Source organism: Crassostrea angulata, chromosome 5 (assembly GCF_025612915.1).
Source record: "Crassostrea angulata isolate pt1a10 chromosome 5, ASM2561291v2, whole genome shotgun sequence".
NCBI lineage: Eukaryota > Metazoa > Mollusca > Bivalvia > Ostreida > Ostreidae > Magallana > Magallana angulata.
In genome coordinates this window covers 27,789,039-27,847,703 of record NC_069115.1, presented here as the reverse complement: position 1 = coordinate 27,847,703, position 58,665 = coordinate 27,789,039, and the positions used below count along the sequence as shown (strand labels likewise).

The following is a 58,665-nucleotide window of genomic DNA, read 5'->3' as shown; positions in this document are numbered from 1 at the left end:
TGAAAGAATGATATTGAACACATTTAATCCCAACTTCTGTAAATCATAGTTATGATTTATTTACCCAAAACTTACCAAAATCCAATTTATTTACCAAGATAAATATAATAAAATGATTTAATATACCATCAATATTTATATTTTACCAAACACCAGAACTTGCACCTTGGTAAATATTTCGGTGAAGTTCGGTGTAAAATTACCGAGATTCTAGTTCACCGGCTACACCTTTTGAAATAATTTAGGTGCAATCGGAGAAATCCTAACTAAAATATTAAAGGGGGGGGGGGGGTGCTGCTATATAAATATATTAGCAAACACCCTATAATTTCACCGACACCGACTGGTGTTAAATAAGTTTACCAGAGATCTCGGTGAAATAGTTGGTGTCACTTGGTAAATCCCTAAGAAAACCCAATTAGTTAATTCATTACCAAATGTCCACGCGCTCGCCTTAATTGTTCCTCCGACATCTTCAAAACCAACAAGACTACAGTTATTTAAAGAAAAATACCCCCTTTTATACCAGGCCAACCCGCAATGACAGATACAAATGGACAATTAATAGAGATGCTCCTCGCAAACTCCCCCCTCCCAGACTAACCCCTGCTGTGATTCAAGAAGTTGGGCAGCACTGAAAACAATTAACACAAACATTGAGCACTATTTACATAGCAATTCACTACTGCAGAAATCATTTAATTAACTTTAAACTACAATATTTCATAATATACAAAAAGTTACAATGTAATTAAATCATATTGATTATGTTCTTAAAATTTATAACAATATTTCTAATATGTACATGTATACGGATCCTTTTTAATTACAACAGAAGGGAAAATAAAGGTTAAGGCATTAATTATAATCGACATTTATATTTACTCCCTCTCTACAAAAAAGAATTATACACCGTATTTAAATTTTAAATTTTAAAGCTATTAGCTATAGAAAATTTATGTTTACTAAATGATAGTGTACGGCTTATGTTTAAATACAAAATTACACTTATAAAAGTTTAAGATAAATCAGATGTATGAATGTATGGCTATTTTGTTGAACACCTAGCCTCCTTAATGTACATTATGTAAACAATAAAATGCTTTCTTTGGTGATTCATTCGAGAATGATGGTAGCGACATTGCAGAAAAAATACATAACCCGCGTTAGCGGGTTATGTAAATTTTTTCTGCATTGATCGCTACCTTCATAACCTGAATGAATCATCAAAAAAAGCATTTTATTGTTTATATTAACATCTTTCTTTTAGCTAATTGATAAATTGGTTATGAAAAGTAGGTAAAAAATTACTGTCAATGTACGTAACTAAGTACGTTAGCTAAAAGAAACAGCCAAATCGCAGACTTTGAGTCTGACATCGTCATGATTATTTCGTGCAGTCCGTGATTTTTTTCTAGGTCGCTGTAAGTTTGGACCAATCGATAAACAGGGCGTGTCTATATCTGTCCTGTCAGTTTCTTATCAGTTTCAGCAGCTGTAGATTTCGACCAATCGATAAACGGGGCGTGTAGATTTCAGTCTGGCTGTTTCTATCTATAGAGCTATGAATTAAATAACTATAAGTTTCCGTAAAAATAGAGGGAATAATACTTTGTAGATGTAAATATTCAATTATGATTGAACATCAAACACGATTTATAGGTAGAAAACTTCATTCATTGACATCACAAAGAATGTCGATGTGAATATATCACACATGTACACGTTTGAGAGTAGAACTTTTTTTCGAAGATTTAATCGGCTGAGAGCCATGTTTTCCCCAACCTATGGCTTTCCCCCCCTTACCACAGGGACAACGAATTGTACAGTGTAAATTGAGAGCTCTATGAAGTTATAACTGAGGCGTTGTTAATTTTCATCATTCGACTAAGAGTAAAATGAAAATGTCTAACGTTCAATGAAACTATAAGGCCATATGAACAACGGGCCAAGAATAAATTTTTCAATTGTTTTGTTGGTAAAAGCTTCCTAGACAGTATAACCATACAGAGTTTTATGCATTTGGTTTTTCTCCTTCGAGTGAAAGTAAACATTTTTAAAAACAAAAATTGGCATTTTTCATTTAGTTCCACACAGGAGACCTATTGTGAGTTAATGCAATAAAATTTACTCTGTACTTCATCCTATCCTAAAGAATCTTGACACAGAAACGGCAACAATTAGACTGTTTGTTGTTGTTCAGAACTTTCAGGTTAAAATTGAAAACTGTTTATGGATGACGAAGGACAATGACAAAGAGCAATGTGTAACCCGAGCTACTCAGTTGACTTAAAATACAGAATTAAAGGACATGAATAAACGTTTTCGAAATATATATCGTTAAGCGAATGCATATCCAGAAAATAATGGCACCCAACTTATACGATTATAGAGCAAGTTGCGACAGTTCACGATTTTTAAATTGTGCAGCGTAAATAATGCTGAAAATATTTCTATATTCAACCAATGTACAACTCTTTCAGCGGAAATTAAGACAATCGTCATCCATCCCTCTCTCATCATCACACCAATATCTGTCAATATTGTGAATAGAATTCGTTCACATAAGATATAATTTATATTACATACATCTATTTATTTCCACTCGTATTTTACCTAATTATTTACTTTATATCAATAACATTTTATTCCTTATACAGAATATACTGTACAGTAGATTTACTGTAACAATTGATTCATAAATAACCAAACTCTTATTGGAATTGTAGATATAACGCTTTATTTATAAAATAAATGATATCAGATCACAATAAGTTGACAGACATCCACTCAAAAAGCATATATTCAGGAAACATATGGAAGTTAAATCATACCAGTTTTTCACATTTGAAAAAGAGAGACAACTCCCACAACTGAAGGAAATCAGGACAGTCACACAAATATTGCATACAGAAATAGGCCTTTAAAAAGCACGAATGTAATGATGCACAACAAACAATTAATTTATCAAAAATATCATTAACAAACATTTAAAAAAAAAAATGTAAAGTAGGATTATAAGTACTTTACAAACATGTATATATATGCTCCCAAGAAGAAAATCTTAAATTCCAAAAATATTTGACAATTCAATTGGAATTTGATGCCATTTTTGGCAATCAGTATTCATGCCTCAAAGAAAATATAAAATCCTAGCTATGTATTATGTTCCCATACTTTTTTTGTACAGCTTTTAATCTTTCCACACAAAATGCATAATAAACAGTATATGGTGTAAACAACTGCATTATCTTCTAAAACCACGTCAATGACTTTTTGTTATGCATTGAGTTTCTAGTCATAGATGAAGATATAAACATGTAAAGAAGTGTTTGATTTGCACAAAAACTGATTGTCAACTGAAGAATAAATATAAAAAAAATAATGAGTTAAATGAAAACTAAATAAACTGACCTAAAAAAGGGGGAAAAGTATCAGGTAAATGATTCTCATACTGTACATGGGAAAATGTATGAAAAGATATTGAAGCACTAAAAACAGATAAAGGCTCTAATCATGAACATATTATGTTTTCAAAAGAATGTGCACCCTCCCCTCAATAATGTTTTTCAATATATCTGGAATATTTGATAATGACACAGGACACCACCCATCTATCAATCTATCATCTTTTATTAGTTATTTTTAATCAAAACAAAATTATGTCATACCAATACTTAATATGAAAATAATTCTGAGTAGCACATAATTTTGTTTCTTCTGAAAAATAACTATACAATACTGAGAGAGAGAGAGAGAGAGAGAGAGAGAGAGAGAGAGAGAGAGAGAGAGAGAGAGATATGAACTACTTTCTAAATATACACATATCATTGCTTAATTTCAGCATCCAGTACCATACAATGGATATATCAACTGGTTGCCAAAATAATCATCTTATTAACAAGTGCAAACATTAACAGGTAGGAATTACAGGATGTCGAATTAACACCATCTGGAAAATAAAGTACAGAAAATCTTGAACAAATATTGATTCTTTCTTGTCTTCACAATAATCAGCCACATAAGTGAAAATATTTTGAGGTTTTTTTTTTTTTAAATGAAACAAATGATTTATGGTCACAAACAATTTCAACAGTAATTGAACTCTGATTAATAAGGACAAATTTTGCATTTAGTTTCCAAATTCACTCTTTTGGACACATTTAATCCGTGTCTGAGTTTGTTTTTTTTTTCTAGCTTTATCATTGATACTGTGTGTCATTTGTGACTATGGAATTGATACAAAAATTATCCGTCATTATAAATGGGTTAGTGACCAAGGGTTACACTTATCAATATATTCTCTGTTAAATATTGTAAAACCGGGCATTAGGTAAAGAAAAAAGACTTTTAAGATGGAATTGAGTCATGCAGACATTACAGAATAAAAAATCATATGTAAATGATACTTTTTAGAACAGCCTAGGTGTTAAAAAAAAATGTCCCACACAGCTAGACTCATAAATAGAAATAATTAACACATATCTAAACTCTAGATATAGCTGACTATGTGAACAAAGTTTTATAAATAGACAAAAGGACATAAAAAGAGAAAACACCAATAATAAATTAACACTAAATAATGAAGCAAGATTATCATCAGTAACACAAAGAAAACAAAACTGGAAAAAAATCAACAGTGACTAGTTTGTTTGCTCTTCTCTACATTGTTTGAATATATTAGCAACAATAATTCATTTGAAAAACAATAAAGACGTTATATACTAGTAAAAATGTGTTTATGTAATTTCTACAGCCTTTTGATGCATAGATATACCTGTATTTTGTAAATCTGCTAAAGGATTACAACATTGTCAGCTCAATGACAGATATAGTAATGGTGCCCACAACTTTCAAAAATGTATTTTGTTAAATTGATATTTCTCCATTTAAAACCAGCTTCCTGATGCATGTAATCTACATTATTTGTTCCTCAAAACTACATTTTCATTTTTAGTAGGCTCTTGCATGAAAAAATGAACACAAAAAATGTTTGTGAAACACTTATGCCCTCCCTCCCTTGGAAACATCCATGAAGAAAATGAATGGAAACTGCAAATAATTGGAATTTTTCTAAGTCAAAGGGGCATAACTCTGTTGAAAATTGCTCGATTGTAATCAAACTGAAACTTGATATATAAGATAAATATGTATACTAAATTTCATTTCAATATGTGCAACCTCTGCGAAGAAAATGAACAGAAACTGCAAATAAGTGGAATTTTTTTTTTCAGTCCAAGGGGCATAACTCTGTCGAAAATTGCTCGATCAAATATCAAAGTTGACCTAGATTGATAAATCTGTATTCTAAATGTAATTCCCAGACAGACGGACAGTAGCAAAGCAATATTCCCTCCCTTCTTCGGGGGGGGGGGGGGGGGGGGGGGGGGGGGGGGGGGGGGCATTATAATAAAAAGATTTGTAAGTGTTATAGGAAAATGATGTATGAAGATTGACTGATGGTCAACCAGTTTAAACCTTTTTTACCCATTTTTATCACAAACATATGGATTCTTTTTATATTTTAAAAGTCATCCCCAAATGAAAATCTTTGGTAAATTAACATTATGCAAATTTATGTGGCCATCTACTGCAAAAGTTTTTACTACAATCTAGATAATGATAATTACTCTCCCACAAAAAGGAGATTATCTGTAAAAGACAAGAAATAAAACATACAAAATACAATTCAAAAAAATATATCAAATAATGAAATAAAGGACTTCAGAAGTTATATGGGGGGAAATAAGCAAAAAATATATATCTTCACTAAAACCACTCTAGCACTTTATTAAATTCTGCTTGTTTCATTCAATGAATTCTAAGAGATCGGTTACATTCAACATGTTTTAAGCTCACAGAGAATAAGTGTGACATCTTTTTTTCACATTAAGTCTGATAATAATCCAAATTTTTTGTAAAAACATGCAAAAAATAATTCAAAGTACAAAAAAACAAAAACCAAGAGAATATTAAGCAAGTAAATTAGATTGTGTATTGCCATTCTATATTCAGGGAATAACTTAATTTTCATGCATTTTCTTTTTTTACCTAATACATGTATATTACATGCAGTATCATTTAAGTGCAAAAAAACCAAAATCTTCAATGTTCATCATAATAGCTTCAGTTTCATGCTACTGAATATAAATAATTATTAAAAAGTATCAGAGAGTTCTGCACATATTTCCTTCATTCGACAACTTGCCAACCAAACCTCAAATTTCACCAGATTTAAAAAAAAAATAAAAGTTATTCAATAATGCATGATTGAAGGTCAGGTTTTTTTTTTGCTAAGTGTAAAAAACATTTACTGTTCTGATAGCATGTTTGAAATCCTAATCTAAATACAACTAAGTATAAATAAATAGAGCTCAAACAACATAGGTAAGCAGTATAAAAGGGCAGCAGATTGTAGAATTAAAGATTTCATTGTGGAATTTCTACACTTAAAATACTACTTTAAGTCAACCAAATAATTTTTTTTTCTTCTAAATTCTAACAACAAAACATCTACCTCTAAAAAAATAAAATTCACAAGAAGTTAATTGTATACACAAAAAAAAAATTGAATTATGGAATGCATGATGATACAAAGAGCATACAATATAATTTTTGTTGTGGGATTTGAAATAAGAATCGAAGCAAAAATAAAAATATTTTTTTATACATGTCTGTATAAAAAAAAAACCCTACAACAATCATATTTGATTGACATACAATATACAGTGATAGTCTCATTTTATGATTCAGAATATCAACTTCTCAAAAATTTGACATGAATATCAATTTTGCTGTTAAGTGTCAAAAATAAGCTCATACCATTGGTGTTGCACATATATAATTTTTAAAAAAAGTAAAAACAACAATTCTGACAAAAGAATTGGTATAACAAATCAACTATTTTAAATCTTGAACTGAGAAGGAAATCAGTTTGATTCCAATAAAGTAAACCAACTTTCACTTGTGTGCAGGAAAATTTCACAATTTACAGAAACACAGCATTGCAAATATTTCTTGCAGTAAACAAGTTTTGGGATTTTTTTTTGGATTTTTTTATTCCTTATATACCAGGTATTTGTTTAAGATTATCAACATTTTAAGGCTCCATTGCAAAAATTAATTAATTGCCAAAAATTAGTTTGTAAATTGTGAAGTAAAGATTGCACACGCTAATAAAATTTGGTTTACAGTATTGTGTACATATTAATTTTCATAAACAGATTAACATAAACAGAAATCATTTAGTGAACTATATTTATCAAATTTTCATTGACAGCAACAGTATATTGCTGGTAAGTATGCAACTGGGTTGGGTAACATTTTTAATTTATTGTGTACATTTTGACTGATTATCAAATAAAAACTTATGCCATAAGAAACCTTTATATATAATGCAGTATTCATTTCACATTGAGGTACTACTTTCAGAGGTAGGCCTTTTTTACATCAGATACACTGTAAAAAGCATTTAATTCTCAGATATAATTTTTTATCATCTCAATATACCGGTAAATATCTATTTTGTTCTTTCAAATATCATCTATGGAGATGGAGAGTTTTTAAAAAAATGAAAACATTTTCATCTCATATAATACAGACATGAATTATAATGACATTTACAGCAAAACAATAACAGCATTATGTTGCACTAATTGTCAGAGTTAAGTAAACTCTTGCTTGAAGCTAAACCAACAACATTGAGGAGAATGCAGCTTTCAAACACACAGATGACCAGGAACTGGATTGTCATCACCAAACTGAGGCTGACAGCACATGTGTACTACACATCAAAGCTTTGCTTCTTTTGTGTATAGAGTCAGATAATATATCCAGATAAATAATATAGGAAATAAAACATTTTCGATCATAAAATTGTGCATTTTTTACTTCGTTTAGGCGCTTTGACTGGTGGACTTTCATTAGCTTGAAACCGCCTGCAAAAAAAATTACACTTGACTTGATCGAAATATCATTGAGCAAATATACAATTGTTATTTATAATTATGATGCCATATATATTTGGGTAGAAGATATACGGTAATGAACATTTATACACAGAAACTTCAAACATGTGTCCTTAATTAATAATTTGATTGAAATTTACAGTTTCCTCCTTAATACAGAATTTAAAATTCAAAGTTCCTATGCAATGCCTTTATTTTTTGCATTGTTCAGCAGAGCCAAGTGTAATTAAAATGTCATCTGAAGTCATTGTATCTGTGACAAACATTCATATGAATTTGCATTATGAATTAAATCAAAATATAGAATTAACGCCATCAAAATACAGAGATCATGCCCTCGGACAATAAAACTGAGACCAAGTCACTTTTGAACTCACACTTTTCAATTGTGTACATATGTTCCTACTTTATAAGTCACAGATTGGGATCAAAAAGCGACTTCATCAAAGTTTTACAGTTCCAGAGCCAGAACTCTTTATCGTAGAAGAGAGTCAGCCTTAACCTTCAAAAAAGCCTTCATTGAAACAGTGGGCTTATACACCCATTTTAAAAAGACCTTGGACTTTCGGTACAACGTAGCTATCATTTCTTGCATCAAAACAAGATAAAAATGACACTAGTTTCAAGCAAAATATGCACCGTTGCATAGTCTTAGCTCGAAAGCCAGACAGATCTTGTTGAATTCAAAGAGCCATAGCTGATTGTCCAGCAATGAAATAGACAGGCCTACGTCACACTGCTGTTTGACATAACTACCCAAAGTCCAAGCTCTCGTTAAAATGGTTCTACATCCTGCCGAACACTGAGCCACTTACCTAATAATTCTAACCAGATCATAGAAAGCTTTGTCTACATTCATCCTGACTTTGGCACTTGCTTCAATATAACTTATCTTCAACTGAGCTGAGAGTTCTTGTCCCTCCTCTCTTGTAACCTGTTAAAAAAATCTTATTAAATATATATGTATTTTCTCAAAATTGCAATTTTTGAAACATCAAAGTATCAATTTTAACTTGTATGCATACATGTATCATTGTTTTCGTAAGGCATACTACATATATGTACTAGGGAAATTAACATTACCAAAAAGCTCAATTCTGATAATTCTTGAACATAATACATACAGTAAAACACGGTTATAACAAAGTCACAGGGAGGGGCATTATTACTTTGTTATAAGCGTAATTCGTTATATCCGTCAAGTTTACCACGGGGAATGAAATTCACTTCGCTGTAAGTGTCAATTCATTATAAGCGTGTTCGCTCTAACCTTGTTTTACTGTATAAAGCTAAATGGACTATGATTACTGATAGCTCAAAGAACACGGTACCGGTATTTTTAAGTCTATTTGGTCTTAACTCTCTCAAACTTTGGTTAATATATAATTGTGTTTACATTTGTGCAGTATGCACATGCAAATACATGTAAACATGCATATTTACAATGGTTCAGTTCAACGTTGGCTTTTTAAAAATAAAAACCATAATGGACATATTATTGTCAGATAGATTATATTATATGAGTGTTTTCCTTATTTTTAATAAAAAATTTAGTGTTTTGTGAGTGTTTATTTAAAACATATCTAGTTACTTATGTGTGAAAACTATCTTCAAGTATTTCAACTTGAATATTGAAAACTTCTTGCATAATCACCAGTTCTGTTTTTATTTGGACCCTGTATAACTGTGAATGCATAACTGGTCTACTCAATCAGTTACCTACGTATTCATCTGGACTTTGTATAAATGTAACCTACTGAATCAATAAAAACGAAATTCGGTATTTATCAGGAATCTGTATACTAAATGTAAGCTACTGAATCATTAAGACAAAATTCAGTATTTATCTGGAATCTGTATAAATATAACCTCCTAATTCAATAAGACAAAATTCAGCATCCATTTGGAATCTGTATAAATGTAACCTACCGAATAAATAAGACAAAATTTGGTATTCATCTGGACATGTTAAACTGTTATGTAACTGCATAACTTTAATTATGACTAGTCTGGATTTCTGGTAACTTATCTTAATTAACCAATATAATTTATTATCATATTTGCGTAATCAATTCATTTATGAATGTAAAGTTATTAAGATACAATCAGCACACGTACCATCCTCGAGTGTTCCAGGTCCGCTTTATTCGCCACCAGTATCATGGGGAACTCCTCCCGGTCTTTTACACGGAGAATCTGTTTGTGGAATTTGTAGGCTTCGTTGAAACTGCAACAAGAAGCAAATGTTTGGGGAATGCTTATTTTGATAGTTTTTTTTTTTTTACTGTGGTTTCATCAATATTCGTTGAATACCAATGTTTGTGGATTTCGTTGTAAAGTTTATCCATGAAATAAAATGTTCATTGATCATTGGCCACGAATTTACATATCCTTGAAACTGTTATTTTTGCTTTATCCACAAAAATTGATACCCTTGAATAATAATGAAACCACAGTATTTGAATAGCACATATCTAAATATACCCAACAAACGGCCAACATACCCAGTTCTCATCAGAAATCAACAAAATTTTGCTCCCATGAAAAATTTTATGCTTCAAAAGTATATATATACATGTATGTACATGTATTACTTGACTTTCTTTGACATAATTCTTTAAAAAGTATGTTAAGTCATAATTGGTTCGCATCAAACTACGTACAGTTCAGTCACTGTTTTGACAATAAATACCCATAAAAATATGACGGTATATTCAAGAACAAGAACATTACAAACATGCTTTTGTTGTTGCTAAATAAATCAAAATTACGAAAGTAGTTTTGCAAAATAAAATGGTCAGATCTTCCTCATGCATGCACCAGGGACAGTCACGGCATTCCACCTGGCAATTATATTTGCAATTGTTTCTGCAACATGTGGAAAGAAATCCTTCAGAATTTATTAATATAAACTAAATCTGTACAACCGCAGAGTGACACTATTTCAGACATAAAAGTACAATTGTATTCATGAGAAACATCTTGAAACATCCAAAGTACCACATGGATTTTGAATCGCTCATACTTTTAAACTTCCTCTAAAATAGATACTGTGTCATGGTTTTCATAAGGGCGTTGTTGGTTTTTTATTTTTCAGTTGTTGGAAATGTTGGAAATACATGTATTAAAAATTCCTGTTAAATATCAAAGATGTTCAAATACTGCTAATATTCATGAAATACAATCCACCATCCCCCCCCCCCCCCCCAAAAAAAATTAATTTTTTTAATGGATTAAAATTGAGAGTCTTACAATGGAACAAATAAAATACATATTAAATAATTTGAACGTTGGATCATTGCACTGATATATTTATGAACACCATATTACATCCTTTCATATATATCCTTACATATTATTGTAACCTATTCGACCGATACAACAACTTTCTACAATGCAATTTGATCACATTTGACCTTGACAACAGGACACAATAAGATCATACTTCTTGGTACTACGATATAAATTTAATGCCCCGCCACTGATACATTTTATGTTTTTCCTTCTCTGCGATTATTTTTAAAACATATTAAACAGGTCATAGTGACCTCACTTTTTCCTCATGTAAAAGGACCTGTGTTAAAGTTGCATATATATAGCCAAGACTATTGAGTGTACCGGTAGCACCCTTTAACTGCTACAAATCTTACATTTACCGAAAACAACAAGGAAGAATTGATGTGAGATGGCCTTAACCTGTAGCTATAAAAAACGAAAAATAAAAACCCACTGATTTTTTTTTTTATAACTTACAATTGACTTCATTGTTGCTTTGATATTTCAAGGACCAGGCTGAGAGAGAGAGAGAGAGAGAGAGAGAGAGAGAGAGAGAGAGAGAGAGAGAGAGAGAGAAAGAGAGAGAGAGAGAGAGAGAGAGAGAGAGAGAACTTATAATTATGTAGCAGCTTTTCTCAGCCTTGAAACAGAGTACTAAGTACTTAATCTGAAACCATTATTTCACTACTGGGCTCCCTATTTCACTCTGTCCTTGTAGTGCTACATGTGCAAGCATAAGTCCTACAGGCACTTAGTACAAGTAGTGGCAAACACTTACACTGGCCTCCACCAAATACACCTACGGTACTAACTAATATCACTGTGGACTGACTGATAAACACACAGACACCCACCTCATTTACTAAAATCTAAAATACAGTGTAAACAGCAATTTATTCAATTAAACCTAACAATAAATCTGTCCCCTTATCATGTTTGCTGATCCATGATGTATATTCAGCATTTGATGAAATACTGGAACATAGACTTTACTTAATCTATTAAAAGTTTTTTTCATGATCCTATGACCAGTTTCCCTTTTTATGCAACCTATGAATTTCAAATACATATATTGTACAGGTACATGCATAGATACATATATATTTACATCTACCGAGTATGATTGCCTCTATTTCGTACGGAAAGTTGTAGTTAATTCATAGCTCTATAGAAACAGCCAGACTGAAATCTACACGCCCAATTCATCGATTGGTCGAAACCTACAGAGACCTAAGAAAAATCAGGGATTGCAGGAAATGATGATGATGTCAGACTCAAATTCCCATAGGAGACAATTTGGCCGTTTCGCTTAGCTAACGTACTGATGTACATTAACAGTAATTTAGTTCATTTAAGTTACTTTTTAGTACAATCAATTTATTAAAAGAAAGATGTAAACATAAACAATAAAAGGATTTATTTGGTGATTCATGCACGTCTTGTGAAGGTAGCGATCATTGCAGAAAAAATTTATATTACCCGTTAACTTTGTATTTTGGTTGTTTTTTTTTTTGCAAGGTGGCCACCTTCATATCCCACTGGATCACCAAAGAAAGCATTTTATTTATTGTTTATAAATACATGCAATAGGTTAGCAGTTCTTTGAAGACGGTTGCATGGGCTAGCTCTGCAATGGCAGAAATACCAAAGTCCTGGTTCCCCCTTTTTTCAATTCCAAGTTCATGAACACTGTACCTCAAGATTAAATAGTCAAGGGTTCTAAACGGTATGAACAGATGAACTAGTCTAAGAAAACTTGGTCAAGAATTAGATATGTCTGATATGAACTAAATTTGCCTTACCAAGCCAGCATAAGGAAATTGGGATAATTTGGTTAATATATGCATTTGTGCTTAAAAGAACCTCTTTAATTTGAAAATTTGAATCATTAATTAAAATGTTTCAAAAAAAATTAATATAATCAATAGTGATTTTTGAGGAAAAAACGAAAAGGAAAAAAATTGGACGAGACTTCACCCAAGGAATACCGGTACTTAACGCTTAACATACTCAATTTTAGAAGTTATTAAGCAACTCTTCAAACTCATAAGTCATAAGTCACAAAAAACTCAACAATATTTTGTTCCTCAGAAACAAAACTGCAAACCATCCCCCCTTCCCCCCCCCCCCCCCCCCCCCGACACAAAAACATGTTCTCTCATGGACCTCTCTCCTTTTATTGTTTTATCATACCTTGCGTACACAAGTACGAACTCCTCCCCTAACCTCATATACTTCTTTGTTTTGTTTACATACCTTGCCCTGTCTGTAACAGAGTACACCAGTAGGAACCCCTCCCCTGATCTCATATATTGCTCCCTCATGGCGCAGAACTCTTCTTGTCCGGCTGTGTCTAAAACTGCAATACAAAAAATGGTAAATTTATGTCATAATACCAAGTTCATTAAGAATTAAAAAATTTCCACAGAGCACAAAAATTTGTTGCTTTTTTTTTTTTTTTTTTAAATATGTCTGTGTGCATTTTTGCAGGGATAGGGTATGGGTTGGATTGGAATGAGATGATAAGTGGTACTATTATACCTTTTTAAAATGTTTTCACTGCGCAATTTTCATAATACATTTCCAGTATTTTCTGTCTGAATTACACTGAATCATTATTTTTTACTCAACAACTAAAAGTCAAAGATCTATAAAGTAGTACAGTAAAACTCGTTTAGTACGAACACGGATGTAGCGAATTTTGGTATATAGCAAAGTTTTTTTTAGTCCCCAGTAAAATTCTTAACAAATCTTTGCAAAATTTTACGGTTATAACGAATTCGGATATAATGAATTTACGGATATAACGAACTGATTTTGAGTCCCATAGAGGTAAATGTTAATGAAATTTAACACCTTTATAACAAATTTCTTTACAGTTAAAAAAAAGTTTGCACTACGAGTTAACAAAATAGTTTGAAATCACAATCGGATTATTAAAGGTATCAAAGTAATGAATTTTTATTTTAAGCCTCCAGTAGCAAAAATTATAGTCTGGTGAAAGAAAACATATATAGTTAATTCGCTATAGATATTATTATGAATTCGTTATATGGATCATATAAAGAATAACTGATATAACGAAGTAATTCCATTGGTCCCTAGGACTTCACTATAACCAAGTTTTACTGTATATGGCAAATATGCATAATATATTTCAGAAGGTTTTTGAGAATGTATCAACAATTTTTTGAGATGGCGGTTGGTGAGTGGAGGGAGGGTTGTTGGAGCCCCGGGAGGGAGTGGAGGGGGAATGTGGTTCACCAAACCAACACCTCCCTAAAGTGTTGGAGTTGGACGGGGGGGGGGTTACAAAGGTCATTGGAGTGCTAAGCACTGTTTATGATAGTACAATGCACATTTTTGACAAAGCATATTAAATGCTTCATGTATGCATTCGAATCGCATTGATATACATGTTTACTTAGCTTTCAATTATTTTCTTTTTAAATTCGAAATCCTTTTTTCATAATTTTTAATTACTGCCTGTTTGGCATGTTTTCAATCCTATTCAACTAGCAAACTCCATATTAATATCCAGCTTGGTAAGCTCATAAATATCTCAAATTCCTTCTCCCTGTGTGTGTGCGTTCATTTTTGAAAATGCAGTTTACATTGCTAGAAAAAAATTGAAAGTGTTTAAGGAAAAGGAAATGTAATATTTGTTCAGCATAAGATAACATTTGTCAAGTGGATACAATGTGGCAGCTAGCGAAAGTATTTTTTCAAATGCTTAGAAGAAGAAAAAAAAAACGATTCTGTTTGAGAACAATTGAGGGCATAAAAATAAATTGAAAGCTTTACATGTATTTAAATGTAAGGTGAAACATAGGTAATCATAGATTACTAAGCTCACCGAGACAGAGCATCACCCTTATGAGACATCACCTACATAAGACCACCTTTATCATTTTATATGAAAATCATACTTTATGATCTTGGATATTCATGGATTCTGTTTTGACAAAATATCGTATATCATCTGATAAAACTTTTTATGATAATCATATGTTCATATGTTAATCAATACAATGATATAAAATTAAATATTGCATCATGTCATATTTATAATATATATCATATAATACAATAAAATACCGTAATAAACAATAATGATATATGATATTGTAACGTATAATATGACATTGTATTGTGTTATACCTTATTGTATTTGATCACATAATACAATATCATAAAATATTATACAATATAGTATTATATTACAATATCATATTACATAATACATCATAACATTGAAACATGATATTATATTGTATAATATAGTATGATATTGTATTGAATGACACTGAAACATATTTGATACATTATATGATATTATATCATATAATACAATATAATTTGATTCCAACATTGTATCTTATCAAATGATACAATATCATGTGATAATATATAAATAGTGCCTGTTTGGGAGGGTAACAGTTGAAATTGACACCCCTCGAAAACCATTGTCAACCGACGCGAAGCGTTGCCAAGTGCGTTGCTAACGCTGAGGGTAATAGTAAATATTATTAACTGCGTTTTAACCAATCAGATTTCAGTATTTAACATGAAAGTATAACAAAGTAAAATATTATAAAATACATTATTATATTATACATATTGTATCATATGACACAATAATATATATTTCAATATCATATAATACAATTTCATGTGATATGATAATATATCATAAAAACCAATATCATATCATACAAAATCGTATGATACAATATCATATAATATTACAATATCATATAATACAATTTCATGTGATATAATTCTATATTACTGAAACCAATATCATATTATACAATATTGTATGATACAATATTATAGAATATACAATATTGTATCATAGGATACAATATAATATTTTGCAATATCTTATGTAATTGTATCATGTGATAAAATAATAAATTAAAAATACAATATAATATTATACAATATTGTATCATAATATACAATACTATACATAACAATATCATGATACAATATCATAAAAAAAAAAAAAGATACAATATTATATAAATAGTGCCTGTTTGGGAGGGTAACAGTTGAAATTGACACCCCGAGAAAACCATTGTCAACCGACGCGAAGCGGAGGATGACAATGGTTTTCGAGGGGTGTCAATTTCAACTGTTATCCTCCCAAACAGGCACTATTTATTTTGTTATACTGAATGTATTTTTAAAAATTTTTAAGAAAATTTTACTGCTTTTATATAGGAATAACGTGAATTCTACAGCGAACCGTACGCGCATAATTTTCGCGCATGTAACATTTTTTAATGTTACCCGTTGCCAAGTGCGTTGCTAACGCTGAGGGTAATAGTAAATATTATTAACTGCGTCTTAACCAATCAGATTTCAGTATTTAACATGAAAGTATAACAACATATCGTATCGTATAACTTTTATAATATAACATATGATATCATATTGTATCATATCAAACTATATTGTTTCATATCATACAAAACTATATCATAGAAATCATGTTATATCATTTATCAACAAACACATCTATCTATCGAGCTGGTTTGAGTGAGGTAGGAGATTTCTTTAGCATCCTTGATAATGGAGATCAGGCTCTGCATCTGAAGCAACCTCTGCATTTAATTTATAATAAAGTTAAATCAACTATGCAACCTATCATCTATAAAACATGTGACCTGTTCCAAACAAGAGGCCCATGGGCCACATCGCTCACCTGAGGAACAATAGGAATGATAAAGTCAGCTTAATGGAGTCATAATACAAACAATCTGGACAATGTACAATAATACATGTAGATCCTGCATTAATAAAATCCATTTTTCCTCCTTGGAACTCGGATAGCCCTGATTGCTGCCAATATTTACTAGAGCAGACTTTAATCACCGCTCCTGCACATATATAGGGACTCAACATTACACAGGGAGGGATGACCACACATACGCAACTCAACAGGTACCAATGTTAACCCAAGCAGGGATAACGCAAGCAGGGATGATCGCACACTTGCGCCAACAGCTCAACCTAACGCAAGCACGGAGTGCCGCACACGCGCGCTAGAAAGGCCAGAACACCAGCAGGGATGACCATACACAAGTGCTCCGCCGCAATCACCACAAGCAGGTATGACCGCACACTTGTATACATGTGCTACAGGGCAGGAATGACCGCACACTCTGTATCATAGGTTAGAAAACACAAAGATTAGATAGAGCAGGGGTGTCCACACACTCAATCTATCCCTACTTGTTCAAGTTTAACCCCAAACAGTCGCTCGTCAAAATACAATAGACACTGTCCCTATACAGGTGCCGGCCTAAAATAATTCATAGTATCTAAAAATTGGAAATCAAAAATAAACAAACTAATCCGGCCTAACCCAAAACTACTTATGCAGAACAACTTATATACATTGAATATTTATTATTGTATAAAAATAATCATCACAATAATTGGTTAACAGTGGATGCATTAATTAAAATAATCAAGAATCAATAAATCAAGGGCAATAACTCAATACAGTAATACAAAAAGATTCTAATGAAAAAATAGCTGCCTGCTTCAATTTTATAGTCATATCACATGTTGAGTATTGCAGTTCTCAAAAAGATCCTTTACAATTGTTTATATATAAGATATTTAGCTGCATCAAACTCTGAACCTTCTTGTGAGGCCAAGGAATTGTCCTGGAGCCAAAGTCTTATTAATTATAAAGAATCATCTTGCTGATTAGTTTCTGAGAAGAAGATTTTTAAAGATCTACTCTATATATTCCTATGTAAAACTTTAACACCCCACCCCCCAATGTGGCCTCACCCTTCCCCCAGGGATCATGATTTTCAAAACTTTGAATCTACACTACCTAAGGATGCTTCCACACAAGTTTCAGCTTTCCTGGCTGATTAGGTCCTGAGAAGAAGATTTTTAAAGATTTACTCTATATATTCATATGTAAAACTTCGACCCCCCATTGTACCCCACCCTACCCCCAGGGATCATGATTTTCACAACTTTGAATCTACACTACCTGAGGATGCTTCCACACAAGTTTCAGCTTTTCTGGCTGATTAGTTTCTGAGAAGATTTTTAAAGATTTACTCTATATATTCCGATGTAAAATTTTAACACCCCCCCCCCAATGTGGCCCCACCCTACCCCCGGGGTTCATGATTTTCACAACTTTGAATCTACACTACCTGAGGATGCTTCCACACAAGTTTCAGCTTTCCTGGCTGATTAGTTTCTGAGAAGAAGATTTTTAAAGATTTACTCTATATATTCCTATGTAAAACTTTGACCCCCCCATTGTGGCCCCACCCTACCCCGGGGGTCATGAATTTCACAACTTTGAATCTACACTAACTGAGGATGCTTCCACACAAGTTTCAGCTTTCCTGGCTTTCTGGTTCTTGAGAAGAAGATTTTTGAAAATTTCTCGAAATTCTTCATTAATTTCTAATTATCTCCCCTTGAAAACGGGTGTGGCCCTTAATTTTCACAACTTTGAATCCCCTTTGCCTAAGGATGATTTGTGCCAAGTTTGGTTGAAATTGGCCTAGTAGTTCTTGAGAAGATGTTGAAAATGTGAAAAGTTTACGGACAGACGGACAGACAGACAGACGGACGGACAGACGGACAGACGGACGACAGACAAAATGTGATCAGAATAGCTCACTTGAGCTTTCAGCTCAGGTGAGCTAAAAACTAAACCTCATCCAGCATCCGAAACCTATGGCTCAGATTCAGCATTCAAGCCCATCAGGTGCATTGGTATCATAAGACGCATCATCCATGCAAGTTTGGTGAAGTTTGGACCAGTAATAACTAAGATATCATCATCAGAGGGCACTAGCAATTAAAACCTTAACTTCCTCCAGCATCCGCAACCTATGGCTCAGATTCAGCATCCATGCCTGTCAGGTGCATCTGTATCATAAGACACACCATCCATTCAAGTTTGGTGAAGTTAGGACCTGTAATAACTAAGATTTATTTTTAGCATCCTTGATAATGGAGATCAAGCTCTGCATCTGAAGCTACCTCTGCAATTCATTCATATTACAGTTAAATCAACTATGCAAGTTTGAAATAGTACTATCATCTATTAAACATGTGACCTGTTCCTAAAAACTTAACTTTATCCAGCATCCGAAACCAGACTCAGCATTCAAGCCTGTCAGGTGCATCAGTATCATAAGACACACCATCCATGGAAGTCTGGTGAAGTAAGGACAAGTAATAACTAAGATATAATCATCAGAGGGCACCTGTTTCAAAAACTTTATTTAACCAGCTCTTAAAACCTTAACCTCCTCCAGCATCCGAAACCTATTGCTCAGATTCAGCATTCAAGCTTGTCAGGTGCATCAGTATCATAAGAGGCACCATCCATACAAGTTTGGTGAAGTTAGGACCAGTAGTAACTAAGATATAATCATCAGAGGGCACCTGCAACAAAAACTTTAACCAGCTCTAAAAACCTTAACCTCTTCCAGCATCCGAAACCTATTGCTCAGATTCAGCATTCAAGCTTGTCAGGTGCATCAGTATCATAAGATGCATCATCCATACAAGTTTGGTGAAGTTAGGACCAGTAGTAACTTAGATATTGCTATCAATGGGCACCCGCAACAAAAACTTTAACCTGCTCCAAAAACCTTAACCTCCTCCAACATCCGAAACCTATAGCTTAGATTCAGCACTCAAGCCTGTCTGGTGCATCAGTATCATAAGGCACACCATCCATGCAAGTTTGGTGAAGTACGGACCAGCAGTAACTTAGATATTGCTATCAAAGGGCACCTGCAACAAAAACTTTAACCTGGTCCAACAACCTTAAACTCCTCCAGCATCTAAAATTTAGGACCCAGATTCAGCATCCAAGTCTTTCAATTCCATAAGTAGGTCCAGATGCATCATCCATGCAAGTTTGGTGAAGATAGGACAAGTAATAGCTTGGATACAGGACCTGCAACAAAAACTTTAACCAGGTCCGGACGCCGACGCCGACGCCACCGCCGACGCCGAGGGTATAGCATAAGCTCTCCTTGACTTCGTCTCGGTGAGCTAAAAATGCATCATGGTCAGAACTGCATGCAGTTTGATTATTTTTATTCTTTAATCTTAGCCATTTTCAAAGACCAAGTTTTCTCATAATGCATTGTTAAAACTTTTTTGAATTTTAAATGGTTCTAAAAATTTGATTAGTTGACAATTTAAAGGCATCTAGAGACATTAATAAATCTTAAATGCTAGAATTGTGAAAACATAATAGCTATAAACGAGGCATAGAGCTCACAAGGAAAATTCTAGATACAAAGAGACCCAGATGAATATGTTACATTGTTTCAAGAACACCCTCTTTTAGGCTAACGGTATCTTTATAATCTGTCATAACAGGAAGCACATTCTTGAAAGACACATATGAATTAAAAATCTACAGAGAGAGGGAGAAAGAGAGAGTTGTTTGCATAATACTCATCACATTCATTTCAAGAGAGAAAGAGATTTGCAGTTCAAAATTTATTCAACATGTATTGTCCCCTTTCCCCCAAAATCACTTCCACTTTTTTTTTTTCAAAAATATTGTGAGTGCATTGAAATATAAACATTTCTTACATTCATTAATGACAAATCTCACTTTTCTTTCACCGTATTTATTCTAAATATACACTAGTAAAATAATTTGCACATTAATGTCTAGGATTTTTTTTCCCCCTCTTCTTTTCCAAGAATGTCAAGCCTGGGGCTTCACAAATGAATGATTAAAACTAAGTTTTGCCAGTAAATAAAAAGGAGGATTTTTTGAAATTAATTTTGATTTAAATAACACAGATGAATAAAAAAAAATATAATGACCCCACCCCTATTTGTTAAATATTCAAAGAATTTTATGGAAAAAAAATATCTATATAAAACATTAATGGAATAACTGAAAGAAATATTGAGGCTGCAATTTTGTTTAAAAGTTGTGGGACATTTTGTGCATGCCACAATCTCAATTTCCACTGCAGCAATATTCAAATTATGGAGGAGAATTTACAACTGTTTACTTAGCTAGTGCCCCTAATGGCCACTTTAACCACAGTCCCCTTTGTTTTGTTTCAGATCTCAAAATCACTTATAACCTACTTAGATTAAATAGAACGTGTACACCACTGACTGACTGCATCAATTTCGCTTTCTAAGTTTAAGTAGCTCTCACCGTATGTATATATAATTATGCATATTTTGCACAGTTAAACTTAGTACACATATTAAAGTTAAAACTTTTTTGCTGCATATTAACATGAAGAATATCATGAGATATTTGGAATTTTAAAAAATAATTAAAAATTCGGTCATTTGTGCATTAATTACTTGGAAAAAAACAACAACCAAACAACCATGACTGGGAAGCAATTCAAAGGAAATTTGGAATGAAGATTAAATTTTAGAGGTGACATGCTGTAAATTACTATAGTTTCACACAGAAGGATGAGGAAGCTAGCCCATTGATATAAAGGTTGTACGCTCCTCCAACCTATTAATACAAAATTTTAAAAATCCTATAGCTTTACATTATATTAAGTACTGTAATCAATAATCAAGATTTTAATTTCCGTTATACAAGGTATATTCTATATACAGTACCTGTGCATTATTGAAATCACACATGATACATAGTTCTAAAGTTTCACTCCCATCCAAAATTTTATTATTTAATTGAATTATTATGATCTCTGAATTTTTTTTTATAACAAGAATTAAAACTTGTAAGCTGGCTCATAGAAGTCTCTGCAATTTTTACCATCAAAACCTACCAATAGTTATTTTTCTCTGACAAAAATATGTATTCCTATATATTTCGTTATGCTCTATTCAACAGTGAAAGGGATTCTAATACTAATTCTATATTAAGTTTATAGCCTTTATACATATGTGTATTGAGTATGCCTGTTTTTAATTGACTTAAATTGACATAAAAACTGACAGGATCTTAAATTTCCTCACACTATATAAACATATGGTAATTGGTAAAGAAATCTGGCAAATATACCTTTTACTTCTGTATTTTTTGTTTGTGTATCTATTTATACAATACACGTACAAGTATATCAATCAAGTAGTTCTATGAAATTTTAAAAACTAGCTGAGAAAATACTTAAGGCAAATTTTTTTTTAACAATGAATTTTTAATTCTTCCTGTCATTGCTTTTTAAATACAATACATTCATGCCATAAAAAAAATAGTTCCTGATTTCCCTTAGACCGTGATGTTCATTTTGTGCAAGCCATTCAGTAAAATTTTTTTTCCCTGACAAAGCCACCTGTTGCTAACTAATCAACGCTGGCTTTCAAAAAAACACATAACTGCAACATTGATGACAAAGTAAAAAAAAAAATAATAATTCTCTCTGCATAGACCTTAGCTTTGATATTAAAAATATTTGTTAAATTTCCATTTAAATAATTTAAACAGTTTACTATACTATGTTCTGTTAAACATTAATTAATCTAATTTTCAATATTTTTAAAGTTCTATTTCTGATCATCCATCTTTTTTAAGGACTCAGATTTGATAAGAATAACAGAATTTATAGTTAATTGGTCCAATGTGTGCATGCAGATAAAAATGCATGTACACATGCATTTATTAAGTTTAATTAAAAAATAAAATTCCATCAAAATGCCCCGACACTTTCTTTACATACAATGAATATGGAATCCGCACTCCAAACACTACAGATAGGAAGCTTACACAATGCAAAGAACAGGAAATGGAGCTCTCAATACCCAAAGCCCTTATGTCATTGTATTTTTGCAATGAGAAAACCCAGCCACACCTATTCTTTGATATATACAAAGCATATTGATGGTGACTTTGTCATTGAGTATGTTGAGTTTTAATTTACACCATTATTACAATTATCTATAAGGCTTTCTTTGTTTGCTGATCGAAGCAGTGCAGTAAATTTATGCATTTCTCTTTCTTTAAAAGGAACTGGGAATACTGTAAGAAATCGTCATCATATCAAAGAAGATTTACAAGTACATACATGTAAATAAATTCATCTAAAATGTTTTTGTTGAATATGAAATTATTCGTTAAAAAATGTAATACATTTATCATTGAAAACAATCAATAGTTTTACATAATTAGCATATACAACTGGATCCCGTCATAGACCCCCCCCTTCCACACCCCCCCTTCCACACACCCCCCCCCCCTTCCACACCATCCCTCTTAACACAGAAATGTTGATATTGATAGCAACAACAGTAAGAGCCAAAAATAGTCAGATTTTTTTTTTTTGAGGGGCCTAGGCCGGTGGGAGTGGGTTTGGGGGTGGGGGGCCTGGGATGGGGGGGGGGGGGGTGACAATAATATCCCCTAATGGATAATTTGTCCCGCATTATGAAAATGTTGAGAGTGGATTGTAGATTGGTGGCAGAGACTAAGTACTAGCTAGCATCACTTACTGTCTAGTCTTGCAACTACTTCATCTATGACGCACTGTTTGGTATAGGAATCTTCTATTGTTGGATCATAGTCTGTTACAAAATATGACTGAAACAAAGAGAATACAACATCAATCTCCCTGGTCAAGAAAAAAAAGTAAACAATTCATATCCATGCATACTATAGAAGTCTCAAGGACAATTCATAAAGATTTAGAAAACATTTGTCTTTGTGCATGTTACAGTGATTTTTCTCAGTTTTTGAAAAGAAACATGTGGCTTTTGAATTGAGAGAAATCAGCTGTGTTGGTATTCCTTTATTCAAAGCTATCAAATTCCAATTAATTTTGCTACTTGAAATGGTATTATCATTACAAAGCATACATCCTGTGCAAATCTTGATATTTTAAAATAAGCCTTATTGTTTGCAGACTTTTCATATTGAAAAAAATGCATATAACCTTTTTTAAAGAATTAAGTGGCCTATAAATATTTTACCTTATTTTATGCTAAGACTATCTGAAGAGTATCTGTCGAGCAAGGCATTAAGGTTGTGATCTCTTTTAATATATACCATTAAATTACATAATATCTATGACTGAATGGGTTCAGGTGGGTTCAGGAAGTCCTATTATCTAATATAATAACTGATATTTTAAGTGATTAAGTTCGCTCAGATACACACTATAGTGTCAACATCCATCATTTATGTAAACTTCCAAGAGTATCAACACATACATTGGTAACTGAAATTAGTTTTGACTCTTTTCCAAACCTACAAGGATTTGCAGCAGCTCTAGAGTTACATATGTACGATAAACAATGTTGCCTAGCTTATAGTGAGATGTCACAGACATTTAATTTGGTAATATATATAAACACGATTAAAATTTGTATTACATAGCAAAAAGATCAGATCATGATTTATAGCTATCATCATGGCTATAAGGAATAAGAATTACTTCACAATAAATGATATTTGCCCTAAGCATGTTTGCCATAACTGTGTTTCACTGTAGCTGTAGTTTATATTCTGACATTGTGTACACACTAATTAAAAATATTTTACATAACCTTAAGTATTTTTTAAAATCATCTAGATTTATTGCTGGGGACATTGAACAAAAAATTGTTTATACTTCCATCATTCATTTTCACACGAATTGACAATTATGCAATAAAAAGTAATGTCACACAGACTAAATCATTGAGAATCATTTCTAAAACATAATATATCCTTGTTTTTAATTAACTTGACACTGTCACTATACGAAATAAAATATGGGCCTTTCTCATAAATTTTTGTTTGCTAGACTTTGACCAATCCAAAAATTGGTCATTTCTCAGTCCTAGCTATACAATGGAATAGAAAGGCACTTGTGAATCACACACTGAATCACCACCCATTTAATGAGGGACACACAAACTTACTCTCAGATAGTATACTGGGACGAGACACACACTTTACCTGTATAAATTGGATTGTGAGTGCACTTTTTCCTACGCCGCCACCACCGACGACAACAAGCCTGTAGCTTTGACTGTAATTATTCGAATCCCTAGACATATTTACTGTGAATGTTTACATGTCAAAATGCAAAATGGCGGAAGTGAATCATTCGGAATACCTCTTTGCTTTTTATTTGCCAAGAGTAATCCGAAAGCTATACAATATTTTTCTGATTGTCGTGCAGAAAAAGATAAATCCCTTTAAACATAAGTTATAGTTTTAAAATTTTGATTTTGACTTATTTTAGCAACAAGAGTTGCAAATTTGTGAAAAATAGTGAGAATCCGTTAAAATCCGAATGAATCATTTTTCAACTTTCCCCATTTTATTGAAACCTCGAATTTGATTGGCTTACGGTTTGGAGGTAAATTTTATTGGGTTTGAAAATTTTAGTAGGAGGAGCACCGTGAGTATTGTGTTGTAGATCAACATACTAATTATTAAGCAAATTTCATACATTTGCAGTGCTTGGCACAATACATTGAAATGATCAAAATATTTACACTAATTTACATTATTTAATTTGACATCCAATTACAATGAAGAGTGGATGTAGATCTAACTTTAGCGTTGTGTGATGGCTCTCAATCATTAATTAAACTGAGAATGCTTGGTGATGGGGTAGTTTATACACTTCACTAGTGTATAATTAATATATATGTGCCCCTTTTCTAAAAGATTTAAACGTTAAAAGGTAGTCTAAAGTGGAAAATTCCAAAAACGCCAAAGGTCCTTAGGACATTTTGAAATTATTACTGTTGTACTTCTGGAAAGAGTACTTCTAAAAGGTACTAATATTATTGTTTTAAATTTTATAATTGAAACAATAAAGCCCCCCTCCAAAAATATAGCTTTAAAAGAACTGTCACTGCTGTGAAATAACAGATAGACCAATCCACACTTTACAAAAGTTATGTCCCTTGGCCGCCATCTTTGGGGAAAAACCCATATATTTCTCACAGTAGCCTTTGTAGTTTAGAGGGTTGTAACCTCGCCATTTAACATTAGAAATAGGGTTCCTCTGTGAATTTTGATTGCCCCAAGTTGGGGCAACCCACACATCGAAGAAATAAATTAAATTCCAAGAGATTTCTTCACAGCACGCCCAAATATTTGGTTGCATAAAGAAGGGAAAAGTTGTTTTTTCCCTTTTGACCTTTGGGTTGACCCCGTAAAGGGGAACAACTTTTGCAAAGTGTGGATTGGACTATTGGAACTGATTACCCAAAAAGACAATAGCTAGCCTATATATTAGCTTGTTTGAGTCAGAATGATAAATTACAGCACAGGAGTCGGCAATTTTTTATCAATTTGTTGTAAATAAGTGAGAAACATGCTCGCGAAGCTCACTGGTAAATTTTTGCTTGTTTCTCACGTAAATTTACAACAAATTTATAATAAAATCGCCAGCTCCTGTGATTACAGTTAACTCATAACCAAACAGACTTGTAATCAAATTGTCAAGTAACAAATGACTTCATATATAATTTTATGCCTGCCTTCAAAGTGTGAGAAGAATTTATAAATTTGTCAATCAAATTAATCTTGATTTTTTTTTTAAAGAAAATATTGCATGTAAACAGAAATGTTCTATCAAATGTTGATATAGGGACCTCTTTGGCAAACTCATGGGAGATGACATTATATTATCAAGAGTTCTGCATTTATCTCATAATTTTCTCAGTTATTGTAATTATATCAAAACCGAACCTTAACAGATTATCTTTAACATTCACAACCCAAGGATCATTGTTTACCACTGGACTAATAGATTATTAGTCTGTTTGGGTACTAGTCGGTTTGGGTATGACTTCACTTGACTCCAGAATGATATATATCTTACATACTTTGGTATTATATATGATTATTTTGATCTGATTTATAGATGCCAAAAGCAAAAAAGGCAAAGAAGAATGTTCCAGAGGTGGCAGAAGTGCCTGCTGGCAATGCCTGCATGGTTGATGAGCGCATGGAGAGTGTCATCGGGAAGCTGTTTGTTTCCTCCTTCACACGGCTTCATCAGATCATCCAGAAGGAAGTGGTGGAGATGTGTGAGGAGGAGTACCGCTGGGCCGAAGAACTACTGGAAGAAGTCCGGCGTGAATTTGCTAGGTGAAAAGATGATTCTAAATAGTTACCTTATAAATTCAGTTGGCTGTAGTTTCCCTAAATTCTCCTTTCATCCACACTCAGCCTTTAAGTAAGAAATACTGACCCGAAGGAAATTCAAGTTACACAGACATTTTAATTTCAACATTTCCTTAAGTAAGTTATAAATCTTTAAAATCTGTATGTTCAATGAACAATAAAAATTTCCAAAGGTCCAAGACCCAATTTTAAAATGTCAGAAAAACAGCTGCCAACTACTGCATACATACATTCAATAAATGACTCGTAGACTGTTTTTGAATTATAGCTAGTTTGTTGTTTAGATGATGGTATATATTTATATTTCAAATAAATATAACTGAATTAAATGAGATTTTAAATCATCTCTGTTCTAGTCCTGTCAGCAAGATCAACTTATTGCCAAAGACACCTTCAGCAAAGCGCAAGAGAAAGAGAATTCAGAAGGAACCTGTCATTGAAGAAAACGAAGAAAGTGAATCTGTTAACAGGTACTTTTTTCACATACACAGTCAGACTTCATAATGTTGAACTAGATGGGACTGTTTAAAGACTTGGAGATTTACGAGTATTCGAGATATGAAGTGTAAAATAGTAAAAAAAAAATAAGTGGTTGGGACTTACAAATCACTTCGACATATCCATTGTATTCGAGATATCAGTGTTCGAGACATCGAAGTTCAGCTGTATATTATATACATGTAAGCATCATATGAAAATGATGTACTTGTCCTTTCCAAATTAGAAAATAAAAGAATGTACATGTATAATGAATCTTCAGACTTTTCCCCATGAAGTTCACTGCTTATATTGATCCCTGAAAGATGAAGAGATAAAATCAAGTTATCCACATTTTAGATACATTTCTGTATGTATTTGCAGTATCCCGAGTACTAATGTGACTGATGCAAACATCTTGGCATATGAAACACCTCCACAGCGTACCTATCGCACCAGGGCCGCCTCTAGGACCGCCCAAACCAAGAGAACCACGCGTAACCAAACAAAACAGACCAAATTCTCAGGTAGTGAGGACCCTGCCATTGAAAAGGAACCAACCACCGAGGACAAAAGAACACCGGTCCTCAACTTCAACCGCAGCAAAGAAGTTTCTATGAAATGTGATAACTTGACTCCTAGTGTGGGAGTTTCAAAAGGACAGACCTCCGAGTCCCATGTCTTCAGTCCTCCGGTAGGAAAACCAGGCAAAGGTCACGTCAGGAACAAAGTTCACGCGTATGAAGACTACATCGAACATAAGAGTCCGTCATCGAAACAGAGTGCAACACAGAGTCCTGTCCCGGAAACACCGGAACAGAAGGAAGGAAAAACAAATTCGGAGGAGAGTTGTAGGGAAACTCCGGAGTCAGTGTCACGAGGGAAAAGGTCAAGTGTCCGTAAATCACTCAAATCAGCTAATGCCAGCAGGAAAAGTTTATTGAAGAGTAGCAAAATCCACTTGAATCCCAGTCATCTCCACCCATCAGAAATCTCTGAGGTACAAAACTACAAATTAATTCTTTATCGGGGCAAAGCAAACATTAATTTGGCCCTTTTGTTGGGTTTTTTTTTGGTAATGATATTATGTATGTGTGAATATCTAATCAAATTTTCAATACTTACAGACACCAGAAAAGAAGAATAAATTAAAATTGAAAAAGAAGGCAGCAAAGGTTCAGGAAGATGAGGTACAGTCAACTTTAAAAACAAAATGATAATCTATAGTCCAAAATTATCATGGCAGTCATTTTGAAAAATGTAAGAAAATGATATACAAGTCTGTATTTGTAGGAGGTTGAGAACACAACAAGTCGTCTAAGTGGCACCGATAGCACAGAGCCTTGTGTGAAGGAAAAATCAGATTCAGACAATGAAAAAGCAGTTGTGAATTTCACAGAGGCCATACCAGTTACACACAATAATCTTGAAACAGAACCAGAAGCGTCAAGTGAACATGAACAGGAAATGAGTGACATTCAGCCTGAACAGGTTCAAGCAGCAGAATCCATGGAAACAGAGGTTGAACCCCAAAAAGTGGAAGTGGAACACTCAACAGACGATCAACAAGATGTCTCCATGCACAGTGCAGAAGAACCAATGTCCAGCTCTCACCATGACCCTGAAGAAGAAGAAGAAGAAGAAGAGGAGGCCAAAGAAGATGGTGGTCAGAAGAATGAAGAAAGTCAAGTTGTGGAGTCTGTCGAAAAAGAGAGCGAAAAAATGGATGGGGACGAACAAGTTGTGGAAAAAGAGGATAGACAGTTAGAAAAAGAAGAGAAAGAGTTATCCTCGGATGAAAAAGAAGCAGACTCTGATGAAGAGGTGATGCTGATATCGGACAATGATGAACCCCAGACATCCTCGGCCACCAAACAGAAGTCAGACTCTGTGACACAGGCAGATGACGAAAGCGAGGAAGAGAAACAGCCACCTCGAACCAGCAAGCGCACAAAGCAGAGAAACCCTCCCAAACCTCCTGTCAAGTCAGAATCAGAGAGCGATGAAGCGGAAGTGGTGCCCCCTAAAAGAACAAGGACAAAAACCAGGAAAGTTTTGGAGAACGAGAGCATGGAGCAGACCAAGCCTGTCAGACAGAGCACCCGGACCAAACAGAGGAAGCAAGAAGGGACCTCAGTGTCCTCAGCCCAAGGGTCAGAGGACACCAACAGCGAGGTAGACTCGGGGCACGGGACCAGTGGCACCACCAGAACCACCCGCTCAAAGATGAGAAAGCCCAAAAATAGCTCTGTTGCTTCAGAGGGAGAAAGTAACTTTGCTGTGCCAGAAAACCCTGCTCCCAGGGCAAGGTAAGGGGTGCTTGGTTCATACTTAGTTAAAGTTTATATGTGATTTTTTTAGAAAATGTTTCTTATTTAAATTATTAAATTTGTAAATTCATAACTTTACAATGTTATGGTCATGGAACTATGGCATTAACTAGAAGTTCTTTTGCATGTACCTATAAAATTTGAATGTACATGTAATATTTGAGTTGTATGCTTTTGTGACGTCATAGAAGTTTACATTTTGAATTTTTCTGTATTGTAAAAGATCACAACAGGAAGCTTCCATTAGATTTGTTTGTTTATTAACAGAAAAGTAAATTATCTGCTTTCAGGACTACCTCCAGAAAGAGAACACTAGACACGGAGGGTGAAGAGGAACTCAACACATCCCTGTCCAAGAAGACCAAGAGAGAAAGCGACACAACCTCAGAAGTAGGGAAAGCTAAATAGCACAGTCTAATTATGTCTCCCACAGGGAATCAGTATTATCAAATGCAATGTACTATAAAATATTGTTAATCATGTTAATGATGTGTTATCATATTAACCATCTTATCTTTGATGATCATGCTTAATTTTGTCTTAACTATTTTTGCTCTTTCTCTAAATGGAAAATATCTATATTATTTGTTTTTCTCTTTTCTAGGAAATGTCTGGTAACTCTACAGAGAGGAAAGGTATATTTGTAAAAAAAAAAAAAAAAAAAAAAAAGAAGAAGAAAAAAATTCTTATTTGAAGCAATGTTTTGATAATTGTATGTGCATTGTTTTTTATCCAGATTAATGTAAATGTGTATGTATGCTATACCTTATTGTAAACAATAAATACATTATGTCTTGCATAGTAAGTTTATTATTTTCATATTTTTTCTTCTATTATGTTTAGATAATGGAACAGATGATGAAAGGTAATGAAATTTGGCTTTTCATATTTTAAGAAGTTATTTTTCTTTACATTTTACATAAAAAAAATATACTTAAGTACTAAAACAAAATATGTAATAGGTGAAGAAGAAAAAAAATGAATATGACAATATCCACATTGGTTCCTAACTTTATGTATAACTCACAGCTGATGCTTATGTGTCACATAAGATTTGTTTGTACCAAAGAGAATGGTCAGAAATAATTACTTAGGTTATGTAACTATGATGTGGCCTTTGTGTTACAGGAGCAGTCAGAGTGAGGATGATACTCCAGACACAGCCAGACAACAGGCCAAGGTACAGTACTGTTCTAACATTAAACAGACCAGGGTGTCCAAGTAGCACAGTGGACAATGTAATTGCTTCTCACCGCTGCGACCCAAGTTCAATCCCCTTGATCAACAGTGGTTGTATGTGAAAAGTTATAGTGGTCGCCTGCTTGGACACGTGGGTTTTCTCCGGGCACTCCGGCTTTCTCCCACATCAATGACCCCTTGCACTAACATTCGTGCAAACGAAAGATATAAATATAAGTTGTAGAATTTGTTTATGAATTGTTGTAAAATAAACAAAGTTCAGTTTCAGTTTTAAACAGACCTAATGTACCTTTGTGTGTACATGTAAATCGTCAATGAAGGTTATAAACCTTTCTGATGTGTAATCTAAGACATATTCACATACGCATACCATTAACCTTTCTGATTTATCATATATGCCACTTCCAGATCGTGAAACCAGTGTCTTTCCTCAACAATCTTAGTAGCAAAATTGTGCGCCCGGCCAACCTGAACTTCAGTGGAATCAAGTCATTCCTGCATCAGAATACTCCACCCTCCAAACTCTCTGTCAAAGTAAGAAATGCGCATAAAGTTTGAAAATTATGATACTGTTTTACTCTAAATAACTCAAACTACTGTAGATTGGAAAATAATCATGATGGTTTTAATTTCACTATGTTCGAAATTTATCGTTTTTCCGCTAAAATAAACCCAGCGTAAATATTAACATAAGTTTTATTAAAACATTTTATTGCTTATACTTTGATCAACTGGTTTTCTTGGAGTGTGAAATTAAAACCATCGCAACTGGTACTTTTTGAGAATTCGCGAAAATTTAACACCGTGGAATTAAAATGACTTACAGTATTTTTTTCTCAGAGGTAGATGATTCTCTACTTCTGAGAAACATGTATGGACATTGGACAAGTGTGGATGTGTGTTTTTATCAAAACTACTTTTCATTTGGGAACTTTTATCAGGAACAGCAGGAGCAGAGAAAGCGAGAACTAGAGGAGAAGAAAAAGAAAGAGGCTGAGAGGTTACAAAAGAGGGAAATGGAGAAGAAGAAAAAGATAGAGGAGCTCCGAAAGTATGTCACAACTGCATTCATCTTGATTAACATAATGAACTTTTTGTTGCTAAAAATTAATGTATAAAAATTTTTTGTACCAGTATAAATTATTAGTCTGTTAGACTTGTCAAGGTAATTGACAGAAAGTGTATAATACATATAGAGATGTAAAGTGGGAACATGATTGAACAAAAACAGTGATCAAATATTTTGAGCTATACTTTACACAATTTTTCAAGTGAATCAATTCTTTGGCAGGAAACGTGAAGAGAGAATGCGGCGAGTGAATGAGAGGCGAGAGCAAGCCAACCGCGAGGACATGGAGTCTAAGAGCCGCATGATGAGGACCATGGAGGAGAAGAGTAAGCAGGCAGATGACCTTAAGGAGGAGAAGATGAAAGAGGAGCAGGAGAAACAGAGGCTCAGGTATGAGGCGGTGAAACAAAGGCTCAGTTATGAGGTGGAGCAATAGTGGTTCTGGTATGAGGTGGTGAAACAGAGGCTCAGGTTTGAGGTGTTGAAATTGAAGCTCAGGTATGAGGTGGAGGAATAGGGACTCTGGTATGAGTGGTGATACAGAGGCTCAGGTATGAGGTGGTGAAACAGAGGCTCATGTACTAGGTGGTGAAATATAGAGTCTGGTATGAGGTGGTGAAACAGAGGCTCAAGTACTAGGTGGTGAAATATAGAGTCTGGTATGAGGTGGTGAAACAGAGGCTCAGGTATGAGGCAGTGAAATTCCACTGTGTAACATGGTAACTGTGCCTGTATTTTGAGGCTGAATTATGGCTGCTTTAACAAGTGGCTCAACTCCCTTATGTGAAATTATGAGACTACGGTACAGTAAGGGATAGGTATTTACTGATTTATAGAAGTTCTTATTGTGTGCACATTAATCAGAAGATATACACATTATCTGTATTTTGAAAAATCAGTGTTCCAATTTTTATCCTACTAAAGCATATGTTTTGTTTAAGATAAACACTGTTTCAGAAGAATATTTTTTAACTTTTTTTACATTGTTTCTAAAACTTAAGAAAAACGTAATAAAACAGCTATGAAATTCATTTACAAAATACTTATAGGTTTAACAAATATATATCAATCTTTACTTTCAAACCTTTGTTAAAGATAATGGTGTACATTGACAGGTTTAAAAAGCTGGAGGAAGCCGAGGAGAGACGTAGACAGGAGGAGGAGGAGAGAGCCCGTAAAATGAAGGAACAGGTCAGTGTGTGTTACATCAGCCAATCAAAGCTCCTGTTGGACTTAAACTTTATATTATACTGTGGTTTCATCAATATTCGTTGAATACCAATTTTCGTGGATTTCGTTGTTAAGTTGACCTAGGAAATTTAATGTTCATTGAAGTGCAATTTCTATTAACATTTTTTATTGTTAGGGTCATTGGCCACGAATTTACGTATCCTTGAAACTGTGATGTTCACTTTATCCACAAAAATTGATACCCTTGAATATTAATGAAACCACAGTATCTTGTATCAATCACATATTCTTAATATGCAGTGGATTTTTTTTTTTTATAATTCTGCACTGTTTATCGCTAATGAATAAATATTCTGAAACAAAACATAAATGTAGTAGAATCAGGGCTCGACATTAACGCATGTCCGGTACCAATTAAAAAAAAATATACAGACAGGTGAATACTGCTGGCCACTTGTCTGACTGGACAAGTGCATTTTTATGTAAAGAAGTCTCCAACATTTAAAAAAGAAAAGAAAGTTTTGTGTTAAGTTTATCCGTAGTCTCGTTATAAGTTTATCGATTATTCATTTTGAATTTCGATCCCGACATCAAATCGCAATGCAATTGAGTTACTCTTGATCTGGATTGAAGTTCACTTATTTCAAACAACTTTCAATATTGAACTGTAAAGGTGTGGATCTTAGTTCTTACAAAGTACCAAACAGACATGTTGAAAAAAAGAAAGGAAGGAAAGATAAAGGATTATGGAAAGAAGTGTAATTTATTTTAGGTTTAATTCATCATTGATAGACAATGATGACTTTCCATGTTTAGTTTAAAAAAACAGCTGAGAAATCAATATAAGTTATATGTATTTTTAAACCTGATGCTAAATTTAAAATGTCTTGTAATTTGCCATGACAAAGCTACAGCTGACAAATCATGTTTAGTGTTATATGGAACAAACACATTTAGGAAAGACACTTTTAAGTTTCCATTTAAAAAGTCAGGTTATTAATTATAGCTAGAATAATCAATAAATAACTTTATTTTAGTATTACAGAAATGTAGTTTTAAAGTTGACAATATTTGATCTTTCATATTGAAAATTTTTCGGACAAGTGAAGTTGAAGTTCAGACAAGTAAATGTCTTGGTCACTTGTCCGAATGGACAGGTAGGAAAAAAAGTTAATGTAGAGCCCTGTAGAATGGCAGTTTTTCAAATGGTTTACTTTTTCTGAAATGATAACTTTCATACCGTTTCTGCATTTGTATAATTAGACCTGTTTTTCTGCTGTTTAAAAGCCTAGAAACTAGTGTTCCTTGTAATGTCAGAATTGAGAATAATACCAAGATCCTTAAAAAAAGCGAAGAGAATGTCTAATAGAGAAAGAAGTCATGTTATTATTATTTTAGGAAATGACTTACTAGCATATTTTTTTCATAATTGATCGGATAAGCTTTCACTTACATTGTAAAAATAGTTCCAACATTTGTATGACTGTGTGTGTTGTGTCAACTTTGGTTTTGCAAAATTAAACAACACAAAAAATACCCTCATTGTATAACTTCTACAATTCGTGTTGCAGGAAGAGATGGAACAGAGGAACAATGAGTTCCTACAGAGGAAGAAGGAATACGAGGAGCAGGAGAGGTTGAGGAGGAAGGCTGAGGAGAGGAGGAAGTTTGAGGAGCGAATGGCTGAGTTTGAGCGGGAGAGGGCTGCTGAGCACGAGAGACTGAAGAAGATCGAGGAGGAGAAGATCCGGGAGAGGCAGAAACTCCGGGAGGAGAGGTCAGGATACATACTACCCACCGGATATATATATGTGTATATATTTGGGATTGGGGGAAAGATTTCATTGTACAATATGTGGCATTTAGATATGCATCATGCCATGTAAGGTTTGTAGATTGATAGCCACGAAAAAGGTTACTGAAGTCAATTACAGAAATCTTCTCCCTCTCTTACTAAAATTTATGGTTAAAATCTTTACAAGTGGCAATTGCTATGGCAGATTGGCAATGAAGATTAAATTACCTCTGAATATTCTGAAATTATTGACTAGAATAATATCACAAAGGTATGAAGATGGAAATAAATATGGATATTTTCTACAGGGAGAGGCAGCTAGCCAAGGAGAGAGCGGAGCGGGAACGCCAGGACATGGAGAAACGGAAACAGAAGGACCTGGAGCTGAAGCAGAAAATGGAGAAGATCAAGGAGCTGGTAAACACATCTGTAGATCATTTCTGACTCTTGATCCTGAAAGATTAAATGTCTCGTACTCAGTAGATAATCTACATGAGGCTTTGGGGCCATAAAACATAGACAAGCTCACTCTTGACCTCGATTATAATTTTAAGAGAGTAATTTATACTGGTAGCCGAAATGTAAGAGTGAGTTCAAAAGTGAGCTTATTTTGATATATTGTATGAATAATTCAATTTAGAGCTTGTATTACTGATTTAAAAAAATGGTGTGACTTGCCATCAAGTTTAGAATATTGTCAGTGTAGATGTAAAAGTAATCGCCGATGGAGTTGAAAAATAGGTCCATTCTATTGCCACTTTTTTTGTAATCAGCTTATGGTTTGAACCTGCTTTTCTATTCTATGAAGTGTTGTGTGATGTTTGATTAAATAATGGCAACATAAATATAGATTGGCAAGATTTTTCTAACCATATATTCCAGGAAAAGAAACGACTTATAGAAGAAGAGAAACGTAAGCTAGAGTTGAAGGAGAGGGAGCGAGCCATCCATGCCATTGTCAACAAACACAACATGTCCACCCAGGGGTACACGGCCACCAGTGCTGTCTCCAGCTTACCCAAGCCAAACCTCAACTCTACGCAACCAGTGGAGCAGCCAGTCAACAGTCAGGAAAAGATGCCAAACCCAGACTCGTAAGAAATCTTATTTAATTAACCTCAATTAAAAGATTTGGGAATTAAAAATGTTTTAAAAAGTCTCAAAAACTACTTCCTTATAAAAGAGTTAAATTAATCAGTACACATGTTCATCTCTCTCTCTCTCTCTCTCTTTCTCTCTCTCTCTCTCTCTCTCTCTCTCTCTCCATATTTTGAGGATGTCCAAGATGTAGATCTATTGGTTTTTCTGCATTTTACAGTTACGAAATGACTCCAGCAAAGAAATACTTCCCCAATAAGATTTCTCTAGAGAGTTACGACATATCAGATCTTCGATCAGATGATTCAACTGATGAAGATGACGCACCTAAAAAGAAAGTCCCCACATGGGCTTTAGGTAGGACTAATTCCTTGAAATAATTGTTTTCAAGATTTCATCCATACAAATGTAATCTTGAGTGGTCACAATGAAAGGATAGCTGTTGTGGCTAATTGCAATTGTTTAATGTATTGATGTTTAATTACTTTCTTGTATAGGTGCGTCTTTGAAGGCTGCGTTGATTCAACAACACTATCATCCCCCGGACCTGAACCTGCTGTTCACAGAAATTGTGCCGCCAGATCTCAATGAATTATTCATCAAGAAGAAAGCTCGCTTCAACAAGAGGACCAGCTCGGCCATCTGGACGTCTCCCATCCTCAAACCCGGCATGAACTTCTAAAAGTGAACAGGATGAACATTTTAACAGAATGATTGTGTTTGTGTGAGAGTATGTATTGTACGGTTATATATGTAATTTCTTTTTATATGAATGTTTCGGTTTGCATGGACAAAGTGTGCCAATATGTGACAGGTAATACAGTTTTATTTATGGGTAAGTTTTAAGTTGGTTGTTCCTTATTTCAAGCTTTGTTTGATGCATATATATACATGTGCTGTACTAGAAAAGTAAAATGTTTGGCTTAGATGATCTTGTATGCATTAGAAGTGCATGTAGAGTTGAAAACTGTAAAGATGGAGAAAATCATTTTTTAAGGATCTAGAAACATAAATACTAGTATTAAAAAAATCAAATGGTGCATCCTACTTAGTTTCATCTTGTCTTTTATTTCATTCATATACTTTGCAGGGTGTTTTTGGAGATATTGATAAACTTGCATGTTTATATTCTCTCTCTCTCTCTCTCTCTCTCTCTCTCTCTCTCTCTCTCTCTCTCTCTCTCTCATAAGAATTTTCATAAAACCTAAAAAGAAATTATGTTGTTTAAATCATTGAAAAATATATGATGTTCTGTGCAGGGATATAATTTGAGACTCAGTTTTGTTGTAAAACTGGAAATGCAGTTAAACTTTTCAATACAAAAAATATGCATTCTCTGTATAAGTTTTGATGAAATTGTACTTGTTTAAATGTTAAAATAACTTTGAATTTTTTCAAACATTTACTTTATACTTTGAACATTGAAATTCATTAAAAGTTTACAGGTAAAAATTGTTACTACATGTAGTTTAAAATGATTCAAATACATGTGCTGATGCAAGAAAATGTAGATAAGCTGATATTTAATTACCTTTGATACATGTAAATTTTTATGGACAATTTTTCTATTAAATATGTATAATAAATTGTTGTTTGCTTTGTCAAGTGTTAAGAGTGGGTCAAGGTTGTGCAAGTGCTTGATTTAAGATTGTGTGTTTATTTTCCCGAGATCCTTAATTTTTTATTGATCAAAGGAGCCATGTGGCTCATAGGTAAATGCTACATAGTATATTATATAAACAGAAAAATGTTGGAAGATCCTACATCAAATACTAGTATATATCAGATTGGCTAACGATATCTATAAAATACATGTACGGTACATAAGACCGAGAAGATATAAGGAATTAACATATTGAATTCTCTCAGCTTTGAAGCTTTCAATTAACAGTTTCTGAATGGATTTGAAGTTATCAGAAGAAAACAACAGTAAATTAGAAAAAAAGGGGATTTTTGTAGAAAGGTTTTTAAATATTTGATAATGCAGGGCAACTAGAACTAAAATGATATACCATAATAATTCATCTTTTAACTCTATTAACAAGATAAAGATGTCAATGTGACAGCAAACAAGTTTTTCTTTTGTGTATTAAACAGTATACATAATCCATTTGTCAATAAAAAAAAAATCAAAGTTTGTATGATGATTATCTCTATGGTGCAAATCGGTATTTGTAAAATTAAAATGCAAATAACTTCCTATCTTGAAAACCTTAGACAGAGTTGTCTGAACAAATGATGCACCCTGTGTGAAATAATATTAAAGCTTCAATGCGTATCATTTATTTCATATATATTTGGTCAGAAAAGTTTGGGTGAACACGTTGAACTTTGGTGTATATTTTATTTAACCCTCTGGCCGCGACATTCATGAACATAAAATACTTTATTGCGACATTAAAGAAAAGATAATTTTTTAATATAAGATATGTGAAATATATGTCATTTTGCCCTGGAAAGGAACTGTATCGCAGTTTCCGTGAAAGGGGTCTATAATAAACACTACCGGTATGTCTAATGCGTTTGGCGAAAAATGCATTGTGTATATTGATAACTTTAAGATTTCCCGCGTTTTCACAGTGTACAGGCGAGCTGAACAGGCACGTGTTCAAGAGGGCGTTTACGACACCAGTGATCTTTCGTTATGAAAACTGTATTTAAAATTTGTACCTGATTTAATTAATTTTATTTCAATCATAATTAAAAAAAATTCAAAATAATTAAATTGTTAAAGTACTTAAACGCATGCAACAGAAGAAAAAGAGGGTTTTTGTTTTTACGACAATCGTAAGCAGTTCGATGTCAACAATATCGTGGCATTTCATGATTTGTTCCTGAATTTAGTAACTTATATGTCCGAAAGCTAGAATTATAAACACGTAGTCTTTATTTTGCTATTTCGGTCATGACGGGGGACTAAGTTGATGAAAGATCAAAGGACTTTGTTACCTGAGTCAAAATGAGACAGTGAGAAGAGAGAACAGGTAAGAGTTTTGTATCGTGCATAATTGATAACTGATCAATGTATCTACCGTGTGTGTGTGTACTGTGAGTTGTGATAATACGCAGTCTTTTTAGTGCTCTAAAAATTGGTCTATAATATATGACAGTGATTGCATAAACTGCCACTGACTTGCTGGACATGTATAGAAGTGTTCCTCAACTTTCAAAATCATGCTTGCATTTTCCAATAGACAGATACATACGCAAGGTTTAAGGCAGTTAAAATGTTCTTGTAGACTTTCAAGGGATTATTTTTACTCTACAGATACCCGATAGCCAATTGCAAATCGTTTATTTTAGGGTATTGCATAAGCTAAGGTGACAAAGTTTGAGAATTTAATAAATTATAGATTTTTTCAAAGAAACTTCACGTTTGGTGAGTGTTACATTGCCTGAGGTCATATCAGTATCATCTTTATGGATGATGTCAATATTAAAATGTACAGATTTTACTTCAAAGAATTTCATGTTTTATCAAGCATCTCTTTTATTCATCTAGCTTGCACGCATAGATGGTCCCAACGAATATGATACAGCTGATATTAGAATTCTTTAAAAAATTTATATTATTATAGTCTGTCGCATTTAAGATATTTATGCAGCACATTTGGATGATTTTTAATAAAAATACACATACCAGATTCATACCTGTGAAAGAAGTGCAATTGAAATCGATGAAAGGGAAAATATCCAACATATCTTCATTGACACATTATTATACCTCACTCAGAAATTCACAATTATGGAGATTTATAATGGAAAATGTTTATATCTTTTCTGATCTCCATTCTCAAATACTTAGAATATCTTGCACAATTTTTCGACATTATCATCTGGGTACTTAATTTCGTCTTGCTTGCAATGCAAAATCCCTATAGTAAGACTTTTATTTTTAGCTAGAGGTGGCGTTTCAAAGGAGAAATCTTTTGAGATACAAAGCACATAAAAAATGTAAACAAAAATTTTTTACACCACATTCATCTTGACTAACTGTTTGCTCTACTGATGATCGAATGAATAATTGCATTTTAGAAGCCCAAATTATAATCTCTCTCTGAATTTCAGCTTGAAAAATGATGTGTATTACGATTTGTGCTTACATCAAATTTATGACAGTCTATTATAATCATATTCTCAAAATTTGGCCCAAACTTCAGCTGTTTGTCATAGTAAAAATCTGGATAGACCCACAAATTTCTTAAATGAAGAATTAATTAATAAATTGATATACCGTATTGTCACAACACTCAGACAAGTGAATAAAGTTGATAAAATAGTAAATTGGCTAGACTTTTGATTTGCAAAATTGAATTTGAAAATAGAATTGGCTAGTGTAAAAATTTAAGATTGTAATGATTGATATAAATAAAAACTCAATCTACTGGTACTTACACTAAATTGGCAAAATACCGGTATGTGGGAATAAAAAATTGACTTTCAATATTGTTTTTTTTTTTAGATGAATGGATTGGAAATAAAACAGAATGCCGTTAGACCGACGAGCAGGCTTACAGCTGGGGCTGCTGTTAATGGCGGTTCCTTTACAGTACATCGTCTCTAGATACATGACAACCAATGAATCTCAGCGAAGCTATGCAATCAGAAAGTAAGATTTGTCTCTGTCAAACAATCGTGACATTTTCTTGACAACCAATAAATCTGATCAAACTCAGCGTCGGAACCCACAAGTTTCCTCTGTTACAAAGCAGTGAAATGGAGAGAAAACCTGTGGATTCTGATGATGATCGAAGCCATACAGTAAGGAAGTAAATCCATCACAATATATGATTTATATATAGTCATTATATAAATTCTTAATAGCATTGAATCTCAGTGAAGTCATGCAATATTACAAAGTAATTAAGTTATGATACTTTGTCTTTTTGATTGTTTGTCATTGAATCTTAAAAAGCTATCCAATTTTTCAAATTTTAGTTCATAAATTGTCTGTTGTGTAAGCCAGCTATTGTCATGATTACTTTGATATCAGTTTAATATTCACCAAATAAAGCAATCTCTATTACATGTATTCTGAAGCTGATTTAAAAACTATTTACTAACATGGACATAAAGCATCACGTTAGCTGCATTCAGCATGGTCAATCTAGACATTGTGTAAAATTCAATGGGTTCGTGAAATATTTTCTCCTCATCCGTGTAATGTAAATTTATTTTGAATTGCTTAAACTATGCATAGCATGGAAACTCGTACCTGTTCTAATGAATCCATGTAATATGAATTTATAAATGCGTTAAATTCATAGAGTATGCTTGAAATCAATACTAGTATAGCATATACTCTGTTGATCTAGTAAGCAGCATTGAAATGAATTATTCAGTAATTAACAGGGTCCATTTTTTTCCAGCCTTTTTAACAGTGCAGCTGGTTTTAAGGAGAGGTATCTATCGTGGAAATCCTGGCAGCAATGGTGCATGAGTTTTATCTTCAGGGACGAGCCGGGGAGCTACGCTGGACAGGACGACCTCAATGGGGAATCCCCGGCCCTAGAGGTCATGAAGTTCAAGGACCCAGAGGGGTATTTTGGAGGTTTGTTTACCTGATTACATAAAAACTCTTACTGTATTATATCATACCACGTTACCAACTATTGATGCAGTATTTAATAATTTAAAAGATGAAAATGGTGTACAAGTATATTGATAATAACTTAGTTTCTTGTACCCATCTACCTGTCTAATAATTTTTATAGCGTATAAAAATAAGGAGTTGATAATAGAAGCTGAGACGCACTTTTATTGGTTTTTTTATCAATTCACTTTGTTTATTTGTTTACTGTTGTAATAATTACTAGGTTTGTAATTGACTAAGGAAATCAGTCATATTGTTAAAGTCCATAGAGTGCTTGGCTTTGCCTTGCTTTTTATAGACCTTAACAACCCACCGAATTTCAAAGTTAGTCAGTTACAAACCATATACCGGTATGTGTTTTGTTTTGGGGATGAAGAAGCAATCAAGTATATATATTAAACAAATATAAGAAAAGCATGTTGGTACATTTCATGACAGAATTACAGAAAAACTGTCTAGTGAATTTACGTTGTAGTAATTGCCATCAACTTTCTGAAAGTCTAAAATCAACTGGGACAGTCTCTCTTTGCTTTCTTACCTCTGCTGCTCTTTAAATTGATTGTAAAGATTTTGGAACTCTGGTTTAATTAGTTGCTTCACTTTGCACTCTTCCTCCATTATCTGTGGAAATATTTCATTTGGTGACCATTGCTGTAGTGTTTTTATTTTAAACGTTGTTACGTCTTGTTCAAAAGGGGATTACTCAAAATGTTTAAGAACTGAGAATTTTTTTTTATGCTGGAACATTTGGGTAGATATTCAGTTAAAAAGATGTTAAGTCCACCTTGAAGCCATTTAAATTTACATGCTGCCGTCTAAAAAAAATTTAAACGACATTCAAGTGATACGCCTTATCCAATGACAAAATGTCATTCTAGTACGATGGAAAAGAAAATATTTTCATCTCCTAGAAAATTGAAACCAATATTAATCTTGTACTTTTGTGTTTACATTTTGTATTTTAATATTTAGAACAATTTTCCACATGGCTGATGTGGTTTTGTGATAAAGACCATTAAGGATATTATCACATTTAATTTAATGAATTTAATTTTAGCCTCTACGGAGCCTCGTAGTCCTCGACCTCCAGAGGTCAGGTATAGAGTGGGCCAAGTAATACGCCACAAAATATGGGGCTACCGAGGGGTAATTGTTGCTTGGGATCCTCAAGCCAGGGTAAGGGGAACATAATTTATACCAAAGGTGAAATTGTATCAAATCTCTCTAGAGAAATTTTGCGGAAACTCTCTTTCTCTTTTTATCTTTGTAATCAGGCCCCTGAAGGTTGGGTAGAACAGAACCACAGAAAAGACAAACCTGTGAGTATACCAGCTATCGATGTTTGACCAAAACACCCTATTCATCAAATCTTGAGCATAAAAAGATTTTTTTACAAAAATTCCTTTAATTGTACATTTCAGCAATGGAGAACTCAGCCGAACTATGCCATTCTTGTAGATACTAGGGACAGAATGACGCCACAGCTGACGTATGTACCCCAGGAAAACATTGATATCATATCTAATGTCAAGGTAATTGTGAAACTAATGTCAAGGTCATATGAAACTTTATGTTATATTGTACATGTTGTATGCAAAACATTGATATCATATCGAATATTGAAGTAAAAAATTAACATTTCATAGTAACTGTCTTAGTTATCACTAATTTACACTATAATAAAACATTTTTCTCTAACGTCAAAGGCTTTTGTAAAACGTATATAAGATATCTGATGTTAATGATAATTATAAGTACATGTAAAACAATGATGTTAAATCTATATACTGGTAATATCAAGGTAAAAATTGAAGAGAATTTCCCAGATATGAAATTTTTAAATAATTTTTTTTTGGCAAAGTTTGGAGGAATTTATCTTAGAGACCATCTTACATGTATAAAAGCTGTATTTTTTTTCTTCAGAGAGAAGTAAATACTGAAAAACTTCTTTATTTCAGATTATGCACCCCGGAATAGAAAACTACTTTGAAGGATTTGATGGTGCTCAGTACATACCTCGACCTTGGCTTAAAGCTGTGTTTCCTCATGATTGACCTTGACCTCTTGTGATAAGTCCTTGACATTTCTTGATATTTTTTGACTTTCGTAAAAAAAGTGTATATATGGATATTTCAAGAGGGATGAAGTACATGTAGATTTATAGTTTATTTTTCTTGAATTGTTGTGGTTGTTTGGTAACATTTTAATTTATTTGAACAGGGTTACTGGAAATTCTATTTTTCTATGCAAGATCAATTCTGGTACATTCAAGTTGTCATTTTCTCAACATCATGCTGTGTTAACTTTGAGCTACCATATTTATTGTACAAAAAAAAACCCAATCAATCTCAACAATGTAGAATGTGATTTGGCATTAAAGTATTTTTTTCTTCACATTTTAGATTTTGTAATATACCGGTACATACTGTACTTGTGTACTTTGTGTTTCTCATTGTTTTTATTTGGTAGTGTCTGTTTTAAATTAACTTTATTTTCAGTTAATTAATTATATGTACAATGCATATTAAGAAGACATTCTCTTACATTTAATGTCAACAATCCAAATTTTAAATATGAATCTGACAAGGATTTCATTCAGTGACATGTGTGCAATGTATACTTTCACCTTTTGTCTTTCATTGTATAAATTAAGTCTATGAAAATGCCATATGTACATGTAAAACTCAACTGCTGTTGTATTAAACCACACATATTTAGCTGTCCAACCATAAGTGGTTGCAAGCCAATACTTGCACTGCCTATGTTGAAAAAAAATATATTATTTATGAGTTCATCATTTAATTTAATATCATTGCATTTATTTTGAGATCTTTCTGTTGCTATTTGTTAATTTATCTTTTTCAACATCTGATGTGCCACAAACATACTCTGCCTAATTATGCTTTTTGCATCTTTTTTTCTTTCATGAGGGGAAAAAGGTTGTTATACGTAAATGTGAAAGTCTCAACATATTACATGTATTGTTCAACAAATAGACATGAAGTTTGTTATGTTCATTAAAACGTGATACAAAAGCCTGTTTTTTCTGTAGATTTTATTCAATATTGAGGTTTCATCTGGTGTTGTGAAATAAAGTTGAATACACTCAGTCAAACTTAGTATTTCCAACATTGTTAACTTGAATTTCAGAAAAAAAGTCAAAGTTACTTTATACTGACCCTTAAATTGGGTTTTTTCTTTAGTTTATTTAACTTGCATTTATCGAATTCTAGTTTAAAAGCATGAAGTTTGCTTCTCTGGGCTAGATTGTTTTGAGAAGGTTTGAATGTATTTTGTGAGCAATATTGTCTAATTTTACGGTAAATGATGGATATGAAAGCACAAAAGATACTTCGATTGTTGCATGAGAAGAATACTGGTATGACATTTATTAAAACATTCTTATATTGTTATCAAGAAAAGACTTGGGCTTAATGAGGTGCAGATTTTGAAAAACTCAAGTTGATCCGTGACCTGCCATTTACTTTTCAAATCTGCATAAAGTAAACATCAGATATCAGACGATTTCAGATACAAGTACAAGGAACAGTAATTGGAACTTTCAATTCACTTTGCAAATCCGTGATAATCGAAATAACAATGTTCAAGATTCTGAAGTTCAACTCTATATTTTGACGTCTGTAGGTATCTTTCCCCTCTTTTCCTTAAGATAATCGATTGTAATATGTACAGAAACTGACGATCAATGCAGAGTCCATAATCGGCTTACGAGAGTTATGCATTTTTTCTACAATGATAGAATCCTTTATACCCGCATGAAACACCACATCTTCCAAGTTCAAGGGTTTATATTTACATCTCCTCTATTTCTTACGGAAACATATAGTTAATTCATAGCTTTATATTTACATCTACCAAGTATTATTTCCTCTATTTCTTACGGAAACTTATAGCTAATTCATAGCTCTATAGAAACAGCCAGACTGAAATCTACACGCCCTATTTATCGATTGGTCAGGACTGAAATTGACACGCCCTGTTTATCGATTGGTCTGAACCTACAGCAACCTTAGTAAAATCCCGGACTGCACGAAATAATCATGACGATGCCAGACTCAAAGTCTCATGGGAGACGATTTGGCTGTTTCTTTTAGCTAACGTACTTTTGTGTATTAACAGTAATTTAGTGAATTTTACTAACTTTTCATAATCAGTTTATTAATTAGTTAAAGAAAGATGTTAATATAATCAATAAAATGCTTTCTTTGATGATTCATGCGGGTTATGAAGGTAGCGATCATTGCAGGAAAAATTTACATAACCCGCTAACGCGGGTTATGTATTTTTCCTGCAATGTCGCTACCTTCATATCCCGCATGAATCACCAAAGAAAGCATTTTATTGGTTAAATAGAAATAGCCAGACTGAAATTTACACGCCCCATTTATCGATTGGTCGAAATCTACAGCGGCTGAAACTGACGAGAAACTGACAGGACAGAAATTGACACGCCCTGTTTATCGATTGATCTAAACCTACAGCGACCTAAGAAAAATCACGGGCTGCACGAAATAATCATGATGATGTCAGACTCAAAGTCTCACGGGAGACGATTTGGCTAAATTACTAAATTACTGTTTAACTAACGTACTTATGTACAGAAACAGTAATTAAGTGAATATTACTTACTTTTCGTAATCAATTTATTAATTAGTTAAAAGAAAGATGTGAATATAAACAATAAAATGCTTTCATTGGTGATTCATGCGGGTTATGAAGGTAGCGATCATTGCAGAAAAAATTACATAACCCGCTAACGCTACCTGCATATCCCGAATGAATACCAAAGAAAGCACGGTCCCTACTTTGCCATTATTAATCAAAGAAGTCGTCGAATCATTTAAAAGATAAATCATAAACTATTTTAACGGAATCTACGGTAGTTTTGTTCCTGTAACTACGAAAAAAAACCCCCAAAACAGCTGAACTAAAATTCATATTATTTTTAACCAAAAGCTTTTTAAATTGAAGTGAAAAGATCATGAAGCTTTCTTCGACTTTTTGGCAGTAGGCTATATATACGTCTTATCATATCGTACATGTCAAGTAAATTTTATTTTAAGAATGTTTTCCTCTGTTGTGGCAACCTGCGTATGTCCTATAAAAACTATAATTAATAAGTATTTTGTGAATGAGTGAAATTTTGACATCAGTCTAGGATCTTTCATGATTCTGGGCTCAGATGTTCTTGAGAAAAAATAAAACACTATTTTTTTTTTAATTATAGGGCATACTATAGTCCTTACTTTAAAAGAAAAATCTAGAAAAGTAAACTAACTTTTTAATTACTACTATAACTCATACATGGAAGATGCGTCCTTTCGTGGATCGTACGGTTATGAAAGTATTAGGTATTGTTAATTGTAGGGATATTTAAGTATTTTGCTGCTTAAGTTTACTATACTCTCTTGCAATTCCTTTAAAATCATTCATATATAACGTTAATGAAAATACATTTACGTATAGAAATACAAAACATTCGTAATTACATTTAAAGCGTAATAAAGTAATTCAGATGAAAAAGTTAAACAGTCTGTTGCATGTCGGTCCGTTATTTCCGTTGTTTTTTATGTTGCTTAAATTACATTGATCAGTCTCGAAACAATTAAGCTACAAGTTATAAAAAAAAATAAAGCCTGATATAAGAATTTCATTTTATTTATAATGCATTGAATAACCAAAGAACAAAATATAATAAAACACAACGAATATGTTTATTAACAATTCTCGACTAATAATGACTTATAAAATTGGCAGAGGTTGATTTCGCACGTTAATGATGCCTTATTAGATAAATAAGAATAAATTCATTAGATGTAATTATACCGATATATACAATAGCAAATTCAGTTGATTCGGAAGGAACGCATATGATCCTTCCCTTTTCAACTATGTTGGACAGGAAAAGTCAAACTATCTCGATCCTTTCCCCCCATATTTTTTTTTACTTCATTCGGAGATCAGTCGCCTTTCATGTTTCCAACAATTAATATAACGCCAGTCCACAGTGAGGTTAAAATAGCCACGAATGTCAGATAGAAAGAAAAACTGAGATCCTCCTTCTGGTAGTCCTTGTCTCGGAATTTGGCTGCAAATATTGTCACACAGAGGAATATCATACCTGCTGAAAAAAGCACAAAATAAAAATTGAGTGTGAATTTTCTCTTATGAGTCAGTTACCCTTTCACATATTAACCGTATACATATGAGAGAGAGAGAGAGAGAGAGAGAGAGAGAGAGAGAGAGAGAGAGAGAGAGAGAGAGAGAGAGAGAGTTTTAATACCACTGGCAAAGGCAGCCGAAATTATGGCCTTACGAAGCCGCTCGTCTTGTTTCCAAATAAACATGTACAATATCATCAGGATAAGACAGGAGATCACGCAAATCAGGGCCAAACACCCGAACGTCTGGTAGACATGAATCCATCCTGAAATCAGTAAGGTCATGCAAAAGGAAAATCAGTTGATTCGGAAGGAACGTATATGATCCTTTCCTTTTCAACCATGTTTGACAAGCCAAACTATCTCCATGCATGTGTAGTTATTTTTACAAGGCTTAAAAAATATATAATTCCCTAATTTTGTAACCCATTTTCTTATTGTCTCATTCCCTTACCCAATAATCGCCCATTTCATCAACATTTATTTCGTGTTACGAAATAAGTACTTAACGGACTTAAATTAGTCTAGTACAATGTATCTATATGTAGTATGGAATATACATGCATCAACAAATTAGGACAGTACAGAATAGCTTAGCTTTGCATAGCTTAGCATAGCTTATAGAATAGTTTAAAGCCGTATACCATAATATCCATATTTCAGGTGTCATACTGGTAAAAAAAATTACAATCTTCACAAAAAGTACCTGGATTGGAGGTTAATACATTGTTGGAACACGTCCTGGTGATGAAATTTGAGAGACAGGACTGCCACAGTCCGCCATAGATCTCCCGGGTCCCCAGGTCTATGTAGTACCAGAATGGCGCGGAGAACGACACCGTGTAGGACACGAAGGTGATCACCGTGGCTACGAACCCTGTCACTTTGTACATACCCATTGCTGACCCCTAAAACACGTGCACGCCTAAAGTGTAATACTACGTGTATGTGTGATTAAAAAACCCCAAGCAATTGGTCCAGTAATGATATCTCCCGGTTTTTTTTTTCATCATTCGGGGATATTCACAATCTCAACCGGAAAATTTGTAAATTCCATTGATAAAAAATCCAAGTCAGCATGTGATATAGAAGATTGAGCGTTGATTTATAACGATACACTACAGATTTATATACTATGTAAATGAAAATAATTCAACTTTAAAGGTGTCAGTTCTTATCAATAAGCAAGGGTATCTGTGTTGGCTATATCATACTATACAGGTAGAGTACTATAGACTATTGTAAGTAGTAAATATCTGCATGAATTTTGTTTGCATGATTGCAGATTTATCAGAGATGATCATGATAAATGAACCAGATATGAAATGTCTCTTTTGTTGTATAGCTCGGTTGTACCGGTTTGCGGATCCTCGTATTCTTATAGAGTGTTATTTTAGGAAAATTCATCTATTGGTGATATTATGTAATTTATTTAAAAAATAATAGTAATTTTAAATATATCCTTTTTTCAAACACACTCGTTTAAAACTCATATACCAGAATGCTCACAGGGCACGGATCCAGATTTTTTTTTTACTGGTGGGCTTACATTGCTTAGTGGGTGGGCACAGGGGCCAAGCCCGTTTTAACATTAATTTCAATGTAACCATAAATATTTATGGTTACATTGAAATTAATGTTAAAACGGGCTTGGTCCCTGTGTGGGTGGGTGTGAATTTAGTCTGAATTATAAGGTGTCTGAGTTTTCAAAGTGGTTAATTCGGGCTCTTCATAAACATGTATTAAAATCGATATTTTACAATGAAATTTCAATAAATACTCGAAATTGTTTTAGATTTTCTCAGCATTGAAATAAACCAAAAAGCTACTGTCTATTTTTTTTCTTTAGAAATTGAGTCACTGGAATTTGTTTGGATGAAGAACATCACATTACAAAGTAGCAATATGCATTTGGTTTTAGACTTAGATATATTTTAGAAAATTATTTTATTCGGGAGAAATGAATTAATTAATGTTTAAAATTTTTATTAGTTAAAAACAACATTACAGATACTTCTTTCTTTTACGATAAAAATGACGGTAACCGTGAACAGAATTTCGTCAATTAGTCACACGAACCGTATTCGTATATTAGTAATACCCTACTTTCACTTCGGTCACATGACGATGTTTTGCATTTTGCACTAGCCGTGACTAGGAAGATGAAACGAACGAGGTTTAAATGGACTTTATTTAACTTAGTCTCTCTATTTTTTGGAATAACCTATAGTTTAGAATGTAGTCCATCTACTTTGCCTCTTGAATTTTCGTCGTTTTATTTTCTTCGCCATCAAGAATCTGTGTTCCCTGATGTTACGTTTCAAAGTTTAAAAGATGATAATCCGGAGTCAAATATGACTGACGCATGCTGTTCATACTTAGATCATTTTGCGAACAGCGCTTCAAACTTCATTAAATGTTCAATAGAACGATCGAGGCCGTTCAGATTCTGTGAGGAGTGTGTGATACCTTATGCAAGGGCGAAAAGCATTTATGAAGATATTGAAAAGGTGATTAAATAGCTAACAGTCTTGGCTAATTTTTATGGGAGTGCTAGTCAACATTCTTTCAGTGTTTGATTATAATTCAGTAATTATTAGATTTATTGTCAGTTTGTGTGGCGAAATGAATGAAAAGAGATTAATATCCAATTTAAATCTTTCATCAGAAGTTGGATTTGTTGTATTTTCAGAATGTTGGAGGCTGCCATGTTGTTTTACTGGATGCAGACAGAGTGCAATCAATATTACAGATCTATACCATGATAAAGACTCTCTGGGATAAATCCTATTGTGACAGTAAGATCTTTATTATCTTAACATATTCTCCCTCCCCTTTTCATGCATGCAAAATTTTTACGTGTGATGGTCAGTCAGGTCAATCGATGGCACAGATAGCTCAATAGAGCTCCTGACTAGAGAATCAGGGGGCCAAGTTTAAATTGTAAGTTGTGGGTTTTTTTTTATAAATTTATAAATGCCCCTCCACTTTGGTTTTGTATTGTTAAATATGGTATTGACTTTGGACAGCCTAAATATCACATATAATTAATTTACAGAATGATTAATCCTACAGAAATGCACAATGTTCAAAGCAGACAAATCATTTGGGCTGGGTTATCAGAAAAATATAGATTTGTATTATATGTTCTCAAAGCTGTTTCAAAGTAAAAAGACTGGTATTGTTTTTTGCTCTGTGAATATTTGATTACTAGTATTAATAAACATCCACATAACCCCTGTGCTTTTGCTGTGGTAAAAATGGTACAGTATGTACATGTAAGATAATGTACAGATATTACATAATTTACCATATTTTTAATTTTCTTTTTTGGCTTGAATATCAGAATACATGTACTAGTACCCGGTACCTTGCAGATTGCTTTGTACAAGAATCCATCAAAGAGGATCAAAATGGGACGGTAACCTACGAGTTTAACACCGATACTATCGACTTCCTAGACCAGTACAAAAACCTGACATTATGTATAAAACCGTACACCAACGACACTTATCCAGACATCAATAAAGAGGTAAAGTCATCATTATTAGGGTCCAGAGATCACCCACCACCCATCAGATTTTGAATTGAACTCAAATTACACTAAGAGGACAGTTTTCAGTAGAAAACGTAATGCTATGTGTTTTTAAAAGTGTCACATCTTGCATCAATTTCTAAGGCATCGTAATACCGGGTATATTTTACCGTAATCACTTCTTTTTATGCCTAATTCAGCAAATTAAGAAATGGTACTGGTTAATAGTAAGGATACCAGTTGTAATATTATCTACAAACAGTTGAGAACTGATAAATAAATCATACTGCATATAATACTGAACATTTGCGGCATGATCATTATTCCCCTGCCTTTGTTTTTTCAGACAGTCATCAACAAAACAGTCTGCAGTGCCTGCCTACAGGATTATTCCACACTCAACAGTCATTTTAAGGACATCAGGAAAACCACTGGTGGAAAAATATGCATGGACCTTGTTGACATGGTTGGTATACATGTATTTTACATATAACTATATATTATGTCAGAAGTATTTCACTGCTGCAATACTGTATGCAGGATTATTTTCCCCCGTGTTATTTTCGTCCTTTTTTACTTGTAAACGGTGTGCCCCGTCATGAGTTTGCTCAGGCACAGTTGTGAATAAAGAAAGATAGTTTGAGACAAAGGAATTCGCCCAGTCTTAAATTCACCCACTGACAGTGAGGGTGAAACGGGCAAAAATAAAACGGGGGCAAATATTTCCCTGTATACAGTAATAGGATGGGGATGATCAATTTAGGAAAAAATCTCTTGTTTTTAAGTTTCAACTTGTATTCTGGTTGAAAAGTTAAACGAAAATCATCTTAAATTAAAAGGCTGCAAAAGGTCTTTCTTTGAGAAAAAAAAAATCAGAAGTAAGGTTACAGGGTAAATATATCAATCTTTCTTCTTCACAATATTTGTTTTGCTGACAGAGTTGTAATGTAAAGCATTACAGTAACTGTTCTCTGTATCTGTATATTACTTAAAAATACAACATTCACTGGGAAGTTCATTCTTTGTAAGTTCAAGAATTAATGATAAAATAATACCACTACATGTATATTATCAATGATGATTGATGAAACAACCCAATGCTGACAGACTGAATGCTTCCTTTGCAGATGAACTACACGCGGTTAATGTGGGGAGGGGAGACGGACCTGAACTGTACCCAGCATGACAGAGACGACATGCCTGTCTTACTGACCAGCTTCATCATCCTGACCACCCCCCTGCTGTTCTACGGCGCCAGCTGTATCTGTGGGGAGAGGAGGAAACTCAAACTCTTGACACGTGAGCAACTAAGTTTATTTTATCAATTAGGAGATTTTGGGGAGGGGGGGGGGTATTGTTAGTGTGGATTTAGAGGTATTTTCCATATAGGCATATTTCTTTAGCTTCTTGTTTCACTTCAGCTCATACATCTTCCTTACGGTTCATTTAAGACAGTGTGTTCAAATCCTTATTTTTCACTTACATCTAAGAAAACTTGATATCTTTCTGTGAAGTGCCTGTATTTTGGGGACAGGATTTCTGAAGTTCCTTTATATTTATTCAAAGTGTGATAATTGAATTTATATTACCAATAAACAACTTGAACCAGAAATACCAAGATGTAATACATATGTTTTTGTATAGCAAAAGTGGTTGGATTTTATTTATAAAAGTATTATCAAATTTTAAAAGCACTTCTTGGTTGATTTTATTTTTAAAAAGCTTCGCGCGACTCATATTTTATGTTCTGTCTCTTAAATTCTCAAAACAATAATTTCATGCCCTGTATGATAACCAGTGCACATACAAAATAATAATAATTCCTTTCAGAGAAGAGACTGAAGAATCCGATATCTGTGGAAGTTTCCCACCTGAACCATAGCTCAGAGGGTAATCACGTCTATAGCCACACCAACAGCGTGTCCTAGAATCTCTGTCATCGTAGGGGTCTTACAAGAGTCTTACAGGGGTCTTACAGGAGTCTTACAGGACTATAAATTCCGACCAGCACATCTACCTTCTCTGTGTCATTTATGGCATTTACAGACAACTCAAAGAAGTTTCAAAAGAATTGTTGATATTCTGTTGTTTTTTGTTACATATACATGTACAGTAAAACTCGTTTAGTACGAACACGGATATTGCGAATTCACAGATATAGCGAAGTCATCTTGGATCCCCAACTATGTAAATTTAATCAATTTCTAATACGGTTATAACGAATTTCGGATATAGCGAAGTAATTTCTTGGGTCCCAGTGACTTCGTTATAACCGAGTTTTGCTGTATATTATAGAAATGGGTATTTTTAATATATACAGCAGAATATTAAAACGATTTATCTATTTTTCATAATTTGAAGCTTCTTACTATTTAAAGAAAGATTTGTATTTTAAAGATGTAATTAAGTGAGTTTATATCTCTTTCTTTATTATGATTGTGGTCAATTTACATCAAAAGATGAGTAGTATATATTTTTTTATATGTTGCAACCTATTTAATATAATTTTAAATTATTCTTCTTCATAACTATGTATTAGACCCTGTTTTTTAAGGAACATTACTCTTCTAAGAGAGACAACTCTCACTAAAACAGCATTTCTGTCCATTGTTTTAGAATGTGATAATTACTACATTTTTGTTATCTGAACAAATAAAATCTGTCTCTTTTCCATAGAACATGCATTATACTTATCACAATAAATTTAATAGTACTGTAAAAGTTTTCATTGCATCAAACAGAGGGTTTGGTGATTATATTATATTCACTGCAGTAGTGTAACACAAAAGGAAACTATAAGTTTAACGCTAACACTGCATATAGAAAAAGTTTTAAAGTTAAATTCCAGATTTTTTTTGGAAGGGTGTTATGAAAACCTCCAGAAAAAAAACAAACAAATATTATAATTTACTAATTTATATTATACTCAAACTAATTTTTAAGTTACATGTATGTACCAATACTTATGTTAAAGTTACATGTATGCTACTACACTGTAACAGCATGTATTGGGTAGTATTTTTATTTTATTTTAAATACAAACAATCCCTTTGTCAAACATTTATGTAATCCAACATATACCTTTTATTTTCGAAGGTAATCTTGTTCAAGAACAATGAATCTGTCTGAAATTGAGACTACCTCCCCCCCCCCCCTCCAAAAAAAATCCTCAAAACAAAAAAAATCCTCAAAACATACTGGGTTCCTGGAAGCAAGCTGATAGGGAATAATTCAGAAAATAGATATAACTAAATAATTAAATTGAGAGGTATGCCTAAACAAATATCTCAGCTCTCTACATGTAGATGTTGAAGTTATGAAGTTAAATAAGTTTGAAGTTATCATAAATGATCAAGCTATTTTTAATCCTATTCATCACCTTCTAGTTACTTTCAGTAAAGAAAAAAGAAAAAGAAAAGATAACTCTGGTAGTACTAAAAGTCACTGAATTATATTTACACTATTCAAAGGCGAAAATGTGTTATAGGGTCGATCGGGGTACAATTTATTGATAACCATTCTAAACTGTATGAAATAAAGCATGCCAAGTGTAGATCAATACAAACGACTTATTTTCAAGTACATGTATCTGTCATATTAAGTCGTGAATTCATACAAGCTTATACTCAATATTACTTACTATATTTACATGTAATAACATGGTTACATATGTCACAGTCTCTAACTGGTGCATGTCATTATGCCATTACTTCATTACTTCTGTTGTGTCAATTCTCTTTCAAATTCTCCATAAAGTGCTGATCATGTAATGAGTCTTACTAGATTTCAGGCTATTTAAATATTTCATTTTAATTTACTCCCCCCAAATCATGAAATTCCTAATCCGGGGGGATGGGGGGGGGGGGGTATGCTTCTGAATCCAACTTCTCAATCTTCCAAGGTAAATTTAGGAACAAAATCTTCCTGCGAGAAAAAGTGTGTGTGGGGGGGGGGGGGGGGGGGGGGGGGCTAGTATGCTTCTGAATCCAACTTCTCAATCTTTCAAGGTAACTTTTGGAACAATAATCTTTCCTGCGAGAAAAAGTAGGGGGGGGGGGCTGAACCCTCTATCATGCTATGTTTCTAATGGTTAGGTATAACTTTGCCAAAAAAATGGGGGGGGGGCGGCTATGCCCCCCCCCACCCCCGGTTCCGACGCCTATGTGTTTTAAACGTATAATTTTGAAATCTTTGTTTGCCTTCAATGAACAGCATTAAAAATTTGGCTTTTGGTTGATTTTCTAAATGTAAAGTAAATTTTTTGGAAAATTCTATGTGCTGCAGTCCAAACTAAAATGTTCTGTATGACTATTACTAAAGTATAGCCTACTCGTAGTTGTTATATTTAAACAAAGTATTTAAGTTCTCACATTGTTAATTGTTTTAAATTTCTTAAAATCGGCATGATAGTTGAAAAATTATTCAGAGGAAATGGTTTTCCGTTTGTACATGTATGTCATCTCCACAAGCCATGCAACGGTTTTCGGTCCACTCAGCTCGAAATGGACCGAAAATCCTTGTCTTGTGAAGACGTATTTATGTAAATTATAGCATAACCACACCTTTAAAAAAATAAAAAATAAAGGATGGTGTTTGTGCCTTGGAAGAAGTTAGTATTTCCTATAAACTTATGCATTGTCTGCGGTATGTTACAACGCACTTTGAAAAATTACTCACTTCGAATTTTTTTTTCAATTACGTTAAATTTGGGACCAAGTCAACGCATTTTGAATTTTTTTTTTCAAAGTGCGTTGATATCGTCGATATTAACGCACTTTGAACAAAATGTTCATGGTTTAGTGAAAATAGTTGATAGTTTTATATACAATAAATGATTGTTTTAGCCATGTTTAGCTTAATATGATATATTTAAAAGAGAACTAATTGCATTCTCAACTAACTTGATAAACAGTTTCTAGATGAGAATTTTTTTTCTTTTGTCATAAGACAATAATTTATCACAGAAAAAAAATTCGGGAGGTTTGATTATCCAATATGACATAAACTTCATCGCTTAGCAACTGCATTTTCCTTTTTTTGAGTATGCAGCAAATTTACCTCTTATCTAGTATATTGGGCTATTCCGGAACGAATATGATTTATATATATGAATAATGGAAATCAATATATGATATATTTCAACTGGCCTATTGCAAATATGATGTGAAAAAAAGATACCTTCGTTATGTTTATCAAAAACAATATGATCTTTTAGAAGATCAGTGCGAGAAAAAAAACCCACATCCTAATGCTTGTTTTTAAGTTTATAATAATTTAATGATCGTTAATATTCTTTTATTGAAGTGATTTATTTGATTAGAATACGAAAAGAGGGTTACTGTTGAAACACATAGATTCTTTAACATAGCAATGGAGAAATTATTGTTCGGCCAGCTCGTTTTTTCAATAACACTGCATGTACTTATACAGAGCATATTTCTTTTTCCGATCTTAAATGTTTACCCAAAGTTGCTGAATATCATAAGTTTTGGAAGGAAAAATGAGGGGTAGGGGACCTTCTTCTTATAATCAATTAAATGATGCACTGGTATTGGACCTGTATCTTTGGTTAACCCCTACCCCCATCCCCGTTCTAAATACGTTAAATTATATTCACGAGTGTTAACAAATCATCAATCCTATCAACAAATTAGAAATTCAGTTCCAGAATTTGTGATATAAAAATATTTTTTCAAAGTGCATTAAGAATGTCGATACTAAAAAATGTTGATGTACCTTCATAACGCACTTTGAAAAAAATTTTCAAAGTGGGTTAACTTGGTCCATTATTTAACGCACTTTGAAATTTTTTTTCAAAGTGCGTTGATTTTGTCCAAAATTTAACGCACTTTGTAAAAAATTTTCAAAGTTCGTAATTTTTTCAAAGTGCGTTACCGCAGCGGTACAAGCATTTCTGAAACTTAATAAAAGAAAATGTTAGAATTAGGGAAATAATAATAATTCTGAAATACTGGAATATACTAGTATATGAAGCTGCAATTGAAACCAATGGCAATAATATAATGATACTTTTGGCGCGATAATGAATACAGAGAGGAGATGAGGCAACTGCGCACGTCGTTTATTCCAATTGATCAAATGACCATAGAAATTACAAGAATGTCAAATAAGACAGCGCTGATGTTTATTGAGACTGATTCCCTAGATGTTTGTCAACAAGTGGTTGATCCATGGAGATACATTTAACATATACCACAAGGCAAGGCTATCACTCACAATTACAATGTCTTTTGACAACCGAACAACATGAGGTTTCAGCTCTTTGAAGATTTATTGAAACTATTTATCTGTTTAAAAACGACATTAAAGACTGTAGCAATCTCTGAGAGAGAGAGAGAGAGAGAGAGAGAGAGAGAGAGAGAGAGAGAGAGAGAGAGAGATTAGATTTTTATGTGTTTGCGTGAATTTGAGTGCCCCCTTTTGAAAGCACGTTTTAGATATTAGAAATTAATTATCAAATAATAATTAATGATAACCATACAAACAAAAACTAACTCTCTCTCTCTCTCTCTCTCTCTCTCTCTCTCTCTCTCTCTCTCTCTCTCTCTCTCTCTCTCTCTCTCTCTCTCTCTCCGTTTACCCGACCTCAACATTCTCCTCTGTACATGTGTAACTTTAAGAAAAACAATACTTTGACCAACTAATATCAAATATCGCTTTAAAATAATACCCAAGATCAACATTTCGCCAGCCCATTTAAACCAAGGACAATCGTCAATGGAGTTTCTCCTGCTAGCCGACAGCTTCGCGTGCATCCATTCAAACCCAGAGATCCTTACCCCCGTATGTCAGGGGTCTAAGACATTGTAACTAAATAGGGGAACTTATCATAGGT

General features: G+C 33.3%; 5 protein-coding genes across 5 annotated transcripts; 3 read left to right on the top strand and 2 right to left on the bottom strand.

Moving 5' to 3' along the window:
• Nucleotides 1-7,229: 7,229 nt before the first annotated feature.
• Nucleotides 7,230-25,290, bottom strand: LOC128183848 (ras-related protein R-Ras2-like). The gene is made up of 6 exons (XM_052853026.1): nucleotides 25,150-25,290; nucleotides 23,703-23,790; nucleotides 13,500-13,602; nucleotides 10,086-10,194; nucleotides 8,783-8,901; nucleotides 7,230-7,937 (listed from the first exon to the last, which is right to left on the bottom strand). The coding sequence occupies exons 1-6, from the start codon at nucleotides 25,246-25,248 to the stop codon at nucleotides 7,868-7,870; spliced, it is 588 nt and encodes a 195-aa protein (XP_052708986.1). The 5' UTR covers nucleotides 25,249-25,290; the 3' UTR covers nucleotides 7,230-7,867.
• Nucleotides 25,291-25,541: 251 nt separating this feature from the next.
• On the top strand, nucleotides 25,542-37,680 carry LOC128184761 (inner centromere protein-like). The gene is made up of 19 exons (XM_052854351.1): nucleotides 25,542-25,597; nucleotides 27,077-27,303; nucleotides 27,696-27,809; nucleotides 28,201-28,816; nucleotides 28,944-29,006; nucleotides 29,110-30,125; nucleotides 30,437-30,536; nucleotides 30,751-30,781; nucleotides 30,990-31,011; nucleotides 31,275-31,326; nucleotides 31,755-31,880; nucleotides 32,288-32,397; nucleotides 32,638-32,805; nucleotides 33,531-33,606; nucleotides 35,178-35,383; nucleotides 35,710-35,818; nucleotides 36,284-36,495; nucleotides 36,720-36,856; nucleotides 36,997-37,680. The coding sequence occupies exons 2-19, from the start codon at nucleotides 27,077-27,079 to the stop codon at nucleotides 37,179-37,181; spliced, it is 3,570 nt and encodes a 1,189-aa protein (XP_052710311.1). The 5' UTR covers nucleotides 25,542-25,597; the 3' UTR covers nucleotides 37,182-37,680.
• A 1,595-nt stretch (nucleotides 37,681-39,275) lies between these two features.
• Nucleotides 39,276-45,207, top strand: LOC128186037 (uncharacterized). The gene is made up of 7 exons (XM_052855762.1): nucleotides 39,276-39,483; nucleotides 40,962-41,108; nucleotides 41,869-42,050; nucleotides 43,150-43,268; nucleotides 43,367-43,411; nucleotides 43,514-43,624; nucleotides 44,051-45,207. The coding sequence occupies exons 2-7, from the start codon at nucleotides 40,987-40,989 to the stop codon at nucleotides 44,144-44,146; spliced, it is 675 nt and encodes a 224-aa protein (XP_052711722.1). The 5' UTR covers nucleotides 39,276-39,483; nucleotides 40,962-40,986; the 3' UTR covers nucleotides 44,147-45,207.
• Nucleotides 45,208-48,050: 2,843 nt separating this feature from the next.
• On the bottom strand, nucleotides 48,051-49,246 carry LOC128185869 (uncharacterized). The gene is made up of 3 exons (XM_052855544.1): nucleotides 48,981-49,246; nucleotides 48,397-48,540; nucleotides 48,051-48,237 (listed from the first exon to the last, which is right to left on the bottom strand). Exons 1-3 carry the CDS (start codon nucleotides 49,171-49,173, stop codon nucleotides 48,074-48,076), a joined length of 501 nt encoding a protein of 166 aa, XP_052711504.1. The 5' UTR covers nucleotides 49,174-49,246; the 3' UTR covers nucleotides 48,051-48,073.
• Nucleotides 49,247-50,384: 1,138 nt separating this feature from the next.
• On the top strand, nucleotides 50,385-53,898 carry LOC128184501 (osteopetrosis-associated transmembrane protein 1-like). The gene is made up of 6 exons (XM_052854017.1): nucleotides 50,385-50,784; nucleotides 50,967-51,072; nucleotides 51,652-51,806; nucleotides 52,156-52,275; nucleotides 52,937-53,108; nucleotides 53,640-53,898. Exons 1-6 carry the CDS (start codon nucleotides 50,437-50,439, stop codon nucleotides 53,735-53,737), a joined length of 999 nt encoding a protein of 332 aa, XP_052709977.1. The 5' UTR covers nucleotides 50,385-50,436; the 3' UTR covers nucleotides 53,738-53,898.
• The last annotated feature ends 4,767 nt before the right edge of the window (nucleotides 53,899-58,665 follow it).

Excerpts from the sequence above, each read along its gene's own strand:
- LOC128186037 (XM_052855762.1), top strand. The coding sequence starts at position 40,987 with ATGCCGTTAGACCGACGAGCAGGCTTACAGCTGGGGCTGCTGTTAATG. Across the intron at positions 43,269-43,366 it reads CTTGGGATCCTCAAGCCAGG|GCCCCTGAAGGTTGGGTAGA; the intron begins GTAAGGGGAACA and ends CTTTGTAATCAG. Across the intron at positions 43,412-43,513 it reads ACCACAGAAAAGACAAACCT|CAATGGAGAACTCAGCCGAA; the intron begins GTGAGTATACCA and ends TGTACATTTCAG.
- LOC128185869 (XM_052855544.1), bottom strand. The coding sequence starts at position 49,173 with ATGGGTATGTACAAAGTGACAGGGTTCGTAGCCACGGTGATCACCTTC. Across the intron at positions 48,541-48,980 it reads TGTATTAACCTCCAATCCAG|GATGGATTCATGTCTACCAG; the intron begins GTACTTTTTGTG and ends TACTGATTTCAG. Across the intron at positions 48,238-48,396 it reads TTCGGCTGCCTTTGCCAGTG|CAGGTATGATATTCCTCTGT; the intron begins GTATTAAAACTC and ends TGCTTTTTTCAG.
- LOC128184501 (XM_052854017.1), top strand. The coding sequence starts at position 50,437 with ATGAAACGAACGAGGTTTAAATGGACTTTATTTAACTTAGTCTCTCTA. Across the intron at positions 50,785-50,966 it reads TTTATGAAGATATTGAAAAG|AATGTTGGAGGCTGCCATGT; the intron begins GTGATTAAATAG and ends TTGTATTTTCAG. Across the intron at positions 52,276-52,936 it reads GCATGGACCTTGTTGACATG|ATGAACTACACGCGGTTAAT; the intron begins GTTGGTATACAT and ends CTTCCTTTGCAG.
- LOC128184761 (XM_052854351.1), top strand. The coding sequence starts at position 27,077 with ATGCCAAAAGCAAAAAAGGCAAAGAAGAATGTTCCAGAGGTGGCAGAA. Across the intron at positions 29,007-29,109 it reads CAAAGGTTCAGGAAGATGAG|GAGGTTGAGAACACAACAAG; the intron begins GTACAGTCAACT and ends CTGTATTTGTAG. Across the intron at positions 32,806-33,530 it reads CAGGAGAAACAGAGGCTCAG|GTTTAAAAAGCTGGAGGAAG; the intron begins GTATGAGGCGGT and ends GTACATTGACAG.
- LOC128183848 (XM_052853026.1), bottom strand. The coding sequence starts at position 25,248 with ATGTCTAGGGATTCGAATAATTACAGTCAAAGCTACAGGCTTGTTGTC. Across the intron at positions 23,791-25,149 it reads TCACAATCCAATTTATACAG|TCATATTTTGTAACAGACTA; the intron begins GTAAAGTGTGTG and ends TCTTTGTTTCAG. Across the intron at positions 13,603-23,702 it reads AGTAGTTGCAAGACTAGACA|TTTTAGACACAGCCGGACAA; the intron begins GTAAGTGATGCT and ends TTTGTATTGCAG.